The sequence below is a fragment of the Ursus arctos genome, unplaced genomic scaffold (genome assembly GCF_023065955.2).
Source record: "Ursus arctos isolate Adak ecotype North America unplaced genomic scaffold, UrsArc2.0 scaffold_13, whole genome shotgun sequence".
Lineage (NCBI taxonomy): Eukaryota > Metazoa > Chordata > Mammalia > Carnivora > Ursidae > Ursus > Ursus arctos.
The window spans coordinates 26,675,131-26,747,219 of record NW_026622797.1 but is presented as its reverse complement, the minus strand read 5'-3'; the positions used below and the strand labels follow the sequence as shown (position 1 = coordinate 26,747,219).

The 72,089-nt window shown below is 41.3% G+C and overlaps 1 protein-coding gene across 2 annotated transcripts; it reads right to left on the bottom strand.

Annotated features, from left to right (window-relative positions):
- Window positions 1–24,430: 24,430 nt before the first annotated feature.
- Window positions 24,431–59,359, bottom strand: IL20RA (interleukin 20 receptor subunit alpha). Of its 2 annotated transcripts, none has more exons than XM_057311017.1 (7): window positions 59,168–59,359; window positions 37,701–37,836; window positions 31,549–31,730; window positions 30,347–30,522; window positions 29,630–29,774; window positions 26,428–26,567; window positions 24,431–25,319 (listed from the first exon to the last, which is right to left on the bottom strand). In XM_057311017.1, the coding sequence occupies exons 1-7, from the start codon at window positions 59,289–59,291 to the stop codon at window positions 24,528–24,530; spliced, it is 1,695 nt and encodes a 564-aa protein (XP_057167000.1). In that variant the 5' UTR covers window positions 59,292–59,359; the 3' UTR covers window positions 24,431–24,527. The 2 variants fall into 2 exon arrangements, with proteins under 2 accessions (XP_057167000.1, XP_026360669.3); XM_026504884.4 differs by having other exon boundaries at window positions 31,549–31,727.
- Window positions 59,360–72,089: the final 12,730 nt, after the last annotated feature.

The following is a 72,089-nucleotide window of genomic DNA, read 5'->3' as shown; positions in this document are numbered from 1 at the left end:
GAAATGGGATCTTTAAGTGACTCAGCTCCCCGAGGAGAGATTCCTTTGAGAACCTCAGGTCATGGGAATGAGGGTCAAAAATATGTAGACAGAGACACTAGGCAGAATTTTGAACTAGGCCTATAGATAACTTCCCCCAACTTGGGGTGCCTTTCCTGTACTTCAGGGTGCATTTCTCTTCCTCTCTTCAAATCCCAGTTCTTGCCTTTCCAGTGCATCTGGCTAGAGCCTAAAAGCAAAGCAGCTAGTCACCTAATCACTGGTGTGGATCACTGATAGTATCTTAAATGAGTGCTAAGGAGTTTGGCCATGTGAAGCCTTGCGTGTGTTCATTGTAGAGAGGGTGGGGAGAGAATTTTTTTCTTTTTGAGGTGAAAAAATTTCCGGTAATCTTCGTTGTTGTGCTAATTTTACTCCTCAAAAAAAGGTAAAGGGCCCTGGGGTGGCTCAGTAGGTTAAGCATCTGACTCTTGATTTCCGCTTAGGTCATGATCTCAGGGTTGTGGGATTGAGCCCGTGTAGGGCTCTGCGCTGGGCATGGAGCCTGCTAGAGATTCTCTTTCTCCCTCACCCTCTGCCCCTCCCTCTCTAAAAAAACAAAAAATCAAAAACCAACAGGTAAGTAATTCTTGGAACCTAATCATTCAGATTCACAGGGCCTACCCTTGGGAAGTGAACAAAGGTAAGGAAGGATGCCTTATATTACAAAGTAGCAAGTCTGGAGTAACTTGACCCCCGTGCCTTCTGACATGTACAATAAAATACACTCTGGGCTTCCCGTGTCTTCAGTCTGCAGTCTCTGATTTGTGACAGAGTTCGGGCAGATCTTAATTTTACTTGCAAATGGTCTACTTAATATTTGTCCCATGAGTTTCATAGTTCTTGCACTGATAGAATATAATTAATATAATCAAATGACACCACTAGGCTAGTGGACCACGTACACATTGTTAAATATAAATTGATAAACAGGGGCTCATTTTTCCCAACTGGCCCTGCTCTTATGGCAAGAGAAGTGGAATGACTGAAGCTAAGCCTGTGTACTGAAATCAAGTCAGTATTCTGGGTGGAGAAGCTGACAGAAAGGGGGAACAGGAGCAAGCCAAGTGTACCCCGGACTCATGGAGTATGGTCCACATACATGTTAAATTGCCTTAGTTTCTCTAAAGAGATAGGTCTCTCTGGGAGGCTGAAAACAAGAACGTCAGGCAAGGGCTGAGTTAAGCTATACTGGGGTTTGGAAGTGGGTATCTTCAGCCAGGAGCTCTTCTCATTCCAGCACTTCATAGGTCACGTGGCCTTACCAGTTTTTCTGGGCACACGACCATGTTGATTGGCCAGCTTCTAGAAGAGAAGAAGTTATGCATTCATCTCAGCATTTGTCCTTCTGGAAAATGAGCAAACTGCACACAACTATATAAAAATCCCCAAGGGGATGAGTTTCTCCTAGACTGGCCAACCCAGCCATGGAGACCTTATACCTACCTGGTTAGTGAACCTGGGCATAGAATTCTGGAGTTTCTCTCCCTCTCTCTTTTTATTCCCTTTCTGCCTCTCATTTCATTCTTGTCTTTTCTTTTTTTCTTTTCCTTCTTTCTCAGAAGCTAGACAAACTGCTCAACTTGCCTCTTGAACCTCCATTTAGGATTTTTCTTACCGGAAGCATGTTGTTGAGGTCCTACTCTCAATCCTCATCAGTTTATCAAAATATTTCTTTTAAATAAAAATAGAGTGCTTCCACAGAGCTAATCTTAGCGAGTACAGGTTTCTCTATCTCATTCCATTTATGTTATTACTGTTAGTGACATTATGGAACTTGCAAAGTATAATGTTTAAAACAAAACAGTATTTCACTTAAAAAAAAAACAACACACGTACACCCCATTTAGGATGCAATCAGTATGTGTTGAGTGAGCACGCTCCGAGTGATTTCCTTGCCTTATCTTTCTAACTTTTCTGGCAACCCTATAGATAAATGTTTTACTCCTTATTTTTCAGATGAAGAAAATGAGTCATGAAGAAGTTAAATAGTCTTAGGAATCACACTATTAGGGTGGGGCTGGGTGAACCTAGTAGTTTGGTTTTTAGTAGGACATACGTCTAAGGAAGCATGAAGGAAATTAAGCTTTGAACCAGATGTTGATGGGGAAGCAGGAGAGAGCATTAGATAGGTAAAATACATTTGGGAATATGTACTCAGATCCTGTTTTATTAATTTGTTAATGATTCTCTGTTTTAGAATTCCTTTTTATTTGGTATGTGTGTTAGTTCAGGCACACAACAGTTCTTGACTTCAGGGTTGAGTTTTTGTCTTCTAACCAATTCAGAACCTGAGGAGGATGTTAGGGTGGGGCTGTGAGGTGTGGTTAAGGGTGGTCTCTATACACTGTCCAACTCATCTTTCAGCTCCTAAGTGAACGATGGCCCTTCAGTCTTGGTCCTTAGGTCAAGGCCCCATCTTACCCTCTTGGACACCATTTTCTATTTAGACACTCTTATCTCTACCTGAACACTCTGCCTCTTCCCTGTTATGTCTTCTAGCCCCCCTGACCTCTGCTGCCTCTAGAAAAGAACATCACTTGCTCACCCGCTCTGGTGGGGGGTGGGCCGGAAATCACCTAGGATATTGTATGTGTGACATATGCAAGACAATCAGAGCACGTACAGTCCAAGTGGATTTTCCGTGCAGAAACTGTAGTAGCCACTGCTTTTCCATCTCTGTCCTGTATATTCTGCTCTATCTTCTCAGGTTATCTCTGTTTTTATAGTACCATGTGTTACTAAAATTCCTAATTGATATACATTTTAAATGTTTGTAGTTGTCCTATATTTTAAGGGGTGCCATGATAAGCATCTACTTACGTATCAGAATACATCTGATAAATTCCTACTAAAATTGCATAACCAGTTTTAAGGCTTTTGATGAATAATGCCAGAAGGTTATCCAGAAAGTTTTACCAATATAAGCTTCCAAAAACATTGCATGAGACCGTATATGTTACCAACCTCTGAAAATCCTTAGGTATAATCACTATTTCATCTTTGCTTATTTGATGAGTAAAAATAATACTCTAGTCCTGTTTTATTTTGCATTTTAATCTCTCATGAAGCTGAGTATTTTGTGGGTATGAATTGCCTTTTCACATTCTTTGTTCATTTCTTTTTATTGAAGAGCTAATTTTAAAAAACTCTTATAAGAACTCTTTTTATTCTAAAGATATTAATCCCTTTTCTATTACATATTATAATTAGCTTGTCATTTGCCTTTTTAATGATGTTTTAACAATTTTTTAAATGTAAAAATTATGGATGGCTATTGAATTTTATGAAATGTCTATTGATACCTATTGTTAATTTTCCTTATGTTAAAATCTATAGGTGTGCTATATTGCAGCAATAAAGATAAATCATACATTGGATTATCTTGTATTTCATAAACTCTCCTTAGACATGATATAATTTCTTTGAATTTGGCAGTACTTTTCAGGAGAAAAAAACCATGTAATGTTATTAGAGATACCTGCTTTCTACTCGGGGATTCTTCCACGGCTGAACAAGTGACCCTGCCTTCCCAATTCCAAGCATCAGATGATTGCACTAGAATTGGACACCCGTTCAGAGTTCCCTCAGTATACTCCCAAATGACCAGGCTGGCATGACTGTGAATAGGGCCAGTTAGGTTTTCCTGTTGGGGGGACTTGAGAGATTGAGTCAGTCAATGGTGGGTACGTGAGCTGAAGGTATGTTGGTCACGTGCTGGGTGAACAAGCAGATATTCAGGAAACCTTGTGGTTTCTGAGAGGTTGAAGGCATACGGTGGATTCTTGAGGGCTCTTACGTTTCTCAAATTTCCAGTGAGTCTTAGATACACTCTCTGCCCCTGAATTCTGTGAAGACCTCCAGAGTTCTTTCAGTCGTATACCTTCTCTTTTATTTAAGGTAGTTGGAGGTTTTTAATTTACGAAACCAAAGCTAACATGCATGCGTCATCTTACTGGGTTGAAGTTCATGACTATGCAGTACCAGAATGCCAGGAGGTCACTGGCCTCCCAAAAAACAAAGGGTTGAGCTCAGCACTAAATGAACCAGAAGTTTCCTTCCAGCCCTGTAGTGCTACTTGTCTATAAAATTAATGGTGCTTTTTATTGGGGCATTTTCTGCATCTAGCTTGGTAGAACTCTAGAATATGACAAAGATTCAGTAAAGACTGATGGTCCAGAGGGAATGTGTTGAGACAGACCTCTTAAGACAGGAAGACAGTTCCCTTTTTTCAAAACATTGTGTTTCCTTAAAACCCAAAGGAACATTTTACTTTTTAGTCGTTGAGTTGAAAGGGTGCCTCTGCTTCCTAACAGCGTGACTACAGCTGTCTGTCTGTGCTTCTCCTCACGTACCTCAGACTGGGCATCTGGCAGTGACACGTAATCAAATCATATCAAGGGACACTGAGCCATCTGCCCTAATTTCAGCCCTCAGCAGTAAGCTATTGGAAAGGGTTTCAGCTTTTCATCTTGAGCTTACAAGCCAGCGTGGTCCAATTTTCTCAATGAAAGTATTGATTTAGGCCTTTAACAATAAATCCCAACCCCTGCTGACGTCAAGGAAACGACGCATAGCATCAAGATAAAAGAGAAGCAGCCTGTGAATAAAGCTGTTAAATTTTCTTTCACACATAAAACAAAACTCTGAAATGCAAGTCTTAAGTGGCCAACAGAAAAGAGCAGCAAGCTGATTGGGACCTGAGGATTAGGGAAGTCAGTGCTGGGAGGCGATGAGGGGGTGGAGGGTGACCAACTGCGGTCTCCCTGGAGCCAGCACCATAGTGGAGGGGTCCTCCAGTCGTGACATGTGAAAGAGAGCCCTAAATCAACACTTGGGCTGGCATGTATTTTGTATTTTGTTCATCTTTTTGGTGTCAAGATAGTGGTACCCTCTTCTTATGGTGATGATATTTATGTTCATTTAAACTAATAAATGTATGTTTATTTGAAGTATCACATTCTATTTGAACTATCTGTACAACAAATGTCAGAACTGATTGGCTTTTAAATTACTTTTAAATCCCTAATATCTTAGTCAATTTGGGTTGCTCTACAAACTTATTATAGTCGGAGTGACTTAAACAATGAACATTGATTTCTCATGCTTCTGCAGGCTGGAAGTCTGAGATCAGGGTGCCAGCAAGCCCAGGCTCTTAGTGAGGGTCCCTCTTCCGGATTATGTCCTCACATGGCCTTTCCTTGGCACATGCACCAAAAGAGAGGAAGAGAGAGAGAGAGAAAGACAGACTGCATTTCCCTTGCTTATTAAAAATAAAGATACTGATTCCATCTTGGAGCTCCATCCTTATGACCTAACTATCTCTCAAAGGCCCGATCTCCACATACCATCACATTTGGGTGGGGGGGTAGGGTTTCAACAAAGGAATTTGGAAGGATACAGGCATTCAGTCCATACCTGGTAATACCTATTCTCTTCAGGTAGCTTAGGTTGAGTTTTCTAGAGTGGACCCTGAGATGAGGAGTCATGCAAAAGTAGTTTATTAGGAAATATTCCCAGGAGAAACTGGTGGGGAATGAGGATAGACAAGAGAGTCATATCAAAGGCCCACAGGGCATAACCCTTACTCAATCATGCAGTAAAACCATTCTGATTAGGGGAAGGGTTACAAATAACACTCGGGGGATGCACATCCCTATGTCATTAGGGCTCTTCAGACCAACAGGCTGGTCATATGTGGAAAATAAGAAATAGTACAGAGGATCATAGGGGAAGGGAGGGAAAACTCAATGGGAAGTCATCAGAGAAGGAGACAAACTATGAGAGACTCTTCACTATAGTAAACAAAATGAGGGCTGCTGGAGGGAAGGTGGGAGGGGATGGGGTAACTGGGCAATGGGCATTAAGAAGGGCACATGATCCCATGATCCCATGAGCACTGGGTGTTATAAGCAACTGATGAATTACCGAACTCTACATCTGAAACTAATGATGTACTACCTGTTGACTAATTGAATTTAAATAACAACAGCAATAAAAAGACCAACAGGCTGGGAAATCTGAGAGCAGCCCTGTAACAAAGAGCTATAGGTACTGGTTTGTAGGCATGAAAGCCGCTTGAGAGAAGGTCCTTGTACAGGAAAGGGATCCTACAGAATGTGGGTGGAGCACAAACAGCAAACTGCAAGAAACAAAAACTGACTCAAGCTAACTTCAGTAAAAGGATATCTCAATTAAGATTGCATTCGGCTGCTTATATTAGAAGCCTGACCCAGTACCTAAGCAGAGGAGTTTACGTTTCTAATAAAACAAGAAGTTTAGAGATTGGCAGTCCAGGATCGGTGTAGCTGCTTTCTGATGTTATCAGCGATCAGTGTTCCTATTCTGTCTTCTTGCTTGTTGCTTCATGACTGCCAGATGGCTCTTCCACGCGTCCAGCCTCATGCCTGCGTTCCTGGCAGGAAGAAGGAGGGACGAAAAGAAGAAAGCCCTACGTGTATCAGTTCCCAGTTCCCAGCAACCAGTTCCCAGAAATCTCCAGCAGACTCCTGATTATTTTTCATTGGGTCTGATTTATATGATTACCTCTAGATGTAAGGAATTTTGGGAAGATGGCATGTGGCTCCCCTAAAAAGAACAACTTTTCTTTCAGTAAAGAAGAGAGAATGGGCAATGACTGGGCATCCAGCAGTGTCTATCCAAACAAAGGGTTTTTGTTTGTTTCTTTGTTTGTTAGTTTTGTAAAAATACAACGGACCATCTTAAGGGCACCCCAGGACAAGAAACAAACACCGCTTGAATACCCCAGGGATGGTGTCAGAACTGGCCAATGAGGAGCTTGTGTTTTGTAAGTTAAGTTTGATTGGACAATGGAACATGCACATGCGCGGAGGAGATATGTGAAAAAGCACGTGTCCACATTGACCTGTGGACTAGTGAACCGTGGGCCGTGGGCGTGCAGAATAACCACACAGCTTGGCTGCGCACGCCGAGGCTGGGACCTGGGCTGGGACTGGTGGTGGTGATGGTGAGGGCAGCCACAGAACAGCAGTAGCGGCAGCTGTAACCACTGCCTGGGAGACGGGAGGGGCCCCAACGCCAGGATCCGTGACTGGAGGCCGGTTGGCCTGTGCCTGGAGCCCATCTCTGGGGCATTGGCACAAATCCTAAATCTTTGGCCAGGAACGGCTGGGGCTCAGGTGGTAAAGCTTGGTCAGCAAAATTGTTACAAAATAAAAACGTACACGTGGACATTGCAATAAAGCCTATTAGGGAGTAATTAGTATTCTTCATAGTTAAAAATCTCTGGTTTTGAAAACAGCTGCAACATTGCAAAACAAATATCTGTAAGCTTAGAAATAGAAATTAAATTTAAACGATTGTCACAGTTTATGGAAAAGAATGCTATTTTCATATGAAACATCAGATGAAACAATTATTTTTTTTTAAAGATTTTTTATTTATTTATTCGACAGAGATAGAGACAGCCAGCGAGAGAGGGAACACAAGCAGGGGGAGTGGGAGAGGAAGAAGCAGGCTCATAGCTGAGGAGCCTGATGTGGGGCTCGATCCCACAACCCCGGGATCACGCCCTGAGCCGAAGGCAGATGCTTAACCGCTGTGCCACCCAGGCGCCCCTAGATGAAACAATTATTAATGAAGATAATTTTGAAATTAATTTTCTCTTGTAATTGGAGATACAGTGATAGAATGCATAAGCAAGTATTTGAATTATTATAAGTTGTGAACTCAGTTTCTTGTATAGCCTCCAAAAGTTGTAGGAAATGTAAAAGGAAATATTAAAATGTCATGGTATAATTTACATTTAAATTTAAAATCAGAATTATGTGAAACTGATTTGTAGGAAGACAGATTTTTCAGAGAAATTGTTTTCAAGAATCATCAGCTTTAGATGTACTGACGTTTGTATTTCAAAATAATCAGAAATTTAGCCCCATGTTTTCGTAGCCTATCAAATACTCTTAACAGCTCCAGTAACCGTGGCATCAGCAGACAGATCCTCCTAAAAATTAAAAATTATCAAAAATTATTTGTAATCTTGAATTTTCTAAGAGCAACTCACATTGCTTCCAATGATATTTACTGAAATGAAGTTACTAAAAGTGTAAGTTTTGATGACTTATAAATCAAATAAATGTATTTGTAGAAATGAGCCAGAAGAGTCTTATGATCAAACAAGCTATCACACTAATAAAGTGTTATTATAGTATAAAGATTATGACACCAAAAATATCTTCTTCAGTTTGTAAGCTTATATTGTTACCTATGTATCACTCTTACCCCTACTTTTGGACTGAATTGCATCCCCCGCCAAATTCATATGTTGAAGTCCTAACCTTCCACGTGGTTATATTTAGAGACAGGGCCATTAAAAAGGTAATTAAGCTTAAATAAGGTCATAAGGGTTGGGCTCTAATCCTGTAGGACTATTGTCCTTATGACAAGAGGAAAAGATGCTGGATATCTATGTGTGTGTATGTATGTGTGTGTACACGCGTGCACAGAAGAGAGGTTATGTGAGAGATAGCAAGAAGGCAGCTGTGTGCCAGAACCCTGACGGCACCTTGATCTTGGACTTCTAGCTTCCAGAGCTGTGAGAAAATGAACTTCTGCTGTTTCAGCCCCCCAGTCTGCAGTACTCTGTTATGGCAGCCTGAGCTAATACACCCCTATAGATTTTATAAATAGTAAAATATTTTTAAAGGAAAAGTCTTCATATTTTAGTACCTTTAATGGCATTTCCCCCTTGCTTTTGAACAAAGGGTTCCACATTTTCATTTTGCTCTGGGCCCCGAATTACATAGCCAGCTTTTCTCTGAATTGAGGTCACACTCTGTGCCTCTCCTAGGGTTTCAAATGGTTCTTCTCTCTGTTTCTTCTGTCTATGTCCTGGTTGCATATAGACCAACAAGGCCATTTTCATCCTGACTACATGACCTTTTGTCAAGTGTTCAACATCAACCCATTCATTCTGCTTCAGAGCCCTGATTTTCCATTTCTGGGAGAAAGAATGTAATTGGCTCAGCCCAGCCTTTGGATTTGTTCGTCCTGTATTGGATGTCCATTTGCCCCAACTGGCTGGGCCACACATGCATACTGTCCAGCCAGGCCCACGTTTGCAGGGGTTAGGTGGCAGGTGATTTCCAAGGAGGGGCTGTGGGCTGGGCTTGTGCTCTCAATGGAGGCAATTAAAATGCTTACATGGAAGGTAACTTGGCCTCAATTCCAAGCTCAATTTCTTTTTCCAAGGGTGTTCAGCATCTCCACTCCCAAATATAAGCAACCGCAGTTTAAAAAGGAAAAGCAGAAACCAGTGCTCTATGCTGAGAAGTATTTCAGGGCTGTGTGGCTCAGCTCTCCATGACAAAGAACACATTAAGAATAGGATTGGGGGGAGATTTTCAACAGAATAATGCAATGCCCACACATTTTCAGTTGAGGATACTCTAAATTCATTTTAACATGATTTTATTTTTTGCTACCTCACTTAACATTCAGTTGTGTTTGAAAGAGTCAAAGAGCAAATGTATAAGTAAAAGCAGCAACATAAATATTTTCCAGTGAAGTAAATTTCAATAACATTTTTGGTAAGATTCATATTGATCATTAAAAAATATAGTAACATCAAGAGTTGCCATACATTTTCAGAAGCAAACTTGAAAGATTCCTGTTGAAATAAGAGGACATATTAAAATCACTGACTACAAAAAAAAAAAAAGAAAAGAAAAAAAGAAAAAATGCAGCAGCACCTTAGTTAGCTGGAATTCAGGCTTATTCACAACTTCTATAATCTGGAACACAGTAATGGAACAAGGTTCCCTGAGGTCCTGAAACAGCTCGCGGAATCACTGCACTGAAGCTCATTTGCTTTAATTGTGGAAAAGGGACCCAGTCAGAGCCTATTCACCTTACTTTATATGCTTTCCAAATAACTTTGAAGATCTGGTTTGCCAACCCACAGCAGATTAAAACCAACAATTTATTAGGGTAGAGGGAAGAAGTGAATGAAAAGCAGATATGCTGCCAAAACATACAAAGTGAATATTGACATCAGAGAAGAAACCGAAAAGGAAAACCTGCCAAACCCCATTAGTTTGGAGACATTCGATGCACACGTATTCCATCGACCATTGTCACATACATCATTTAATAAGCACGGGCTGAAGGCCGGCTATTACCCTGTTGCTGTGCTAGGCGCCCCGGAGACAGAGATTGAAACCTCAGCCCCGGCGCTCAAGGGTTTATGATCTAACAGAAAGATTGACGAATAAAAAGGCAGTTACGATAGAGCGTGGAGAATGGTTAAGTGCTAGATGAGACTGAAGCCAGGGGCAGGAGCCAGAACGCATTTATTCCATGTGAGATGCGATGAAGTCCTAATTACGACAGTGGCAATGGAAATGTTGAAATGAGTAAGATGTGAAAGAGCAGGAAGATAGAATTTCCAGTTCAGGATGACTGATTGGATGTGAGGGGAGAGGGAGAAGGAAAAGTCAGGGATGTCTCTCAGATTTCTGGCTGGTGTGAAGAAACAGAGGCTCCACTCTCCCCAGAGGGCGTCATCTTGCTGGGACTGCCATTTTAAAGAAGACTTGGGAATCACTGACAAAAGGTCGGAGAAGTGTGAAATCCATTTAGTAGTGATTTCCTCTGTGGGGGCATAAAACAGCCCATTCTAAACGAATGGTAACACGGAGAAGTCCTTGTAAGTTCCTTGAGGGCAGGGCACATGCCATTTCTACTTGTGTCCCCAGTGCCCAAATATGGTGGATGCTGAAGGGTAGTTTATTTATTTGACTTCTAGAAACCAATTAAAATCACATTGACCTTTTCTAATCAGCTCCCTTTAGGGAGTAAGAGAAGTCTGAGGAAATTTATAGATGTCTTCTGTCCTTGAGCAGATAGCTATTGGCTCCAGACATATTTCTCTTTCAAACAGAATTGTCCTTATGGGAATCAAAAGGTCTGTGTTGTCTTACTGCATCAGATCTTCTGAAGAGCCTGACAAGCAGCCTTCCCATCTCCTCAGGTTTCTGAGCTTTTACAAAAGTCATGGACACTAGTTGGCTCCCTGATGCTGACGCTGTGGGGTATGGAGGGAGGCAGGGCATGGGGAATGGCCCTGTGTACCCACAGGCGCTGCATGCTTCCAGGCCCAGGGACGGGTGCACAACAGAAGCCTGTTATTCCCTAAATGAAAGGAGGCCTCATTCCACCGACCTCAAAGAACAAAATGTCCCCTGGAACTTTCCTGACCCCTTAGAAGCTTCCTCAGGGGCTTCTATTCAGAAAAGAAGCTCATCTCTGAGGGGCAACTTTGTAAACAAGGAAGTCAAGATGCACTTAAATGAAAAGCTCAGAATTAGGTCAGGTTTGGATGAAGGGAAGAAACGATCCAGAGCATTACGGAGCTTCTCTGGGAAAGAACAGTTTTCATGGTTTTAATCACTGACATCTACTGGAGCAATGTTATTTTTTCATTTGAATGTTTAATTTTGAAAGCTAAGCTTGAGAAATAGAAGCATTTTTATCCTTTATCAAATAGCTGTGAGTCACGGTTGATAGGTCTGAAAAAATCAGCTATAAAATCTCAGTTGGCTTTGAAGCAGGAACAAAAACAAAACAAAACAAGAATCAAATTGCCAAAGGGAAACCAGCTTCCAAAAACACTCCCAAGAATGCTCGTCCTTGCATACGGAATATAACATTATATCGGATGCCGGATTTGTGAATTTCAATAGCAGATCTTGTCAGTGTAAAATCTCTGGTTGGAGGAACATCGTTGCAAGGGTACTTGGATTTGGACTAAAACTATCCCGGGCCGTTGGTGTGCTTGGTCCAGTTTTATGTCTCCTGGTTGAAGAAGGCATGTTTTTATTTTTTAATTTTGGTTTTTATTTATGTTTTTTCTGTGTAGAAAGCATCTTTTTAATTATTTTTTTGAATTTAAATTCAATTAGCCAACATACGGTATATCCTTCATTTCAGTTGTAGAGTTCATGTCAGTTGCAGATAACACCCAGTGCTCATCACATCATGAACCCTCCTTAATGCCCATCCCCCAATTATCCCATCCCCCCACCTACCTCCCCTCCAGCAACCCTCAATTTGTTTCCTATAGTGAAGCGTCTCTCATGGTTTGTCTCCCTCTCTGATTACAATGGAATATTACTCAGCCATCAGAAAGATGAATACTTGTCATTTACATCGATGTGGATGGAACTGGAGGGTATTATGCGGAGTGAAATAAGTCAATCAGAGGAAGTAATCAGAGAAGAAGGCATGTTTTTAAAAACTTCTTTTGAATCCTCCTAAAGCAGCCATGATTTTCTGCAAACCTGGAAGTTGTTCAGTAAGTGTTTTTGTCTATTTGCCTAGAGAGGTGAGCGTTTCCCACTCCAGCCATGTCTTTGTGGGGAGATCATTCTGAACACATTTGGCTGGGAGGGGGGCCACCAAGGAGACGGTGCACAGCCTAGCTTCTGCGGGCAGAGGGACTCTGTGGAGGGATGGGGCGCTTGTTACCTCTCCTTGAACTCGCTGCCCCCAACCAGGAGCCAGGCCACTGTGAGAAGTCGTGGTCAACCTAAAGCCAACCCAGGGAGCAGGTGTGGCCAGGAAATAGGCCCGCAAAGGAGATGGGGGGGGGGGCAGCAGGATACGCAGCGCTGGGCGAAGTGACAAACCTTATTGTATTTCTTTTTTTTTTAATTTTTTTATTATATTATGTTAGTCACCGTACAGTACATCCCTGGTTTTTGATGTAAAGTTCGATGATTCATTAGTTGCGTATAACACCCCGTGCACCATGCAATACGTGCCCCCCTTACTACCCATCACCAGCCTATCCCATTCCCCCACCCCCCTCCCCTCTGAGGCCCTCAGTTTGTTTCTCAGAGTCCATAGTTCTGAATGCAAAGTGGGGGGGTCACTGATAATGTACTCTCCTCTTAGGAACAATCCTCGCCCTTAGTGGAGGGGGGTGAAGACACGACAGACTTTCCTCCGGGAAGCCCGTGGGATCAGAACAAGCCATTTTTGGATGTAAATGTCAGCGGCTTCGCCTGCAGCAGTGCACGGAAGACATAATTGCTGTGCGCTGCCTCCCTCCGCCCCTCTTCCTGCGCTGAGCCACCCACCTTCCTCGAAGCCGATCGCAGCCTCGAGCAGAGGAAAAGGAGGCCCAGGCTGTACCTGCGGGTTCTTTCCCACTCTCTCAGCAGGGGTCTCTGACTTTCTGGAATTCTGACCAGGAGAGCAGAGTGGAACTCAAGCAGGCGGAGGGGAGACCATCTGGGACGGATGTGAAGACTGCTCGGGCGGCTTTGGGATTGAGGGCAATTTATCAACTAAAGCCAAGAGCCTTCTCTGTCAAAGACGCGCTGAGTTTATGCGTGCTGAGATAAATTCTGGGCTGCTTGGAAATGTGGCTGGGGAACGGGAACGTGCCTCAAAATTTAATCCTTACGCACTTATAGAAAGTCTTCTATACTTTCTTTGGAAATACAGACCCAACACGGAGCTATTTATGTTTACCAACTACCCCCATCAGATTATGTGGCGTCTTTACTAAATCCTTATAAACTTGGAAACTTTAATAATTCTTGTCTATCACATCTAGCACCTAGCCTCAAATGTATTTAAAAGGCAGACTTATTGAAGGTTAGGACACTTGCTTATACGGTGATATTCTTACTGCAGATTCTAAACAAGCCAAACATGGCTTTTGTAAGTATTGTTCTATGCCTAGCAGTATTAAAATATTCAGAAAATTCATGCCACTTACAATTAGAGTTTACTTTGGGTCTTTTAAACATTTAAAATAGAAAGGTTTACAAGGTTGTATACGGGTTTTTTGTGCGTGTGACTGAGTCAAAGGGCTTTCATAATTCTATAGTCATAGACGCTACTCTTTCCTAATTTCAGGCTGATAGACATCTCAGGGGACTTCAACATTCACCTGGTTTTACTGTCTTGTTTCAAATACAAATACATTTTTGAATCTTTCTGTCTGAGCCTATATACTGTGCTTGTCCTTATAACATTATTGGAAAGATATCATTCATTTAATTCTCACCATTCTACCCTAATTACTTTTTCTATGAGACTTTGTCTTTAAAAATTCAATAGCCTACAGGCCTCTCTGTTCCGGAGGGTGGTGCTGATAACAGAGAGAGTAAATGTGCTCATAATAAAATTTCCACACTTTTCTTTTTAAAATGTCACAAGCAATACATGTCCATGATGAAAATGAGAAAACATGGAAGCAGAAAGAAAAACTATGAATTTATATGTATTTACAAAGATATATTTATGAGAATGTACACGTATCTTTGTAAAAATGTGATACATTTCATCATGTTAATATTTTCCTGTTTACTGTAACACGAACATGTTTCTTTATTCTAATGGCTGCCCGATTTTTGCCTTATATGGATATTATAAAATTAATTAATATTTTATTGTTGGAGATTAAAATTATTTAAAAACATTTTCTGTGGTAAATGGACATCTTATATTGTTGTGTATTTGCTCAAATATTTTTGTAAGATAAATTTTCTGGACCCCAATTTTCTTTTTGACCATAGCTGTGCTCATGGCCTTAACTTACCCTCCTTCAATGGGACCTGATTTTGCCAAACACAGAAGATAATATTGCCTCTAGTGGATTCTTTCTATTAGTTCCTTGACCTGAAGTCTTCATTTTAGCTCCTTTTCTCCAGAAATTTCTCATTTGGTGTTTTTTTATTCCTTTGCTAGAGGTTAGATGGAGCTTGGTCAAAATTATATTTAAAAATTCTCTGTTCCCTCCTATCTCTCAACATTGTTCCTCTGCTCTCTCTTTAAATGCCTGCATTTCCCAAGATTCTGTCCTGGGCTCCCTTTTGTAGTCCATACACCCCCTCAGCCAATTCGCCCTCTGATTCTAATTTATGAGAATGGTTACTTTTTGAGTTCTATTCTTTGCCCCAGTACTCCCACATATACTCCCAACCACCATCTTGGCATGTCCACATGCGCAGGTGTCTCTAAGTTGGTATTCCCCAGACTATACTCATGCTTTACTCCAAACTCCCAGCAAAACAAAAACAAGTACGAAAATAAAAAATAAAAGCATCCCCTCCCCAAACCCAAACAACTCACTTTCTCCTTCCCTGCTCTCTCTTTTAAAGTAAAGGTGTCCCTTGTTCACCATCACACAGTCATCCAACTTCAGTGAATTGACATTTATTGATGGCATCAAATCATATCAGTCTCCTGCTTAAAAGTCTCTGTTGTAAGTGTTCCCACTGGCATTAAAGTGTAGCCCAAACACCTTACAGCCACCGTAAGGCCTGGTCTTTATCTCTCCCTACCCTTCTCTCCTTCCAGGCTCCTGCTCGTTCACTATGCCTTGGCTGCCTTCTTTCTGACCTTCCCTTCAAGGGCAAGTGCACGTACATCTCAGAGATTTCGTCCTTGCTCTTGCCTCAGCCAAGAACTCCTTTCTGGATTGTGCCATTGGTGTTATAACTAAATGCTCGTTGCCAAACCCAAGATCACCTATTCTACCAGATGTTTTCTTCCTGAAATTTTATAGTTTTGCATTTTAAATTTAGGTCTATGATCCATTTTAAGTTAATCTTGTGAAGGTCTTTATCTAGAATCTTTTTTTTTTTTGTATATAAATATCCAATTGTTCCAACACCATTTGTTGAATATATTATCTTTTCTCCATCCTTTCTCCAGTGATGGCCTTCATGTCTCCATCAAAAATCAGTAAATATATTTGAATCTATTTCTGGGCACTAATTCATATAATTTTTAAGATTCATACATTTCATCAGCAAATATTTATTAACTGCCACACACACACACACACACACACACACACACACACACACTGTTTTAGGTGCTGGGAGCATATCGGTTTTTTTAAAAAAAAATCCCTGCCTTCATAGAGTTTATATTCTAGAAGTCAAGTAATATACAACATATGAAAATATTTTGAGAGTTCTTCACATTTCTTTCCCAACTGAGTATAGCATGCACTTAAATTCCTGTGTCTTTGCTCATGTTTTTCAAAGCATTTGTTCATCACAAATTTGAGCTGAGTGCTGCTCAGTCTGCAAAGTGCTGGGAATTTGAAGACGTTCCCTTCCCTCCCACCTTTCATTCTGCATTCACTTTTTCTGTTCATTGGAAAAGCACAATACAGTGGGAAGGTTAGGGGCACCAGCCCCCTGCACAGTCGAAAATTCAAGTATAACTTTTGACGCCCCCAAAACGTAACTGCTAATAGCCTACTGTTGACCAGAGGCCTTGCCAATAACATAAACAGTAGTTGAACACATATTTTGTACACTCTATGTATTGTATACTGTATTCTTACAATAAAGTAAGCTAGAGGAAAGAAAATGTTATTAATACCATAAGGAAAATACTTCTACACGACTGTACTATACTTACTGAAAAAATGTGCATGTAAGTGGACCTATACAGTTCAAACCTGTGTTGTTCAAGGATCAACTGTAATATAATTTTTAGATTTAGGCATATCTGAGATCTTGACTGCAGTAAGAAATGAGATACAGGCTAAGTTTTTCTTCACAGCTCACTCTGATACTTCCAGCACATAAACTCCATTCCAGTGTTAATGGCCTTGGGGTTTTCTGGATAACTAGGATGAGAACAGATAATATTTATTCAGATTGAAGGGTGATATAGACAATGTTTTCTCTTTTTTTTTGAAGATTTTATTTATTTATTGAGAGACAGTATGAGAGAGAGCACGAGCGGGGGTAGGGGCAGGGGAGAGGGAGAAGCAGACTATCCGCTGAGCAGGGAGCCCGACAACCGACAGGGACTTGATCCCAGGGTTCTATGATGAGCATGACCCGAGCTGAAGGCAGACACTTAACCAACTGAGCCACTGAGGCGCCTTAGACGATGTTTCCAAAATGTGAATTGCTCTTTCTCTATCACTTATTTGTATTTCCCAGATATATATTTGTCCTAGTAATATCTGGTTCTGGTCCAGGAGTCAGAAAGAGATTTACAGAAACAAGTTGTTTTCTGAGCCTTATTTGTGTGCAATATTCTCTCTTCTGACAACCCAAAAACTTAAGAAAAAAGTAATAAAAGAGACTTGCTAAGCAGGATAGCAGTGAAAACGGAAAAATTTAAAAAAAAAGATGACATTTCCAGGCTCAATCTAATTTGGGGAAGGGTGAGGGCTCAGAACCGTCTATCCAGCTGAGAATTTCTAACCTGTGTATCACACTGAAGCCAAGGGTTGGCTCCCCTTAGCTACACAGAGAGGGTAGGTGTATGGTGATTTTTGAAAAACAGAACGAGTTACTAGCTAGTGAACTACCTGGAAGAAAAAAGAGGGGAAAAGGGGGCAAATAAAGATGATTCTAAATATCATTTTTTTCATAGTAGACATTTGGAGGTGGAAGAGAGCTTAGAGACTGTCTATTCCAATCCCTCAGCCCCATGGAGGAATCCGCTCTGCAGAAGCCTCAGCAGAAACCAGCTTGTGCTTGAAGCCTTCCTGAAACAGGGAACTAAGTGCTTCACGTGGTCAAGAATTAAGAGCTTCCCGTTAATTATAGAAAGCACCGAGCTGAGCTCTGCTTTCTGGCAAATCCCAGATAGGTGTTTTAATTCCATTCTCTGAAGCAACAAATACCTGTCAAATGTCCTCATTCATAGGACGTCCTCTGCATATGGTAGCTCGCTGGCCTTCACTGAGGCCTGGAATCCCCCCACACTTCCCCTTGTGTCCTGCCTACCAAACCCTCTCTGAGGTGTTTTCCGTTGGTTAAAGCCTTTGTTAAAACATGATGCTCAGAATGAACAAATGTTCCAGAGTTTTGAGGGTTCAAGTGAGGTAGGTTGCTAGGAAGAAAGATCAACAAATGTCTTTATTGTACTTCCGTTGGTACTTTTTTGGGGAGTAGTGTTAAATGTTTCAAGTTCATCATTATGCCTGAATTAAAGGTGTTTCCACTTGAAAGCGTTGTTTAAATCTGTAATTTCATAAATCTTTCATTTTGGAAGTTGGTGGCAGGAAGCTGGCAGGAAATATGGGACTTAGGAAAAGCAAACACATCGTATTTGCTAATGATCATTGAGCATTTGTAACCAAGGTTACAAATTAGCTCAAGGGTAAAGGCAGAGCATTTAGAAATCCCAGCCTTCCTCCTAGCATGCTAAAGTCAGTTGGTAGACATCAACTATTAGCTGCTATATAAGGAAGGGATTTGTTTACACTATGTAATTTTTGTCTTTGGGCACTGCCGGCCTGCCTGCCTGAGATCTTATTACTTATTAATTCATGATTCCCCCATGAGTAGGAGAAGGTGCTAGCATTTTCAAAGTTTCTGTGAATCACATGTCCTCCTCACTTCCTGCCAGGTCTTCTCACTTCCTGCCAGGTCTTCTCACTTCTTGCCAGGTCTCAGGTATTCCTCTTTGAATAATGGCGGTTCTCAGCAAAGCCAAGGTTTTCAGCACATGCTCTTCATGGTGCAAACCCAATTAACCAATTTATCAATGGTTCTTTCCAGTTTCAGATTTTGGGCATAATCAAAATGTTGGAAACTAAGAAGCTTTGTGAACAGAATATGACCGTAAGTGTACCTGTTTCTGACTTCCAAGGGATAATGTCTAATAGCTCTCAGATTCCAAATGCCTTGACCAATGATATGAAGCTGACATTGATTATGGAACCCATGAGAATGAGACAAAATTTGGGGTCCTGGGGCTCAGTTATTTTTTTTAACTACATATATATACATTAGGGCTTGTATAACACACATACTCATTTTAAAGAAGAATAATCAAAAGGGAATACCCAGTTTCTCCCATGTTTAAAGAGCACGTTGAACCAAAGCCCCTGTGAGCCCCACGTGCTCCCATATCCTCCAGTGCTCAGGGGACCCACGATCCTTAGCTTTCGTGTTAATCATTTCTTTGCCTTTCTTTTTCTTTTTCTTTTTCTTTCCCTTCCCTTCCCTCCCCCTCTTCCTTCCTCCTTCCCTCCCTCGCTCCCTCCCTCCCTTCTCTTTCTTTCTCTCTCTCTCTCCCTCCCCCCTCCATACTTCCCCCTCTCTCTCTTTCTCCCTTCCTTTCCCTTCCCTTCCCTTCCCTTCCCTTCCCTTCCCTTCCCTTCCCTTCCCTTCCCTTCCCTTCCCCTTCTTCTTCTTTTTTTAAAATAAGCTCTTTGCGAAACCTGGGGCTTAAACTTGCAACCCTGACATCAAGAGTTCCGTGCTCTACCAGCTGAGCCAGCCAGGTGCCCTTTCCTTGCTTTTCAAACTGCTATAGTTTTTACCACATATATATGAATAGTGTTTAATTTTGTAAGTTTTGGGTCTTTATGTAAATGGAATTATCCTCCATATTCTTCAAGGAATCACTCTTTTTACTCAACGTGCTTGTGAGATTCGTTCATGTTTCATGTATAGATGTACTTGACTCATTTTCAGTTTTCTCCTGCCGATAAATATTAGTTCTTTGTCAAGGTTTCTTTTTTTCAATGAATAATGCTTCTGTGAAAATTCTTATATATGCCTCCGGTCCTTTTTCTATTGTTGACATTTATCAAGCACTCATTTTGTGCCATGTATTCCTCTAATCACTTTAAATATATTGATTCATTTAAACCTCCCACAACCCTATGACGTAGGTATAATTATTATCACTAGTTCACAGCTGAAGGAATTTGGTCCAAAGAGGTTAAGTAAATTCCCGAAGGTGACAAGCCTATGAAGAGACAGAGCTGGACTTTGAACCAAGCTGCTTAGCTTCAGTTTGTACTTTCAGTCACTATACCATACTGATTCTTCTGCTAATCAATCTCTCAGTCATTTTGAAAGTTCTAGGGCTTTTTTTTCATTTGCCCGTATATATCTTTGTTAGTTAAATTGTTAGTAAGTTAGTCAATTGTTAGTTAATTTTGTTAGTAAATTCTTTTAGAAGCACAAAGCCAACAAATCTAATAAAGATCCAATATCCCATGCCTACTTTTTGGGGATTGGGATTAAAATTCCCATTATTTCTCCCCCCCCACATCGAATATTCTAAAGTATCTGCATTTTGAATCAATTTCAGAATGGGGAGGAAGGCAATTCATGAAAGAAAGGATATTATGTAAACTATCTTAACTATATGAGCCTTTTAAGAGCAGTGGCTAATTTGTATGTCCCGTGGACGTCAGTTCCAGGGATAGACAAATGGTGGATGGTATTTATTCCCACCAGTGTTCATTGTCTCAGTGGCCTCTGTATGAAAACATAAACATGAGGCATATGCCCATTTTCTGAGTTGTTAGGAAACCTCCAAGTACCACCTAATCCAGAGAATGAGAGATTGAGAAATCAAAAGAAATCTGTTGAGGAGGTAAGGGAGAAAATACCTCATCTGCTTCTGAATTTAGCAAAGCACCAGACACAGGTTTTAGGTAAAAACATGGGCAGGCAGCCATTCCTGAAGGAGCCCCCCTCTACCTGCACAGACACAGCATAACACACCAGCTCTTACCTCTTTCTGAAGAGAGCCTTGGATGTAGCAATAAGAACATTAACCTGGCATCTTTACTGGCATTCAGAAATGAACACCAACTGGAAAATCGGTTAAAGACTAAAACTAACAAAGTAAGAAAGAAATCTTGCAGCTACTTCAGGTAAAGGAGTCTGGAGGAATATCAGTGCTAAACATGAATGTTTATCCAGGATTTATACTAAAAGCCAAGGTTGTCTTCAAGCACCTGTCACTGAAGACCCCAAAGACCGTAGGAGGAGAGTAGTAGGGACTAAGCACAGGGGAGGCTAATACCTCAAAGGGCGGTTAAATGACCACCTAATAATCAGCCAGCCACTCCGCAGAACTAGTGATTTCAGAAAATAACATGTTGGAGGGGTTCGGCTATCTGTAAAGGACTCACAGCTCTTTGTTCTTAATAACTACAACTCTTGGTTGTTGTTCAACTACAAAAATTTTAAATCATTAAATTTGGAAAAAAATTTCATAATCTGCCATTTCAATAGTTCTAGTTTAAGACTGAGGCTTCATAAAGTTAATCTAAGTATAGTTAAAATAAGATCGTTTGTTATATTTTTTGAGTGAAAACAGCAAATTATAATTCAGTATGATCCTTCGTTTTGGGAAAAATATACACATATATACATTGAAAGTGTCTGGAAAATTCTACACCAAGGTAATCAACCTAGACACTATTGACATTTTGGACAAGAGAATGCTTTGTTATGAGGGGCTGCTCTGGGCATGCTGGGATGTCTACAGTATTCCTGGCCTCCCCCGCCAGCCCCCATGCTAGCAGCACCTTTCGCCTGAGTCATGAAAATCAAATGTGTCTCCAGCCATTGCCAAATGTCCACTGGAGCAAAAGATCACTCCCAGTTGAGAAGCATTTCTCTACGTAATATGTTTATAGTGGTTAAACCTGGGAGGGGGTATTACAGGTAATTTTTATCCCCCTTCCCTTCACTCCGAGTTACTCTACAATGACTATGTGTACATTTATCTCCTATAGTGAAAAACAAGAACCATTAAAATACCTACAACCATAGCACTCTTTGGTAAAAAATAATAGGCACATGCTTTTGCACAAAGTCTTTGAAAAAAAAAACAGTTGATAGAAGATTTATGAAAGATATCATAAAGGGAATCACAAAGAAAATAGAGAGAACCAGTTCCTCCAAGATAAGTTAGCAGAGATTCCCCCTCAAGATGTGAGGGTGGTAATGCGTGGGCCAGAAAGAATGTGATTTCTGATCCAGGTGCACTGATCCGTGCTGGGGCCCTCTATTTAATGTTCTCATTAGGTTTACCATGCTGGACAGACTTGCGCTCTGGGCTGTACAAATAGTTGTCCTCTGCATTGATTTCCTGGGAGTTAGCTCAGCCTGGGGGCACCAGAGCTTCCCCATGTTGTAGGCTGAAGGGTCAGCGCCCCTTTTCACATCCCTCCTCCCCATGCACAAGATGTGACACTAGGCTTCACTCACTTTGTAGTGCGTGCGTTTTCATTCACTCAAGGTAGAATTTATGGGATGTGGACATAGGGTGATGAATTGATGTTTTCGCGAGGGAAACCTACCTAATGTGGACGAGGTAGAAGCAATAAAATTTTTGAAATGCTCAGTACTCCTGACATGCTTAGAATGACAAGCGATGTGAAAGCAACTCAGAATTAGATTCCCTTTTACAAAACCACTATTCAATTCCCAATTACAAAACCACTATTCAATTCTATTTCAATCTGAAGGCATAAAGGAGGAACCAAAGTCCGATGGTACTTTCGGGTAAGAAAAACCAGGTGAGGCATACTTGGGCTTTGAGCTGAAATAGTTGTGTCCAAATGGTTTGTCTTTCTGGCACTAAACACATGCTCTGGCAGTTAATAACAATAAACACACGGCGCTCACTACGTGCCAGGCACTGTTCTAAGTGCCTTCTGTATTCCAACTCTGTTCATGTCGAAACAGCCCTGAGGGAAATGTCACCCCTATTTCCTAGATGAGGACACTAGGACACAGCAGGTGCTCAAGTAAATATTTTGTGTCTAAAGCAAATAAGCCAAACTATCACCAAACCCTTTGTTTTCTCTCTGCTCGTAATGACGACTCGTTCTTTCCCACTCCTCAACTTCGTTTACAGGTAGTATTATACATTTGTTCTTCAAAACCAGCAGAATCATGTCTACCAAATCGAGAGGAACAGAACACTCTGGTTAACGTAATCATGGTCTAAATTAAATCACTGGATCAGAAACAGTTTGGCTTTGTGGACAACCTGTAAAGACCACGACTCCAGAAGCCATCTCTCCTCCCAGCGTTGTCTGCCTGTGCCAAAATATAAACGAGGAAATATGGATATTATCTGTTTTCCTGCAAGAGCATGGATGATCCTGAGTTCACGATTAAAACAAACATATATGAAGGTCACGTGATATGAAATTGCTGCTTCTGCAGGTCAAAACCTGTAAATATCAGTCATTTCATATGGTTCAACTTTATAGATTCTGTCATATATTAAGGCAGTCTCTACAGAGTTAACTTTCTAGGTGAACGGTGAAAGAGAGGGGACTAGTTGCCGGAAGTTAATTACTACGGTGTTGTTTATGATACACTTTAGTTCCCACAGTGAATTGTGGCAAATTTGAATACATTCTCCCTTATGTATTGTATTCATTTAATTTTTTACTCTTCTATATCCTTGTTTGTATATTGCTTGCATATTTTTTGTATTGTTTGTATATTTCGTATATCCTTGTTTGTCTATCCTTGTTTGTCTGTCCTCGTTTGTATGTTGACACTTGTTTATTGACTTTAAGATTTTGTAGGTAGGGGATATTCATTCATACTGCAAGGGGTCTTTGAGGCATTGCTCCCTCAAATAGAATATTTGATATTATAATAATAATATAGTGCTTCACCTGTTGAACACATTCCAGTTTATAGAGGATGTAAATATCTTTTTAAAGACACATTTCCAGAGGTACCTGGGTGGCTCAGTCCCTTAAGGATCTGCCTTCAGCTCAGGTCATGATCCCACTGGGGGCCTGGGCATGAGCACAGGGTGGTGGTGGTGGTGGGGGGGAAGTTCTTGCTCGGTGGTGAACCTGCTTCTCCCTCTCCCTCTGCTGCTCCCCCTGCTTGTGCTCTCTTGCACTGACTCTTTCTCTCTCAAATAATTAAATAAAATCTTAAAAAAAAAAGGAAAGACATATTTCCAGAAATAAATGTACTATGTATCATAAAAGGTGGCATTTTCTTTCAGGTTAGTCCTCTACTAAAAGTGCTTACTAAGTTATTAAGAGGACATTTTCTGACTATAAAATAATAACATTTATGTTAACACTCCAGAAGTTCTCATAAAATACTAATATGGCCACTTTATTAGCCAAAAGTGTGTGATATCAAGATCTGTTCCTGATTTATTCATCTGAACTTGGATTCTGTGATTGAATAGAGGGGTGGGTTTAAATGTGACCAACTTACTACTAATTTAGTGGTATTTGTATGTTTTAAGTATCTCATCGCTACAATAAACCAAATTCTGAAAAAAGGAGTATTTATAAAATGAATGGTCTTCATGAACTATTTTTTTACACTGCTATACACTTGGTAAGTGCCTAAAATTTAAATGCAGAAGTAGGCTTCTTTGAAAATAATCAACCAAGAGGTCATACACGCTCCCCTGAGTAAATTCTTCATCCAATTTGGCAAACCTTTTTGAATGCCTACAAAACAGTGGGTCAGCCCCTGCATTCCAGGTGCCCACCATCATCTTTACAGACCCACATGCATAAATCAACCTCCCGTATGAGGCAGAATGACAAGTGCTATGGGGATGGGGAAGAGAAAAGTAATTCTCACGGACACAGAAAATCTGAGTCAACTTCTTTCGTCCCACATCCTTTATTGTTTGGTCACTCCTATGTTTGCACTCATGTGTCTTGTAACAGCAGGTGTGTGGAAAGGGAAGTTCAGGTGTTAGTCCTGCATTTGCACATACAATCCCCATTCCTCCATAAATCTCATGAGATAGGCTTCATTTTCTTCCGATGGCTCCTCTGGAGCCTGGTCCTCATAGAGTCTAGACAAGAGGCCCTCGTCCGTGAGCTCCTTGTACGCAGGCTGCTCACATCCGTCGGAGTCATGTTCAAAGCTAGAGAATGACGGTATGCACAGCCTGCCAGTCCGAGGGTCCCAATCGACCAGTGTGGTCGATGCCTCTTCATCTGGCTCCTCTTCCGTGTCCACGTGCTCCTGCAGCAGCTGGTCCAAGTCTCGCAGCTGAGGGGCATACGAATACCGTGGTGTTTGGGAGCCCAGGTCTGCCAAAGCTGCCCGTTGCTCAAGGAATTGTCCTTGGAGGGACACGTCCTCCTGCTGATTGAGCTCTTGATCTCCAGGCCCTGCACAAATGTCAGCAGTTCTTACAGCATATTCGTATTCAATGACAGCTTTGTCTGTGGGGGTTGTTCTGCCCAGTGACTCTTGCTGGGTTAGGGATGTACCGTTGGTGCTTTCCTCAGAGTCACAGAAAGTGTCCATCAAATGGAAAGCATACCCTACGTGTTTCACCTCCATGTCCTCCTGAGGTGGCTCGTGGTTCTCGAGGGGCTCGTTCAGGTCCCATACCTCGCTGCTTTTTCCCCTTACGCTTACATCCTTGTGAGAAGTGTTAGGATCCTCCAAAATATTGAGGGTGATGAAATTCAGCACAATTTTTTCAGCAGGTACAAAGAATCTTTTGTCAAACTCATTTCCATAAATCAAAATCTATAAAGAGAGAAGAGAATGGTTTTCACCTTTTCACTTGAAAGAGACATGAAAAACAGCTGTTAAGTAGAACTTATACTGTCATCACATAGTTCTAAAGACCTATTCTTACCAACTCATGGAAGTGACAGTCATTCTTGGAATAAACAGAAAGCCTCATTCGCATGGAGGCAAGAGACCCAAGGCGCACACACACAGAGGCATATGGAAGTGAACATTGTTCCTGGGGGGTGTGTATGCCGTCCAAGGACCAGGGTGAGACTGCCCCTCCCCTAACTGGCCCAGGGACTTCAGGGCAGTTTTTTAATTTCTGGAGCCTCAGTTTTTAATTCTGTAAAATCAGAATTTCTGCTACGTGTGAAGTGGCGAGGGCTAAGTGAGCCAGTTTGGACATTGCTTTGTTAATTATTGTTGAGCACGTATTTGTCAATTAGCAGTGGTTACCCGGGCTCCCAGCCCTGGTTGGGATATACTCTGGACATGAAATGTGGATGGGAATGAAAACGGGATGTGAAGAGGGAAAGAGGCACAGAAGTCGGGATGGTTTTGTTCCCTTCCCCCATATACCATTCTAATCCCAATGTAATGAGGCCAGAAAGGGGAATCCATCTGCCTGTTTATGGTGGATAGAGAAACTTTAAATCAAGTCAGGAAAACTGGTTTGAGATTAAAATGGTGGTGGGATGTGTGGAAGGTGTCTGATGAGATGGCCAGTCATGACTTATGTTTGAGTCCTCACTGTCCACCCTGTGAAGTGTTTTCTTTTTTTCTTTTTTTTTTTTTTTAAGATTTTATTTATTTATTTGACAGAGATAGAGACAGCCAGCGAGAGAGGGAACACAAGCAGGGGGAGTGGGAGAGGAAGAAGCAGGCTCATAGCGGAGGAGCCCGATGTGGGGCTCGATCCCAGAACGCCGGGATCACGCCCTGAGCTGAAGGCAGACGCTTAACCGCTGCGCCACCTAGGCGCCCCCCGTGAAGTGTTTTCTAATTCATCCGCTCTTTAAGTCCATGTTGCCTGTAAAAGGGACCTGTGTCTGTCCTAGAGCTTCCTTTTCTGGCCTGTAAGGGAGGGTTTATAATGATTCCTGCCACACTAAGCACTCACCAAATTTGCTGGGTGTTTCTCTTTGCCAACATGGATATATCTGTACATGGAGTAGCCCATCACAGAAAAAAGAAACACGGTAACAGATATGGGCAAAACATACCAGAAGATGATTTTAACCTTCAATGCTGATGCTTGGTCTGTCAAAACAAAAAAGGACAGAGATAGAGAGTTGTGGTTCGGTGTGGCGGGAAAACCCTGGCAATGTCAGGCGGCTTTGGGCTGATCACTGACAATTAGGAGCTCAGTTTTTCATTTGTAAGTTGAGAAGCTTGAAGGAAAAGTGATATGGGGTCTCAGAATTCTTACTCTCTGACAAGAGCTGGTCTTCGAGACTCATCCAGACTTGTCACATACCTTGTAATGTGGGTGCATCAATAAGTCAATCAGCAGATATTCCAACATTTTCTGTCTGGCTGTGAGATTCATTCAGGTTCTTATGTGTGAAGCTAAGTGTGTCTAATATTCCAGCAACTTATACACTTTAAACAAAGCAACAAAACCCTCTTGAACATCCTATGAAGTTGCCCTCCCTTTTCCATACACTCATTTGACTCAAGCTTTTCCAAATATTCAGTAGAAGACACGAACGTACGGCATCACCTGCTACGTGACTAACAGAACCGTCCCGGAGTGGGTGGGCTAGACTTTCTGGGTAGGTCTGGAGCTTGGGATGTGTGTAGGGAGGTGTCTGAGCTGGGGTGTGCTGAGAATGGCAGTGACTCCCTTCCAGGTCCTCTGTGCTGTAGGGTCGTGACAAGTAAAAGTCCATAGAGGAATGAAAAGACTTGGTGAACAGCTTTTAAGAAAGCAGTGCTGACCCTCCATTGATCAGATTATACAGCTGTGAACAGGTCTCACTGGGACTGATTTATATTTGTTGGGCTCCTATAGGATACTGGAAGTTGTGATAGTTAATTATCTGTACCAATTTGGCTAGGCCATGGTACCCAGATGTTGGGTGAAACATGATTCTAGATGTTTCTGAGAAGGCATTTTTAGATGAGATTAGCATCTGAATGAATAGACTTGAGTAAACTAGATGACTCTGTAATATGGGTGACCTCATTCAATCAGTTGAAGGCTTTAGTAGAAACAAATGGTGACCACCTCGAGAAAGTGAGAATTCTACCAGCTGATTACCTTCGGGCTAGAACTGTAACATCAACTCTTCCTTGGCTATCCAGCCTGCTGGACTGCCCAACAGATTTTGAGCTCACTAGCCTCCACAGTCACATGAGCCATCTCCTTAAAACAAACCTCTCTGTCTCTGTCTCTCTTTCTCTCTCTCTCTCTATATATATGTTGGTTCTGTTCTCTGGAGAACCCTGACTAATACAGCAGTAGAAAATAGAGGCGCTTAGCACATATCACGAAAGTTCTAGCATATTCCTTACATACTGATGAGACCAGCGAGCGTGTCATGGGAACTCTTTCATCTGTGCAGTCGTTTGGATACTCTTGATGCCTAAGCCTGAGAAAAAGCAATAAAATTACTCTGTAGATGACTAGTGCAAGGGTGGAAACAGAAGTGTCATGGACAATGAAGGATGTCAACAAGAGCCCGTGGGAAAAGTGCAGGTACAAGGATCGAAGTGCAGGCTCTTCCGCCCGAACAGCTCCTGAGGAGCACGTCTGTCCTCAGGTTCCACATGGAAAGGTGGCAGCAGCACAATGCAGATGGTGCAGGGGCTGAGCATCGCCTTCCCTACGTGAGGCCACGATTCAGCCTAGGCCTCTGAACGCAATCTCCGGTCTCTGGACTGAACCTGCCCTACTGAGAACATGCCATGGCAACAATGACCGATGGCACTCAGTGTGCAGCAGGACATGTTTGCCTCAATAAACCTCATAAACTGTAACTACGTTTTAGGGATGGGGGACTGTGGAGAGCAGAAGTATGTTTCAAAGGGGGTCCCAAAAGACCTAGTCCAGCTGGGATATCATGGAAAAGGTCACAACCCGAAAGGACACACCCTTATTTTGTCACCTTTCCTAAACTAGTGAGAAAGTCGGCTGCGTCCCTCACCGGGAAGTATTTAAAGGAATTCCTACTTGAGTTGCTTTAAATCTGCTAACTGCTTAAATGATCTCCAGGAAATTCATTCCTGCCACTTGGCCACTGATCAAGCCGTTAGTAAACAGAGCAAATACAGAAACTATTTCTTCAATCTGCTTTGTTTTGTCTCTTTCTTGCCTCTCATTTCACTTTTATTTGACATATGGCAGAGAACTCTTTGTTTTAGGGGAAGGTATGAAAGGATAGAGATTCAAAAATACACCTTATCACTTTCAAAATCACAAAATCCCCTTTTGATTCCTTAGGGCCATTACATCTTGTGCTGTGTAAGCACAAGGGAAGAGGGGAGCAGAGTTCCTGTCACCATGGTCCTCCCTCATCTGGTGATGGAAACGGGCTGGGGGAAAAGTGGTGACATTTGTCCTAGGCCAGCATGTTTGGAAGCGGGAGATGGAAGAATAATGGATGAGGGGCCATTTGATGAAAGTCAATTTAGGGTTAATTTTCAGTGTTCGGGTTTTGAGTTCAAGGTCCTCTGACCCTTGAGGAAGCACAAAGAAACAAATGCCAAGGTCCTAACTCTCTGTCTCCTAACGGGAATGAGAATCTTTAGCCAAGTTCAGGAAACATGAGAAGAAGACAAACGGAAGGAGAGAGAAACAATGGGAGTGAGGGAGTAAGTGTGGATTTGCTGACCCCAGATGTTCGTGCAGCCAGTGACTGATACCTGAATGCGACTTGCAGAGCCTGTAATTCTATTCCTGAGGGTGAGCAAAGGCTGCTGTCTTCAAGCGTGTTTAGGATAATGCTTTGTTTCTAGCACTAACTTTGATGTTCTTGAAGACCACAGAACTTCTCTTCACGAAAGGGACTACAATTAAAAAAAAATAAAGAGATGTGTATAAAATTTTTAATTGTGTTTTCCCCACAGAAGAGGCCTGTTGGCAGCAGATATCTGGACAGGTGCTTCCCCGGGAGGAAGCAAACATACTCAGATCCTGGGCAAGTTCAAGGGCAGAGTCCCAGGCTGCTCAGTGCATTTCTGGTAACGGTTGTATCTACCTTTGCCTCAACCTGTTTCTGGTAGACATGGATTTATCAAAACCTTGTTTATAACTGCCACACTTCTCCTAGTTTCATCAGAGTTCCTTCCTCAGACCAGCTGAGACTTTTAAAGCTTACCTTTCAAAGTACGGACACACTGCTTGTCAGAAGGCTGAGCAAGGCGAGGAGGCCCTGGGACGAAGGACTCCACGCGCACGCAGTACAGAGTGTCTGGCTCCAGCCAGCTCAGCACCAGTGTGTGGTTGGTCACATACTGGGACCACTAGGGCAGGGGATGGCAAACAGCAGTTAGAGCCAAAGAATTCCAGCACCACCCCAGACAGCTCTAGAAGGAAATAAAACACTGAGATACCATGAAATCCTTCATTATCGCTACAAGCTTTTTTTTTTTTTTTTTTCAGGAATAGCTTTAAAATATCCTTTTCCTTTAGCTCAGCACAGCACGGTCGGTAATGAAACCATTCTGGGAACAATTCTAAATAACAACATAAGGATGGATTTCTTGTTCAATCTTGCCCTGTGTCCTTGCGGACATTTTTTTTCTCTTTTGGAGAATGACTGACAGGTGTTATGCAAGTCCAAGCTCTTCATCAAAGTGCAGAGGACAATCATTCTACACCCAATAGCAACATCAGACCCCACTGACAGAGCGTTTCTGTAGGGGAAATCGAAGGACGTTGCTGAGATGTCTACATATCAGCTTCCACTGTATCTTGTCTAGCATGCCTTCGAATATCCCATCTTCCCAGATTCCCCTGCCTCTGGGCTGCTTATTCCAGCATTAGTTGCAGAAAGTGACACGGATTATAGGCCCCCCTTCCGTTCCAGGCTTACCGTTCTGTTAGATTTAGTATTATATACGGACACATTATACTTCAGATTAGAGTATATCTGTTGCATGGAAATAGAACTGTCTTCTGGATTTCTCTTCCACTTCTCTGGAGCCGTCAGAACAATAGAAATGGATTTCTCATCTGTAGTCAATGCAACCCTTGGTGGGCCAATTTGTGCTTAAAGGGGAGGGGAGAGGGAGTTATGTTCAGATGTAGAAATCACCGTGGATAAAACTACAATATAATCCTACTAGAATCAAAGCCCTAAAGCCCCCCTCTTAGTTGAGATGACTCAGACTGCTCTAAGGTTAGCTAGATACGCCACATCTTGAAACAATCATTTCACACTCCCTGACACAATATGAACACAGAAAATTCAAGGGTTGTATTGACTTCGTGCCTAATCCCATGGATAAAGAGATGGGAAACACAATTAAAAGTGTTTACAACACTCCTGTGACTTGAAAAGTTGCTGATAAATAACATTAATATGATTTGATCTGTGGTGGAAATCAGCCATGGAGGAATGAAGCACTGTTAAATAACTTTGAAGATGTGATTAGAATGATCTAGAACAGAGGTTCACAACCTTTACTATAAAGGTCCAGACAGGAAGTATTTTAGGCTTTACAGGCCATATGATGTCTGTTGCAACTCTTATTTATATAAATGTAAAAAAGCATTCTTAGCTCTTGGCCCGTAGAAAAATGGAAAGGGGGCCGAGCTGCATTTGGTCTAAGGACATAGTTTGGTGATGTCTGATCTAGAAGGGCACCAGTGGAGAGGCTCTTGTTCCAGGACGGGAGAAACACTTGTAAACTTCATTATGGCAGCTCCGAGTGGGTCCTCTATGGCTGAATCAGCCACAGAACAGGAGAGGAAAATACTAAAGAGCAAACATCAGGAAGATGTTACCGGATTTCTGAGTCACATCTAGAAATACATCATCGCACCACCAAGTTCAGAACAAGAAGAAACTTAGTTTGCCAATGAGCAAAACCTCTCATTATAAAGATGAGATGCTGAGATCCAGCGAGGTGGAGCACCGTGGGCTGGTCCCTCCAGCAGCTGAGGGACAGAGTGCAGAGCAGAGCCCCCAGAGCCCTGGCCTCTCAGGAAGGCTGTCTGTGAGGCCGAGGCGGTATACTCGACGGCCAGAAGACCTTGACACTATCCATATTTACAGACAATTGTGTTACTTACTTTCTAAGAATGGATAGAATCGTCCAGTTTCTGCCCATTTGGAGCAATTCCTTTCCCAAATGGCCTTAACTTTAGCATAATATTGATGTTCGTAATCAGAAGTTTCCAGAGAGAGATCACAGCAGGTCCTATTGATATTTCTGCATTCGGATTTATTCAGCCACTTCTTTTGCCCATATCTGCTGAGAAAGAAACTGAATTAATAGTGAGGTGCCCTCTGTGCTTTCCAATAGGAAAAAAAAAAAACAGTCATTATACAAAACTCAATGGAAGTTCAGACCTTCACTTCAGAGCAACAGGAGTGCCTGTCATTGAGATTTAAAAAATCCATATTTGCTGCTGGCAATTTTTTTCATTACCTCTCAGGAGCATGAGTCAGAGTTTCTGCAATCACCTCTCTTTTCTGTGAATTATAATGTGGATAGTACATTTTTAAAGCATGCATTTTTCTATTATTCTTGGGCTACAGTAAAAATTTTAGATATTATATGATCAATTCTTCTAGTAATCATCTTTGTAAGATTTTAGTCCACTATGCCTATGAAGGTCAATTTGATGGGTTATTTTAAGAAATATTAGTTGTTTTTTTCTTGGAAGAAAAATTACTTTGACATTCTCATAAAATTTAAAAATCTACTTGCTATGAAGGCTCTAGAGAAAATTCGCTAGGTTGGAGTGCATGCCACAGTAATTATAGTGATGGTGATGATAGTGACTACATTGCTGATATTGATTTCCCCTTTCCTTTATTAAAGGCACAACACCCATAGCAGGCAGGGAGGGGGAAATATTTTTAACACTTTTCAGGCGGAGAGACTGAGGTACAGAGAGTTGAAGTGCCACAGACTGAGCCAGTGAGAGAGACAGAGTTGCATGGGATGCTAGGAAGGGATTAAAGCAGGCGTGTTGGGGTTTTAGAAAGCTAACTGGTGTAGCATGGAGAATGCAGTGGGGTAGGAATGGCAGCCTGGGGAACACTTGAAGGGATCCTGTGGTGCTCTAGCTGGAAGATGTCGGTGGCTTGGACAAGGATGGTGGCAGTGGAACAAATGACAGGACAAAAGGAAGAAATACTAGGAGAGACAGGTCTTGGTAATGAGTGTAGATAAGAGATGAGGGAGAAGAAGGTGTTCAGGACGATATCTTTTTCTGTCTGGGACAGAGGTCATGTTTCCCAAGATAAGGAATACTGAGGAATAGGTTTGGCAAATGGGGAGGAGGGGTCGGAGGAAGGAAAAATAACAAGTTCAGTCTTTCACATGTTGAACCTCAGGTATGTGAAAGATATCCAGATCTGGTTGCCCGTAGGCACTGGGGCTCAGGAGAGAGGGGTGAGTGGGAGGCAGTGATTTTGAAATCAAGGGCACAAAACTGTTCATTGAAGGCATAAGTGTGAATGAAATCATCATGAAGCCAAAGCAAAGCCTAGGGTAAAATTCCAGGATTATCAAGATTGAAAGGTTGGATACAAAGTACGGTTAGAAATAGCAGCTAAAGGGGCACCTGGGGGGCTCAGTCAATTGAGTGTCCAATTTTGGTCTCAGCTCAGGTCTTGATCTCAGGGTTGTGAGTTTGAGCATTGCATTGGGCCCACTGTGGAGCGCACTTTAAAAATAAATATGTTAAACAAAAAGAAATAGCAGCTAGAGAGCAGTAGGAGAAACAGGCATCCATAACTCAAAGGCAAGAATATGTCTTGGGAATGAGGAAATGTGGACTTTATCAAGTGTTGTCAAAGCTTAAGGGTATGTTCTTTTTTCAGAATATGGAAACAGATTTCTGAAAGCTAATGTCTCCTGTTTCATAAGTATCATACCTGCTAGAAGACATAAGAAATACAGTTAAGATCTTGTTGACCAACTTCTCCATGAAGCAGTCACCATTGCCTAAAGGCTTTCAAACGTTTTTTTGTCTGTGAGCCATGAGAAGAAATCCATTTTACATTGTGACCCAGCTCAAAGAAACACACATGTATTTAAGATACTAAAATAAAGGTATCATAAGATACTATTTAAACTTCAGTACATGCCATGAATTCAGTTATTTTCCATTCCAATCCACTTCACACCATTCCAGTCCTTTGCATTAAAAATAATGCTAGCTATGGCCCTCAAAATTGATGTCATGGTCCATCAACAGGGCTTGACTTATGGTTTGGAAAATACTGCCATCATCCATTTGATCTCTTCTCCTCCACCTTCCTCACTCCTGCCAAGGGCGGGGCAGCTTCCCATGACAGAGGCCGATGGAGGAGAAAATACTCTTTATTGGATTTTTTTTTACTGTTTTTTTATTATATTATGTTAGTCACCATACAGTACATCCCTGGTTTCTGATGTAAAGTTCGATGATTCATTAGTTGCGTATAGCACCCAGCGCACCATGCAATACGTGCCCTCCTTACTACCCATCACCAGCCTATCCCATTCCCTCACCCCCCTCCCCTCTGAAGCCCTCAGTTTGTTTCTCATAGTCCATAGTCTCTCAAGCTTCATTCCCCCTTCTGATTACCCCCCCTTTCTTTATCCCTTTCTTTACCGGATTTTGAACCACTTTTCAAAGCTTGTGCCAAAGCTTGTGCCCTCAGTACTGCACTATATATTCTCTGCATTCAATTCTCTTGGCAGGTAGAATTTAAACTTTTGTTAACATTTCATCTTTTACTTGGAAACAAACTTCACTCCAAAGTGTAAAAGCATCATATGTAAGTTGCCCAAGGTTACCTGGCTAGGTTCACAGCCTGGCTGCAAACCAAGGACTGTCTGACCTTGGAGCTGAGCTTGGAGCCCTGTCGGTGACATACACTGCTCTGTATTTCTGTCCATCTTGGACATGCAAAAGCATGTAAGACCTCCGACATGGCAGGTTTCTTTATTCATTTTGGAAAGCTGTACCATCTAAATGATTGCTCTCACAGAGCAGTGATGACTATTTTTTTGTTATCCTTTTCAGAATCAAATATTCATGTAAAGAACAGGGCAAGCTCTTTGATTCACTTAATGGAAAAGGAGGCCAGGGCATACTCAAGAGCCATTTCTCTTTGCAGAGTGATGTCATCTTTCCTAAAACACCAGCTTCAGAGAAACTCCTCGAAAATGAAAATGAGGTTCTAGATAAATGAGGTCATTGTGAATAGCCACTGAAGTTTTTCACTGCCTTCGGTGGTCAGAATATTTTTTCATAGAGAAAAATGACTTTGTTCTTTTTGTTGTTGTTAATAGGGTGCTTTTTTTTTTAAACTCAATCAATCAGAATTGTGTAATCAACAGAGAAACAAATCACTCTAAAATCTATTAGCCTGAAACATCTGGCATACATGATTCTTTTTTTTTTTTAAGATTTTATTTATTTATTCAACAGAGATAGAGACAGCCAGCAAGAGAGGGAACACAAGCAGGGGGAGTGGGAGAGGAAGAAGCAGGCTCACAGCGGAGGAGCCTGATGTGGGGCTCGATCCCACAACGCCGCGATCACGCCCTGAGCCGAAGGCAGACGCCTAACCGCTGTGCCACCCAGGCGCCCCTGGCATACATGATTCTGGTTGTGTTATTATGCTTCTCTATTCACACAAGAATGATTAGATGGCTGCGTACACAGAGAATAACTAGATTATACCATACGTATGGTTTAATCAAAGTTGCAAATTTAGTCTGATTTGAACTTTAAGATTTTATATTTATTTATTTGTTTATTTATTGATTTATTTAGAGAGTGTGAGTGGAGAGAGACAGAGTCCCAAGCAGACTCCACGCTGAGCTTGGAACCCAACCCCAGGCTCAATCTCAGCACCCTGAGATCATGACCTGAGCCAAAATCAAGAGTCAGACTTCTAACTGACTGAACCACCCCACCACTCCCTGAATTGAACTTTAATAGAAAAAGAAATTGTAGTGAAATTAAAGGAATTGCTGTAGTTCAAGTGTTTCATCACCACAAGAGATACTAGTTCTTGAAAGATCTTTTAAAGTAAGAAGATGGTTTATAAAAAATATTGAGAGTTTAGTTATCAAGATGATGAAATATTTTCATTTTAGACCACATTTAATGGCTTCTTGCTATGACACTCAGTACAGTTATAGATCTTCCCCACCTTCTAATTTGTTATATTATTGTTTAGTTTTCAAACATTTACAAGAAAGTTCGATAACCACATTTCCATCACTGTTTAGTCTCAGTTCTTCATTCAGATGGTCTCAATGCAGGTACCAGTCTTTTCACAGTGACAAATGATCTTGTCAGGACTAAGTTCTTCATTCAGAATCATCTTTACCTCTGTCAGCTGGATATCATCTTTAGTTAGTGGTTTTCTCCCCCTCAAGAAGGTCTCAGGGGAGTGCTATCTGGACATCTCACTCGCTTGAAAATACATCTGTTGAACTTGATAAGAATCCTAGATCACACCTATTCTTCCCTCAGAGGATGTACTGCTGTCTTCTGTTGAGTGTTGCCAGACAGAAGTCATCCCCCTCCCCCTGCCCCCCTTGAGCCCTGTTCTTGCTATGACAGTCATAAAGTTCTTCTTAAAGTTCAATAACCTCACCAGGATAGGTCTTCCTCTTGTTTTTATTACATTTTCCTAGACCGAGCATGTGCTTATGATGCGCAAGTCCAGACCGTCGTTATCACTTGTTCAATTACTATCAGTGAGCCATAGGGTATTCACCTCTACGTAACATTTTTGTTTTCCATCTCTTCCCTTAGCTCTGCCCACTTGCTTAAAAATTTTCCCCTTGTCTTGGAATCTTTTCTTTGACTGCTTGCTTTCTCCCCTTCCTTCCTCCCTCCCTTTCTCCCTTCCTTCCCTTCCTTCTTTTTCCTTCCTTCCTTCCTTCCTTCCTTCCTTCCTTCCTTCCTTCCTTCCTTCCTCCCTCCCTCCCTCCCTCCCTCCCTCCCTCCCTTCCTTCCTTCCTTCCTTCCTTCCTTCCTTCCTTCCTTCTTTCCAATTTACCATTAGAGATCATGTTGTGTATGGACTCAAACTATTAACAATTATCTGTCTGAATTTTTCTCCTATTTCCATGAGAAAGTTTTTCAGGAACTTTTCACTTGCATGTGTGTGTTTGTTTGTCTTTCTTCCTTCCAGTAATAATGGAGAGGTGCTATTCCAGATTCTATGGGACTATTACTTTTTGAACAGGGCCAGCTATTTATTGAATATTAGGCAAATGGGTATAGGAGTGAGGGTATGTCACACATCTGCTCTCCAAATCATATTATTCCCTTTGCTGGAGAGCCTGCCCACCCACACATTTGGGAACTGCAGGAGGCTGATGTGCCATAAGACACATCAGCAAGGTCATGGTCCCCCTAGTCCCAGCCATCATCACTTCCCCTCCCTCCTGCACCCACCCCACCGGGATGACTGGGCCTCTACAGTGAATGTGTCACTTGAACATGATTTCTCTTTCAGCTCCTCCTTCTCTGACATTCTGTGGCACCAAACTGGGGCTCATGGGGACATTTCCTCCATTTCTGGTGGCAGAAATCCTTAGATTGCACATTTTTAGGTTGTTAGGTAAGCCTCTTAATCCTGTGACATTTATTCTTGTGAAATTATTTTCTACCGTTGGAGTTTAAGAAGGTATAGATTTGCTTTCAGATTGTGCAATTGTTTTCCTTCAGATTTCATGGTATTTGGCTTGGACGCTGCATAGCTTGTGGCTTGGGGTTTGGCCATTTCCTCTGTTTCCTCGAACATGGGCACCATCTATATGTTTTGCGTTCTTTCTTGCTTGCAATGAGTTTTGAGGGACAGGTGGAATGTGAAAATGTCCATTCGCCACTATCTTTAATAGGAAGAACTAGTGGTACAGAATTCTGCACTCAGTTTCACTTAAAAATGTCTGTAATTCCAATTAAGTTTAGATATTTCAGAGATGATGGATTTCCTTGTTTTCTCAGGCACAGAATAACATTTTGACCAACAGCTTTTCCCCCACTTAAGTAACTTTCCCTCACCTCAGCACCCAATGCGTCTGTCTTCACCAAGAAACAGTTTTCTAATTTGATCTGACAGAACATTCCAAGAAAATTTAGCAAGGAATATCTAAAACTTTTATTTTCCCCACTTAGTACAATAGATGGTTTGTCTTTGCACAGTTACTAGGTGTCTGAGTCTTGTGCTTATAAATCAGGCAAAAGGACCAACTTACATGAAATACTGCACAGTATAAGTAACTTCAGCTCCTTGTAGGCCCTCTGGTGGACTCCACTGGAGAATATTCCTCATGTTTATGGATAAGAAGGTGATATTCGTAGGCTGGGGTAAACCACCAGAGATGCAGAGAACTGAAAAAGGAGTAGAGAAGAATCAAGGTCTTAACGGAGAAAAAGAAAAACATAACCCGTGTGGTAGACGGTGTTCAGACATGGCCCAACTAACCACACTTTCCAGTACGGACGTCCTATTTCCTCCTAAACCTGAGCTGACCTGATGACATTTCAACCAACAGAATGTGGCAGAAGTAACTCTGGGACTAGGTCTTAAGAAGGTCTGGCAGTTTCTCCTTTTGCCTTTTTGAAAGTCCTGAGCTGCCAGTTAAAAGCCGGGCCACTCTGTTGGAGAAATCACAAGAGGCCACGCAAAGAGGGAAATGTTCAGTTGTCCTAGCAGAGCCCAGCCTTCCAACAGGAGGCTGGAATGAAGCCACTTGTGGACACTCCAGCCGCATCTGCCATGGACTGAAGCTGCATGAGAGACTCCAAATGAGACCAGCGGAAGAACCATCCAGCTGAGCCCCAGTTAACCCTCAGACTTGTGAGAAAAGTTAAATGATTGTTTTAAACCATTTTGGGGGTAGTCTGTTAGTGCACCAGCTTATAAATAAAACAGTCCTCTTATTAGATACAGAAATAAAATGTAAGATAAATGACCCTGAAAGTCTCAAGTTTTAGAGACTGGTGTTAGGGTTAGCTTTACTAAAATATGTTTTAAAGCAATAATTAGAAAAGAAACCAGTGAAGGAAGACAGCATATTTAATTAAATGCTGATATGTTCACATAACTGTGCTCTAAGAAAACTATATCCTAGAGGATTAATCTGTAGAAATCCTCTCTATAGAAATGATAAAGAATTGAGACACTACCAACAAATTAGAAAAGGATAAAAGGAAAGTGGAGGACTGTTTCTTATAAAAGAAAACACGGATGATCCTTGAATTAAAATAAATTTTAAAAATCATTGGTAACATGTAAGAATCAAAATGTTAACTTAAAATATTGGAGAGACCACAAAGTCCTGGGTTATAAGCAATCAGATTTTATGAAGAACATATCTCATCATAAATACACATATTTTAGTCAATGAACTTGGAAAATAACAAATTTTGATACTGCAAACCAAACTTAGGAAATGAAATTTAGCTAAGTCACCAAAGACTGGTCTAATTTTAACTACAGTCCTGTAATTCTTGTGTAAATTGGCTGGGGCTAGTGTCAGAGAAAGAAATTAATTTTATCCTTGGGGTAATCCTTGGCTAAGATTAGCTCTATACAATGTATTGTAATTCCACAAACCAAATGAAAAGACAGAAAAAAATTCTTTGCTTTAGAATTAAACTTTGTAATGCAACCCTAATTCTAAGCCAAAATAAACTCTTTAACATGCAGCACAGTAACCAAAATATAGGTGGTTGAGTGTGTGTTTGGGTGTGTGTGCGTACGCTGTATTTGTAATGGCTCCTACTTTTAACCTTGATCATTTTTTTTAATACCTCAGTTTTATTTTTAAGAAGAAAGTTAAGTACTCAAGGAGAAGCACTATCAGCTGATCAGTGTGTGGGTATGTGTCTGGTAGAGGCAGAGAGATCTCAAAAAGACACAGCCTGACTTTGATTTCTATCCTTCTAACTCCTAGAACCATCACATATCAACTGGTATTGGTCTTTTTTTGGGAGATCATATGCCATGTGTAATTATCAGTGATTTAATACTGCTCTGTGCTATCAATAGGTTCTGATTTTTAATGAGAGCTTTGAGGATGAAACTGAGAACATGGGGGAGGCAGTGCCATGAAGCATCGTGTTTTCCAACCCTTTAAAAGTGAGGAACACTTTTAACATAAAAAGTTCCTAGGGTCTTTTCAGATCTAAAACCTGTGTTTCTCCATGTTTATATGACATGTGCATGTGAAGAGTGGTTAGCATCTTGTAAGAGTGAAGATTAAAGTAGACTGTGTATTATAATCTCATAGATGGAAGATATTATCAAAACATGGCTCCATAGAACTAACGATAAGAAATTAGAATATTCCAGTGTGTGGCAACAAGTTTGGAGATATAAAACACAAGTTATGTGAGATATTATAGTCCAGACATATGTGCCAGTGTTTAATCTCTATAAATCTTTATCTTCAACAGTTCTGATTTCTGCTCATTTTTAAAAATATTTTATTTATTTATTTATTTATTTATTTATTTATTTGAGAAACAGAAAGACAGCATGATATTGTGTTCAGTGGGAAGGAATAGAGGGGGAGGGAGAGAGAGGAGGGGAAAGAATTTCAAGCTTACTCCGCACTGAAGGTGGAGCCTGATGGGGGTGGGGGCTCTATCTCAAGAGCCTGAGATCATGACCTGGGCTGAAACAAAGGGTTAGGTTGCTTAACCAACTGAGCCACCGAGGTTGCCCTTCTGCTTATCTTTTAATATAAGTAAACAGTTGACAGAATTCTCAAGATGCTTAAAACATACCCAAAACAGTTTTAAGAAATGACATGGAATAAAAAAAAATGGATTGCTCATTTCAGGTTAATGTAATTTAATTTTCTTGGTCATTGTTAGGAGGAAATACAGTAATTTTGCTATTCTGAAATGAACCATGCTCCGGAATGTGCTGTCAATCATTAATGTTCATTGGTTCAACAAACATCTTGATTCATGTTTTATAATTGTTTAAATAATCCCCTAGAAATGCCAAGTCAATTATCAAAATAGGTTAAAGAAAATTAATAGTGTGACAATAACACTAAAACGTTAAACAATTTTTTCCTCACGTCATTCTATTTTTTGAAAAGAAGATATATTTCACTGGAAATGTTATGAAATGCACATGCCTTCCTTTGCAAGTCTACGTTACGGGTAAATCATATGTATCACCACATTTTGGGTAGCCAGCCATCAAGATTTAGTTGAAGTGAGGCCAATGGCTAGTATATAATGAAAACTGTAGCTAACATTTATTGAATCCTTACCATGCAGCCGACACAATTCTATGTGCTTTATACAACCAAATCATACAATTCCCATAACAGCCCTATGGAGGGTACCATTATCATCGCCATTATGCAGATGAGGAAACTGAGACACAGAAGTGTCACAAGTTCACACAGCTAGAAAGTGGAGGAGTTGGGTTCAGAACCTACACTGTTAACCTCCTCACTCACCTGCTACCCTTGCAAACTAATCCTTACCTGAATTTAAACAAAGACGAGACTGATGAGAAAACACATATTATCCTAGGTATTCATATATAGAATCATTTAAGTATTAATAAATATTAGATATTGATGTCATCAGTACATCTCTTCAGATCCCACCATACCCTGTAGTAAGAAATCCTTTTCCTTTTCCTCTCAGATTATTTCCTTTTGGCCCATATCTGATCCTGGAGAATGCACGCAGAACTCTATTTCTGCTTTGACACAATCCTCACACAATGTGTGTTGACTAGAAAAACAGGGATTTTTAGAAGGGTGTGTTTGAGTCTATTCTGGTGTCTTTTTAGTTGCTGAGTAGATGCCTTCTATCAATTTGAAACCATAGCAAAACTTAGAGATGAACTTTTGCCTTGGCCTTGGGCTTTAGCTCTTTGTCTCCTATACAAAATACACTACAGTCAATTCCACTTATATCGATGAGAAACATCAGCTCAAGAGTCATGTTATTTATCCATTCAACTAATATTCGTTAGGTGCTATTATCAGTGGAATTGTGCCGTCCCCAAAAAGATATATTGACGTTCTAAACCCTAGTACCTCAAAATGTTTCCTTATTTGGAAGTAGGGTTGTTGCAAGCATAAATAGTTAAGATGAGATCATACCGGAGTAGAGAGGACTTCTAATCCAATGTGACTGGAGTCCTTTTAAGAAGATGGCCAGATGAAGACACAGTGACACAGGAAAAATGTTACTTGAAAATGGGGGACTGGATTCCCTACAAGCCAAGGAATGCCTGGGACTCCCAGAAGTTGGAAGAAGCAAGGAAGGAACTTCTTCTAGAGGCTTCAGAGGGAGCACGGCCCTGCCAACACCTTGATTTTGTACTTCTAACCTCCAGAACTATAAGAAAATAAATTTTTGTTGTTTTAAGCCACTTAGCCTGTGGTACTTTGTGAAGGCAGCTGCAGGAAATGAAGTCAGTGCTACTATGTAGATATCTGATGGTGAATACAGATGGGTTCCTGCCTTTCTGGAGTTCCCAGGCTAGCAGGAAGAGGGACACCATTAACAAGTAAAAAAAGAAACAAACATGTGCTTATAAGTTTGGTGATTAGGCTATGAAAGGGAATAAGGTTGGAGCAGAGGGCCACAGTACCTACTCACATAGGGTCTTAAGAGTCAGCTTGGGGTGGGAGGGCAATGTTCCAGGCAAAGACCCCTGAGATGGAAAAAAAAATCTCATCCAAAAAGACATTTCCTTAGAACTGTCAAACTGTGTTTGGAAAAAAAAAAAAAGTGAGGAAGAGGAGAGTGGCCAAGAAGAAATTGAAAAAATATGTAGAGCTGGAGTGGCCATCTCTATAGGCCCTTGGGAAGGTATCAGGATTCCATTTGAAATTCTGTGGGAAAGTACTGAAACCCTTTAAATAGGGCATGCCATGAGCCTATTTATATTTCATATAGATTAATTCATTACTGAGGGGAGAAAGATTGAATGGGGGCAGGACTAGAACTGGAGAGACCAGCAAGACCATAATTATAATAGTCTTAGTGAGGAAGGATGGGCTTGAACCCCGATGCTGGCTGTGGACATGGAGGTGGGTGGGCAGCTCCCAGTTCCGTTTTCAAAGTAGAAACAACAGGGCCTCCTGATGAGGGAGAGCTGCAAGGGTCTTAGCAACAGAATTCCTATGCTTTGAAAGCTAACAGATGAGGATTTATCAAGGAATACTTGCCCTTTTATCTGTTTTGATGATGCAAAGGAGTAATAACAAATAGAACTAGCACTTTTTTTTTTAAGGAGAAGAACTAGCACACTTAGACAAAGAATTGATAACTAGTATTTACTCGTGGTTTTTAAATCTTTGTGAAGTTCTTAGGCACTGTGTTTCAAGTTTGGAAAACATAAAGGAAGACACTCCTGAGTAAACATTCAAATTGAGATAAGTCATTTTTCTAACGTGCCCAGACTGATAAGATAATTTATTCAACACCGAAGTGAAACTATGTCCCACCCACATTGATGTCAGGAGTCAAGTGCCAGCTTATGAGTAACAAAAGCATTTTTGTTCATATAGATTTATGGCCTCTAAGTATAGCTCTGATTCTCTGATGGTCCATCCATTTCACATCCTACACTATAGAGCTGTTGGATTGGCACACAGTTTTATTTCTGGGAGTGCTGTGGGATTAGGACTTTAGTTTGGAACGCAAGATTCTTCATGGTGTGGTCTGAACTTTGCTTTTGCAATTCTGCCAAATGCACCATGTTCACTAGCCAAATTACCAGCAATTTCCTAACTTGCTCCACTGTTCTGTGCCTCTACAATTTTGGTGCCCTCCTCCTAGAGCATTTTTTGGAACTAAAAGGCCCCTCATTCCTCCATGTAATGAAGATTGGCTTGGACCAATTTAATGACATGATGATGATGTGATGTTATGTAGGGTATGCATGGTCTCCACTAAAGGGGAGTGGGGTGGGGTGGGCATTCTTGATGACAGTCATCTGGGTAAGAGGCTGGTCTTTGAAGAGAAAATGGAACTCAGCAGACCTCAAAAAGGGGTGGGAACTCTGGGCTTCTTTTGAACTTTCCTGAGCAGGTATGGACTTTGGGCAACGGAGGGATACTTAATGGTGCCCCTTGAATTGCAGCTATTTAAGAAGGTCTCTGCCTTATCAAAGCTGTGAGAGGTCAGCAAGGAGGTGTCTACCTAATGAACTTCCAAGTAATGATTGGTTAGCTCTATCCGTAAGCCACATCCTTTAGATTTGTGTCTGCTCTCAGTGTTTATTTTCCTTTTGTAATATCTTGACCTTCGGGGAAGTTTTCTAGCCTAGACTCATCTATGTTATACACCATAAGGAGAAAGTCCTGTCTATATTCTTGGGTCCTTCTGGTAGGAAGAGAATAGATAAATGACATTTGAAATGGGCAAATCTATGACAACTTCATTGATGGAATGTTATAGAATGTGGCTACTACATTTGTGCCAAGAGTTACCTTGCATAAATACAGATCTCCAGGTGTAGCGAAATGGTATGCAACATTTTCCTAGTGGCCTCAAAGCTAATACTACATCCTCTAAGAAATGTTGCACTTTTAATTATATGCTTGACCATCAAAGATATTTCCATTTCATTATACTGTGGGAAAAGCTCATGTACAATTTAGTGCTTAACGTACACCCATAAAAAGTGTGAGGTTTTTAGAGTGACTCACGAAGGGTCAGGGTAATCAGTCTTGTGGTGACTCAAACCTCTGTCTTTGGGGTGCTGAGGAATTTGATTTTCCTGTTATGGACCGTATGTTCATCCACCAGTGAGGAAAACAACCAGGCTGCAAGAGGCTCAACAGTCAAATGTGTCCACCTCTGGTGACTTCCCCTTTGGGGCCACTCAAGTTTCTCAAGCTCACGACTAACTAGGGAACCTTGGCATAGAGGAAACCCTGCCCAGCCTTACCCAGAGAATGTCTCCAACCCCCAGCCCCCAGCCCCCTCTGAAGCTAGAACAGAGTTAAGGAATCACCAGGTTCTAAGCCGTTTGACATTGGACTCCATGTCTTATAGTCTTTGAATCCCCAGCACCTGGCAAATAAATGCTTTTGAACTGAACTAACCAGGGGCTGGTGGGGCTCACATAAGTCATGGAGGCAGGGCAGGATCCAGATTCACAGAAGGACTGAATGGGGGTGGGAACCGCCTGAACTGCCAAATCTTGGTATCTTGAAACCACCTTGGCCAACTTACATTGTACACGGGGGACTAACAGTCAAAAGACACTCAACAGATGCTTTTTAATGAAGGAACAGTAGCCCACACACGGCAAGTGGCTGCTACACATTGCAGTGTCTTTTGAAATAGGAAAATACCTGAATATGCTTGTATCAGTTCTTTATTGTGGGGAGTGAGGTTAAAAGAGTTAACAAACAGCACCAGAGGGTGATGAACCCATTTCAGAGGGCATGAGCTGTACATAACGTGTCCTAACCACCAAACGAAAGCCAAACGGTATTGCTGCCTTCAGACAGATTTTCTTGGGTCTTGTCTAACTTCATCGTGCTGAAAGGAAAAAGAGATTTTCTTTTGTCTCAAGTTGTAAACTAGTTCTCTTGAAAAATATTAACTCCTCTTTCTCCTCTCTTCTCTAATTACATATCAAGGACCCTTAAAAACTAGTCATTTAAAATCAGCCCTTAAAATATGATCCTGGAACTATTTACCTCAGAAAGGATACCCAGCTGTGTTCTATGAAGGAGAGAGCATGGGTTGGGGTTAACATGAGTTCCTATAAACTTGATGGTCTCTCCCGAACCACATGTCCACGGTTATTTCTCTACTCTCTCTTGGCCCACTCATTGTTGTCTGTGCGCTGCCTCGATGTTCTCTCTGATAATACTGTACCTCACACAGGGCCGCCACCTGGCCTCGCTCACTGGCTTCTAGTAATTGTTTATGTGAGTAGGTCAGAGAGAAGCTCTAAGAACAAGAGTTCCAGAGCCACACTGGAGCCCACTCCCTCCCTGTTCTACCACTTACCAGCCATGTGCACTCAAGTCAGTTACTTAACCTCCACACCTCAATCTCCTCTTTGTAAAATAAAACAATACTATGTGCTTCGTAGGATGGATGGGATGATTAAATAAGATTTTTTACGTAGACCTCCTGGAACAGTGCCTGCCACAAAAAAAGCGCTCAATCATTATTCATTTAGTGTTGTCCTCCTTAGTTACTACTCTTACTTTACAGGTGAATTGATAACACCCCAGAGAAGCTGCATGACTTGGCCGTGGTTATTCAGCCATTTGGCGGATACTTGACTGAGACCAACCGTTCTGACCAAGACAGGGCTCCTATAGTAGGATACTCACCTACCGCCTTTAGGAAATGGTCTTAAGAACAGTGTTGTGGGAAGAAGGGATTGTATGATCATTATAAATTTTGCATGTGATAGATGATTGCTTCGAAGGAGAGACAGAAGAAACTCAATGAGGAAAATCCAAGTATATCTTCTTCATTGAAGCTTACCCTGGTGGAACTGTACATAGTCACGTCATTCATTCAACATAGTTACTGGGCACCTACTGTTTGCTAGAAATAGAAACTAATAGGCACTAGGGGGCAGCAGAAGCCAGAAACCCACAGAAGGCTCTGTTCTCATGGAGTCAGCAGAGGTTGTCTGAATCTGGGACACAGTCCATCAATAGTACGCTTTCCCTGCCAGGAATGTGAACATTTATGTGGATGAGTGATGCATGAGTCATACAGAAAAAAGCAGTGCTATTTCTTTATAGCCACACCTCAACAAATAAATTTATGTGCTTAAACATGTTTTTGACTATTACCATTGGTACCTAGTAGCAAGCAAGACCTTAAAGTCCAGACTACTTTTTAAAAGAAATATATTGATGTTTACCCATCAAGGAGGCTGTGCATCTTCCGTGTAGTTTCCAGGGGAGGGTTTATAATTATTCCTATGGTACTGCTCAGCTCATGGCATTTGGGGCATGTTTCCTTTCAGCTGTAATTGTTTTCAGAGGTAGCTCATAAACATGCAAGAAATTCCATCTCATTTTTTTTTTTTATAGTCACACCTTGCTTTTGCCCAATGGTAGCCTGATTTTCCAGCTTGATTACCCAAGTTTATTGGAAATGGCTTGGAATGCTTTTGAAAATTAAATCATATCTCCAAGATGAAGGTTTGCCACTTAATGGGCTATTCTGACCAACATGGACAGGCTCTACTTGGAACTCTGTAAAAAGGAGGTTAAAAAATACTTTGTGGTGAGATTTTTTGCATCACCTTCTAAAAGGCCTATTTTGAAGATGTCGTTATTAAGTTGTATATGTCAGCCCCATGGTTAGAAAACCAGTTGTACTACTTTATGTCATCTCTTATATAAATGTCTTCCTTTCCCTTTTAGAAATTAGCTTTTTGTGGAAAGAACTTGATTTTCTCTACATTTTGTGATCTCTAAAGTATCTTGATTTGTAATAATGAACATCATAGTAACTGTGAAGAAGTAGATTCGAATGTGGGTTGGGAGCCTGTAGTACTTGATAACTTGCCTTGGAAAGGAAAAGATGAAAGTAAGAAGAGAGAAAGACAATTATCATATGGTTTCACTCATTAATAGAACATAAGAAACAGCAGGAAGATCAGTAGGAGAAGGAAGGGAAGGATGAAGGGGGGGTAAACAGAAGGTGGAATGAACCACGAGAGACTATGGACTCTGGGAAACAAACTGAGGGCTTCAGAGGGGAGGGGCGTGGGGGACTGGGATAGGCCGGTGATGGGTATTAAGGAGGGCACATATTACATGGAGCACTGGGTGTTATACGCAAATAATGAATCATGGGACATTACATCAAAAACTAAGGATATACTGTATGGTGACTAACATAACATAATAAAAATTATTATTAAAAAAAGAAGAAAAGAGTTAAGGGCAACCCATTTGGGACCACTAAGGTACTGAAAAGAATAGCTGTTGGGAATTCCAAGTTCAATTAACAAGTATTAGTTAAATATCATCTATTTTTCAAATCATTTTCACAACTAGTACTTCTTTATCCTCACAGGAGCAAAGCCATTCTTTTATTCGTATTTCTATCACTTGAAATTTTCAGAGAGAAAGTCAGCAAGACAAAAATGTGAGAAAGTGATTAATAGAAAAAGTCAGAGAGTTTTAAAAATAATTATTTAGTGGAAAGTAACTCAGAAGTAATTATTTAGTGGTGATTTTAGTGGCAGCATGTGGGACTTCTTGTTCATTGTTGACTGGGATTTTGAGGTAAATGAGGTTGATGGTGTGGTCACCGTTGTAATCTCAGATTTTTCAGTTGAACAAGACCAAAATGGAAGTGTACAGTAGCCATCAGAAACACTGTCAGAAAGGTAAACATGTTTTCAGTAGGCCAGCTCTCCTCTATAGTGACAAGTAGGTGCTGTGATGTTTTTGTGGGTGACCAGGACTACGATCAGACCTCTTTGGGGTTGAACTGTGCCTGGATGACGTTGTGTAACTATATGCAATAAAATGAACAGAAGTCCCGCATGCTGCGTGGGCCACACTGAAGATCAGCTCTTTTAGGTCCTTAACTGACACAAAGATGGAAAAAAGCCCAGGTCATGAGAAAAGCAGAGCAACAATGAAGAGGCCACCCACAAAGAGAAGTCAAGGGCACTGCTGCACTGACAGCCTTGGAACTTCTCCAGGGACAACTGAGAGAATGGATCAATTAAGACATTCCCTTTGCTCTTGCTCACTAAAGCCAACAGAGCCTTCAAAGGGCTGTGTTGATTAAGGAAGTGGGAAATAGCACCTAGGACACCAGCCCTATCTTGCAAAACCACAGCTGTAACAATTGTGCCTTTTGATAACCGTGTGTGGTTTGATTCGGTATTGCAAAGAGCCACAGACCACAGTGACTTGAGGCTGCCAATGACCGTGAAGTCAGGCTATCCTGTGGCTGCTAAGCTCCTTACTCCTGCCCATGTTTTGTTTTCTGATGTGTAGTTATATAAGAAAGAATTGTAGGTGAGAAAGGGAATATTAACTACTTGGTAACCTATAGATAGACTACGCTTAGGGCAGGATATAGCTTCGCAGGTATACCCTAGACTGCAGTTTCCGTTCCAAGCCACTGCACTAAAGTCAGTATCACAATAAAGTGAGCCAAATGCATTTTTTGGTTTCCCAGTGAATACGAAAGTTATGTTTACACTATACTGTTGTCTACAAAATGTGCAACAGCATTATGTCTAAGAAAACAATGTACAGGGGCGCCTGGGTGGCACAGCGGTTAAGCGTCTGCCTTCGGCTCAGGGCGTGATCCCGGCGTTATGGGATCGAGACCCACACCAGGCTCCTCTGCTATGAGCCTGCTTCTTCCTCTCCCACTCCCCCTGCTTGTGTTCCCTCTCTCGCTGGCTGTCTCTATCTCTGTCGAATAAATAAATAAAATCTTAAAAAAAAGAAAACAATGTACATAACTTAATTAAAAGATACTTTATTGCTAAAAAATATTAACCATCATCTGAGCTAACCATCACTCAGCAAGTCAGAACCACTGATCAAAGATCACCAATAACCATAACAAATGTACAAACAGCCCTTAAATTTGTGTGGAACCAGAAAACGCCCCGAATCGCCAAGGAATTATTGAAAAGGAAAAACAAAGCTGTGGGTATCACATTGCCGGATTTCAAGCTATACTACAAAGCTGTGATCACAAAGACAGCATGGTATTGGCACAAAAACAGACACATAGACCAATGGAACAGAATAGAGAGCCCAGAAATGGACCCTCGGCTCTTTGGGCAACTAACTTTTGACGAAGCAGGAAAAAATATCCAGTGGAAAAAAGACAGTCTCTTCAATAAATGGTGCTGGGAAAATTGGACAGCTATATGCAAAAGAATGAAACTTGACCACTGTCTCACACCATACACAAAGATAAACTCCAAATGGATGAAAGACCTCGATGTGAGACAGGAATCCATCAAAATCATGGAGGAGAACACAGGCTGCAACCTCTTTGACATCGGCCACAGCAACTTTTTTCATGACACATCTCCAAAGGCAAGAGAAACAAAAGAAAAAGTGAACTTGTGGGACTTTCTCAAGATAAAAAGCTTCTGCACAGCCAAGGAAATAGTCAAAAAAACTAAGAGGCAGCCCACGGAATGGGAGAAGATATTTGCAAATGATGCTACAGATAAAAGACTGGTATCCAAGATCTACTCAATACACGAGAAACAAATAAATCAAAAAAATGGGCAGAAGATATGAACAGACACTTTTCCAATGAGGATGTACAAAGGGCTAACAGACACATGGAAAAATGTTCAAAATCATTAGCCATCAGGGAAATTCAAATCAAAACTACCTTGAGATACCACCTTACACCAGTTAGAATGGCAAAAATGGACAAGGCAGGAAACAACAAATGTTGGAGAGGATGTGGAGAAAGGGGAACCCTCTTACACTGTTGGCGGGAATGCAAGTTGATATAGCCACTTTGGAAAACAGTGTGGAGGTCCCTTAGAAAGTTAAAAATTGAGCTACCCTATGATCCAGCAATTGCACTACTGGGTATTTACCCCAAAAATACAGACGTAGTGAAGAGAAGGGCCATATGCACCCCAATGTTCATAGCAGCATTGTCCACAATAGCTAAATCATGGAAGGAGCCGAGATGCCCTTCAACAGATGACTGGATTAAGAAGATGTGGCCCATATATACAATGGAATATTACTCAGAACGATTACCCCGATTACCCAACATTTGCTGCAAAATGGACGGGACTGGAGGAGATTATGCTAAGTGAAATAAGTCAAGCAGAGAAAAACAATTATCATATGGTTTCACTCATTTATGGAACAGAAGAAATGCAGGAAGATCGGTAGCAGAAGGAAGGGAAGAATGAAGGGGGGTAAACAGAAGGGGGAATGAAGCTTGAGAGACTGTGGACTCTGGGAAACAAACTGAGGGCTTCAGAGGGGAGGGAGGTGGGGGACTGGGATAGGCCGATGATGGGTATTAAGGAGGGCACATATTGCATGGCACTGGGTGTCATATGCAAACAATGAATCATGGAACACTACATCAAAAACTAAGGATATACTGTATGGTGACTAACATAACATAATAAAAAATTATTATTAAAAAATAATAATGAAAAAGTTTGAAATATTGTTGGAATCATCAAATGTGATACAGAGATACAAAGTGAGCAAATGCTGCCGGGGACCTACCTGCTGGAGGCATGCTTGCCACAAATCTTCACTTTGTGAAAAATGCCATATCGACAAAGTGCAATAAGATGAGGTATGCCTGTATTTTCCTGCTAATATTTGAAATGCAAAAGAGCTGAGTTTATGTTGAATTATAATTGTTTTACATAATACGGATGATAGCCTACCTGTAACTATTTATTAAATTTATGTTTTTCCTAAAAGCATTGGAAGTATTGGTTCATAAGCAAGACATTTACTTTGACAGCTCACTGCTTATATAATGCAACTTTTCTCCTTCAATAGGGAGAATGTGAAGTGATATATATAAAATTTTATATATGTCTAATATATATATATGTGTGTGTGTGTATATATATATATATATATATATATATATATATATATATGCCAGCAACTCTTATGAGTCTCAATTTAGAGGACCCTTTTTAGAGGAAGCCCTGCCTGCCTTCTAGATTTAATTGGTTACCTTGTTCTCTGCTGTTAAAGAACTGTGATTTTCTCAATTCTGGCATTTTTACTTTAACGTCATTACCTGTCTGTGACTAAAAGCTCTGTGAAGAAAGAGACCTTGTTTTCATGTTCACCTCAATGCCTACAACTGTTCCTGAGAGATATGAACGAATGACACTGGATGAATGAAAAGTGCTCAAATCATATTGTGTCAGGTTTATTTTAACTTCCGAAAACTCAAAATGGATAAGGTTATTCTTCTTGGTTAAGTCTGACCACATCGAATACCTTATTCCCCTAAGTTATTTGCTCCTGAACTGCATGTGATATTCTATTTTACACTTAGGAATTACGAGCTAATTTTTACAATAACAAAGTAGAGCCTTTAGTAGATAATTTAGTGGACTTTTTGCAATACATATATTTTAATCTAAAATGGAGGAGGAGGGCTGGCTTGGAATCAGATGGATAGTTAGCCTTAACTGTGAAAATGGTCCTTGCTGGTGCAAGAGTGAGGATTTTGCAGTGAAAGCGCCCCTCGGAGAAGCTGAGGCAGGAGGTAGGGGTCCGAGGACAGTGAGCCTCTCTGCTGAAAAAATTTACACTGCACTGTCTTGATTACACACCACTGATGGCTCCCCACCTCTTTTATTGAGCTAGAATTGACCTATATTAGTTTTAGGCTTACAAAATAGCAATTCCATATTTGAATGTATTACCAAATGGTGTCTCTCTCTTACGTTCATGTTATGGAAAGTACAAGAGAAGACCTCATCTCTGCCCTCAACATTCTCAGGAGAGACTTTCAGGCAGGACGCTTCTATGAAGGTTGCCCTTTGGCAGAGGACATAGACTATGAACATGCCGAGGAGGAGCGCCACTGCGTGGGGCTGAGAAGGTAGCTTTTCTGCACGTTAGAAGCCAAGCTCATGGATCCTGCCCTAGGAGCCTGTGAGGGTATGGCAGGTACTTAGGAATCCAGTTGTGCCTCCCCAAAAGAAGTATGTTGAAATCCTCACCCCCGGTACCTCATAAAGTAACCTTAATTAGGTGTAGGGTCTTTAGAGAGGTAATCAGTTAAAAAGAGGTGATTAGGGTGGGCCTAATCCAATGTGACTGGTATCCTTATAAAAGGGGGAAATTTGGACACAAAGAGAGACGTGCACAGAGGGAAGATTGTGTGAAGAGACAGGGACAGCTCCATGCGAAGGCAGAGAATTGGAATGACGATCAGCAAGCCAAGGGGTGCCAAGGATTTCAGCAACCACCGGAAGCTAGGAGAGACGCACGGCACAGATGTTCCCTCACAGCCCTCAGGGGGAGTCAGCCCTGCCCACATCGGAATTTCAGGCTTCTAGCTTCCAGAACTGTGAGAGAATACATTTACGCTATTTTAAGCTACTCAGTTTGTGGTACTTTGTTACGGCAGTTTCAGAAAACTAATACAAGAGGTATATTTTGTTTGCTTGCATCTTTCCTCAAAAATGAACCCAGCGTTTACTGAGGAGAACGACGAATGCTTGAAGGGCTGCCGACTCTCCAGAAAGTAAAGATGAGGGGATTGATGCAAGAGGCAAAAGATCTGCAAAGTTGAGAGGGAGAAAAATTAAATGGAGGAAATAATGTAAGCACATGTTTTAACTAGGACAATGCAGTTGCCAAAAAAACCTCATACCACCAAAATACAAATGCAACTGTATGGGATGGAACTTTGAGGAGGCTGGATGAAAAGCATACATGTTGAGAATCAGGAAGTCTGAGGACAACTTACTGACAAGTCCGTAGCGGAAAAAGTATGCCAGTTCTCTGTGACTGGAGGCAGAGCCGGCCTCCGAGAAAGCAGCGCATGAGGGGACTGTGGCAGCTGTATGGTGTGCAATATGGTGTGCAATATGGTGTGCAATACGGTGACCACCACAGTCAAAAAACAGAACTAGAGTTGAATAGATAATCAGGAAAATTTTTTCTTTCCAGAAAAGAGTATCCTTAATTGCATCACAGACACAAGTTCTAGATCAAACACTATGCCATACTTCCATCTTCTATCCTTTGAGAAGCAAACAGAAAGAAAACTACCTCCACGAAGTGAAATTTTCTTCATATGAAAGCCTGAGTTGAAATGAGGGTTCAGAGTCTGTGTCTCCTAGGAGAGGACAACAAAGAAAAGGAGGGCAGCTTTCAGGTATCAGGAAACCTATGTTCACTAAGAACCTGATGCTGAATCATTAGGACATTAAGGACAAACACGCCAGGCGTGTTTGCAATGTTAGTAGACCAGCCGTCTCCTCATGACCTACAGGGAGGCAGCTTGGAAACTTGCAGACAAACTGGAACACACACATGCTAGAAAGACCAGGAGAGAGGCTGGCATGACGTAACTGGAAGGTGGTTGGCTGAGAGGGGAAAAGACACAGATGGTGCCTTCGGTTATCTGTACGGCCTGTTGTGCATGGCTTCAGCAGCATAGGGTGAGGGCCAACTATGGGTGAAGATGCAAGGGAGTGAGACCTTAGCTCTTTACATGGAAGGACATTTTCACAGTTGGAAGTCTGTAGTAACAGGACATCCTGCTTGGGTGCCAGGCAGTGAGTGTCCCATGATGACAGGTGCTCAAACAGCAGAGAGGTAATGATCTGGAAGTAATGCTGTGGAGAAGATTCATATGAGGAGCTGTTGAATGGGACTTTAATAATGTCCTGTCAACCCCAGGTTTCTATATCCAAAGGAATTCTGAAAACTAAAGTAGAGGATTTAATTTTAATATCTCCAGCTGGCAATTTTTTCCCTAAAGTTTTCTTGTTCTCCAATTTTATAAGTAATTGATGTATCTTGGAATTGATGATAATGATTTAATTCATTTTTCTGGTATCAGTTTTTGTGCCAAACAAACATAAATATGGACCAAGAAAATTCAGAATGTTTTCAAAATATCACACTCATAGCATAAGTGTAATGTTAATAAGATGGATAAAATGATGCTACTCCTTAAAATATATGCTACTTTAAGCTGCAGCTGATTCCCAGATGTCTATTTTTTAAAATCATCATGGAGATAAAGGTGTCAATGATACCTGGTAAAATTGTACAAAGAAGAAAAAGATGCAAATAGAAAATCATTTTTAAAAAACATCATGTGTGTAAAGGTGCTTTTAAGCAAAAACCCGCAAATTTACTGCGTAATATTTTGTGAAAAGTACTATGCCAAGGACTAACAAAGGCAACACATAGATATAGGGGCACCTGGGTGGCTCAGTCGGCTAGCGTCTGACTCTTGATTTCGGCTCAGGTCATGATCTCAGGCTCATGGAATCAAGCCCCACGTCAAGCCCTGGGTTCAGTGCAGAGTCAGCTTGTCCCTCTGCTCCCCCCACCCCGTCTCTGCTCCCGTGTTCTCTTCCTCGAAAATAAATTTAAAAATCTTAAAAAATATATATTATAAAAAATAATTAATGTTTTATGTTGAAATGCTTATCTAACATATTCATTTTATAACACAAACAATTCCATCTACCCATTCCTTTGTCCAAAGTTTATGCTTAAATGGGAAATATGTGTCCCACCTATGGCTCTACCAGTCAGAGCCGTACCAAAGGTACACTCAGAGAACTGTCAGTCGCTCCTCCGCCCTACCACGTTGTTCCTATACCACACCACCTCGCAGAGATAACAAATCTCCTTCGTTATTCTCTGATACTGAATACTGCCTTTCCCAGATTTGTTTTAGAGGTAGCTCAATAAAGAGTTACAGGCAGTAGGTACACACATTCTGGAGTGAGGCTGGCAATCCTACACCACATGCTGGGATCTGGGATACGTGATGCTCTTTAGACAGGCTGGGGACGCGCCTCGAGCTGAGAAATGTGGAAGCCATGCAAATGTACAAGAAATGACCTTATGTCTTCCCCCAAAGTAACAGTAACTACACAATGAAAATCCCTGCAGACACCACCTTACCCAAGCGATCAAGGTTAACGTTCCCACAAACAGGACATACTGATATCATAAATCCTTTGCTATGATGCACTGAGAAAGACAACATAATTTGCTCTAAAGGAACAACCTCACTCTCATCGTGAAGAAACATCACACGACCAATGGAGGACATTCTAAGAAGAGATGACACTCCAAAGTGTCAAGGACAGGAAAGCAAGAACAGGCTGAGGAATTGTCATAGATTGGAGGAGACGAAGGAGACAAGACAGCAAAAGGTAAAGTGGGATTCTGGAACAGAAAAAGAGCCTTAGTGGAAAAATGGTTGAAATCCGAGCAAGGTCTATAGTTTGGTGAGTCTATTATACCAACGTTAATGTCCTGGTTCTGAACAATGTACAATGGTTATGTAAGATGTTAAACCTGGGAGAAACCAGCTAAGGGATTTACAGAAAGCCTACGGTTTCTGAAACTTTTTTGTAAGCGTCAAATTATTTCAAAATTAAAAGTTAAAAAAATAATGAAGGGAACTTAATAAGACCACTGGAACCATCTGTGTGTGTACAAATAACTTCTCAGTGAAATAGAATACCCAAAAGCTGCTGTGTTGATATCAAAGAACAGAGACTTCAACACATACCTTCACCATGTTAATTATAGCAAATTAGTTCTAATAAGCATAGATGTAGTAGTGATATTTACGCTGTATTCTAAAAGCTCCAAAAGTAAAGCTAAGCTCATTTGTTCCTAGACATGCTTAATAAACTCCATATTCTTTTCCTTCTTTGGGGATCTTGGGCAGATCCCCTTGAGGGAGGCTTATTAGAGGTGAGATGTCAAGTCTGAGCAGGAGTTAGAATTGTGGGTTAGGGATAGGGGGGTAGGAACAGTGTAGCGCAAGGAACTACAAGTATGAAGTCTCTGAGATGAAAAATGGTTTGGCTTGCTCTAGGCACTGGAAAAAGGACAGTATAGCAGGAAGTAAGTGGTGTGAGGTAAGGCTGAGAGACAGGAAGGAGTGGTCCACACAAAACCTTGTAGGCGAGTTCAGAATTATTCTACAGCAATGGATACCTCTGAAAGGCTTGAGGAGAGGAGAACATGACCTTGGGAAGTCATCTTCTCCCTCTCTCTCTTATCGGCTTCAGATGCTTGTTTATACGATGCTGACCACAGCTCCTTATCTTCACTGAAGAGTAAGCATGGGAATGGGCCAACAGGGCAGATTTTGATATGCAACAAGGATAAACTCGCTGGTGAAACTCTGTCCCTGGAGAGTTTAGAGAGTGAAAATGAATGTGGGTGTCATGCCTGCCTTGAGGGAAAATCACGGATATTCTGAATTCTGTTAAAAGCTTGCCTGAAATTAAATATCAATTTAATTTTTAACTTTTTAAAATTTAATCATTTAACTTTCCTAAAATGTTGATGCTATGTTGAGTTTTTTTTTTTTGTCTTTGAATGGTTGGTTTATATAGCCTGATCCAAATACTGAGTTGGGTGACTGAATATTTGTGCTAAAACGTTCAAAAAATTTAAGTATTTCCCTACCCAAGAGTGGCAATGTCATCTAACCCACAGCCCACACTGTTTAGTAGATATTGTGGCTGACCCATCAGGATAGAAATCACTCTCTATTAAGAGGTAAGTATGGTATCCAGGTAGCTTCTAACCTGGTTTTTCCAGCAGTCCTTAGGGTGCCTGAAGACCCAGAAGAAAACAGCAATGCTTTTAGAAGAGCTAAGAAAGTACCTGGGTCTTGTGGATCAGAAAAGAGTCTTCTGGGTTTTTTTTCCCCCTCAAATTTTGCTTTAATGCCAACAATATTACTACCTTCTAATGTCAGCCCCACAACCCAATTATGGAGCAAGCTTTATTTCTCTCTTTGATTAAATATAGAAACAAGAAAATTCATGTCTGTTAGTTGAAGACTCAATATCTAAGTCAGGAGTAGTCTCTTTCCGTTCAGCATATGTAGGAAATAGCTATAAAATAATGTAATATAAAATCATATAATAATATATTATAAATATATTTATGAATACAAAATAAAATAAAATGACTATACTTTTTGAGAAATGCAGGATTTTGAAGAGAAACATTTTTGGGGTATAATATCTATTGTTTAAAAATCTCTCCAACATCGATATGCACACTTCTTAACTTTTGTAACTCTATTGAACTTATTATTACTGTGTTTTTCCTTTTTTATTTTAAAAAATTCTTGTATTATGTTCAATTAGCCAGCATATAGTACATCATTAGTTTTTGATGTAGTGTTCAATGATTCATTAGTTGCATATAACACCCAGTGCTCATCACCACATGTGCCCCCCTTATTACCCATCACCTGCTTACGCCATCTCCCTACCCACCTCCCTTCTGTAACCCTCAGTTTAGTTCCCAGAGTCCAGAGTCTTTCATGGTTTGTCTCCCTTTCTGATTTCTTCCTATTGAAGTGTAGTTGACACCCCATGTTACATTAGTTTCAGGTGTACAACATAGCGATCCCACAAGTATAAGTATGCTATGCTCACATGTATAACTACTATCACAGTACAACACTATTATAATAACACTGACTATATTCGCTGTGCTGTACCTTTTATCCCCATGACTTATTCATTCCATAACTGCAAGCCTGGATCTCACACTCTCCTTCACTCATTTTGCCCATTTCCCACTATTTTCCCTCTGGCAACCATCAGTTTGGTCTCACTATTTATGGGTCTGTTTCTGCTTTTCGTTTGTTTATTCATTTGTTTTCTTTTTTAGATTCCACACATGGGTGAAATCATATGGTACTTGCCTTTTTCTGCCTGACTTATTTCACTTAGTTTAATACTCTCTAGGTCCACCCATGTTTTTGCAAATGGCAAAATCCCATTCTTTTCTATGGTTGAGACATATTCTGTAGGTGGTGTGTGCATGGGTAATGCATCTTGTTTATCCGTTCATCTATCATGGACAGTGGGGTTGCTTCCATAATAACTGTATCAAACTTAAATAATGGGGCGCCTGGGTGGCTCAGTCGTTAAGCGTCTGCCTTGGGCTCAGGGTGTGATCCCCGCGTTCTGGGATTGAGCCCCACATCAGGCTCCTCCGCTGGGAGCCTGCTTCTTCCTCTCCCACTTCCCCTGCTTGTGTTCCCTCTCTCGCTGGCTGCCTCTATCTTTGTCAAATAAATAAATAAAATCTTTAAAAAAAAACTTAAATAACTTTTTCTTAGACTACTAAGAACAGTGCACATTCGAGGGCAACTTTCTTTCTGCATTCACTGCTGTTCAGCTCTGGGTTAAAAGGCATAAAAGCCCGAACCACGTCCCTACAAAGTACAATATTTGGGAAGTTTTGCTGATTTTAGTTTTTCAAAAAATCCCTGATATCTTGCTTTCAAAAAAAAAAAATCTTTTCTCATATGCCAGAAATGCAGAAGAAAAAAAGAAATCAGGTTAATGAATCATCCTGGCTTACTGGATTCCAGTTGGTAGAATTTAAACTTAAAAACACAGCAAAGCACATTTCAGTTACCTTATATCCTAAATCAGTTAAAAGTTTTGTTATTTCCAAAAAATCAAAGAGCACATATCTGTACATGGTCGTAACTGCAAAGGAGAAACAATGACGTGCTCAAGAGAGCCAATCTTATTTTAGAAACGCTGCCTCTGTCTAGACCCTGTTCTTTCCAAGCAGACCCTTCCCGGGAGTCGGTATTTTCTAGAAGGCGCAACGGTCACTGCCAGCCCAGGGTTGGTCCTTGTTGAAGGGCGGCGGGTACGGGCGGGCGCCTGCGCACGGTCACTGCCGCCAACCTCAAGTTCCGAGCTGCGGGTTCCACTCAGAGCCACCACTGTCACACTTCCTCCACCTCACTGCACCCCCGGCAACGGGAAGAGTGAAACTCTCAGTCCTGCAAACTTGTCGCCGCAGCAGGCGCGCGCGAGGCGGCGGTGAGTTTCTCCCAGGGCTCCTGGCGCCCACCCCCGCGCCTCCCGCTCCGCGCGCGTGAACGCGACACCCGCGGGCTGACGGACCTGGGCGGCGCTCGGCCGTCGGCGGGCCGGGCCCGGTCACGTCCCCGTCCCGCACCCGCCTACCTGCGCGTCCCGACGGCGCGGCCGCCAGCAGCAGCAGCAGGGGCAGCAGCAGCCGCAGGGCACGGCGGCCGGGCGCCCGGACCCCTCTGGCCGCCGCTCCCGCCGGGGGTCGGCGGGCCCACATGGGCGACGGGGCCGGGTCACATCTCGGCGGGCGGCCCGCAGCGACCCGCCCCCTCGAGCCGCTGCCTTCCTCGGATCCCTGGGCCCTCGGCTGGCGCGGCGCGCGGCGCTGTCTGCGGCCGGAGCCCAGGGAGGCGGTACCCCGGCTGTGCCCCACCCGCGTCCCGCCGCAGCCCGGCTGGCTGCCAGCGCGAGGGGAGGGACCCCGCGATTTCTGGCCCCCAGCCACGCAGTTCCGAGAGTCTGAACGAGTTTCCACGGCCCCGACCTGCCAGGTCACTGGTGTAGGTAACACCGCACTCCAGGGAGGAGAGAGTGAGGTGAGCACACAGAAAAGTGAGTCTGGTATTCAGGCCTGAGAGTCGCTCCTCGAAGCTTCGAAATGTCAGAGGTCAGTGCCTGAAGAATGAGATGGGTATTTGTTTCTTAACATACTTCCAGGCACTCTGCCATGCATTGTGTTTGATGTCATGCAATCCTCGCCACCTGCAACCAGGTGTTGTCCCATTGTACGGAAGAGAAAAGGGAAACTCAGAAAGTCGAGGTATCTGTTTGAATGAAGCCCCCCGAGCTTGTGAGCAGGGGTCTGCGGATTTCCACACGAGCCCACTTCTAGGTCCCAGGCTCTTCACAACGGGACGGCGGCGGTGGAAGTGAAGAAATGTGTTGAAATAGTTGAACCGATATAAAGAAAACCTGAGAGCCAGTCTCAGCTCTGGTCCTTGAGACGGAGTTGTGAAGGTTGGGCACCGCCTTAAAATAGAGAAATAAACGATTTACCTCGGGTGCTTTCCCTCTTTCCCTCACAGATAACCCAAGTGTACAAAATCAGTTCCCTAAACTTTGATCAACTACCTTCAAAAGGATCTAAAGTAATTGAAAAGAAAGAAGTGTTTTTGCTGGAAGGGAGTGAGAGGACGGGCAGGATTTTCAGAGGCCCCTAAGTATGCTACTTCCTTCTCCCCAGAAAGACTTGGAAACAGAATAAACCCAGCTCAGTCGTCCCTTTGGCTGGGCTCTGTGTGGGGATGCAGAACCTAGGACTCTACAAGCCTTTGTCAGCTGGGTCCTTCAGGTTCTATCAATAGGGGGCGCTGGATGAACGCTGACAGCTGGAGGAGCAGCCGGGGGACTGGGCTTCCTATTTGCTGTTCTTAGCGGTGTCCCACAGCGTCTCCTCACCCTGGCAGGTGTAGTTGGTGCCGTCCTCCCAGAATCAGCTTCATTGCTTCCGCTCGGAGACACCAGCAATGGGCTGGCCAGGCTCATTCTCAGAGGCCAGAATTCTGACTTCCTGGGTTCCTCTGCCAGGATGTAACCCCCACATCTTCCCTTTGTTCCTCCAGCCCGGGGGGCTCAGAGTTGCTTCTGGTAGTTACTTTCACTGCCTAAGTCTGAAAATCCTCTTTTTACATTTTTAATTCTCCAGCATCTGTTTAATCAATTCCACATAGCAAATTCTTTCTGTTAAAAGAACTGGTACGGTTTCTGTTTTCCTGGCTGGGGTCTTATTGATTCAGTAAGTTGTAGGAAGGACTGAACATTTTAGGAAGGACTCTATGTTTAAGCAGCACATTGTGGTGAGTTGCTGTTGGTCTTACTGACTGTAAATTATATTAGTAGGCTTTCATCCTTATCATTTTAAGTCTAGTGGGTTAAATGTGACATATATTTGCCACAAAAGTATTTGGGGCCAATCATATTTTGGTATCTAAACTTTAGGACTTATGTGTGTTTCTGTTCAAATAGGAATCATTTGTGGCCCCAAAGGGGCTAAAGCAGACAGGTGCATAGCCCTCCCTCCCTTATCCCCTACCCTTCTTGATTGAGCAGTAACAGTTTTGTTCCTTCTGTACACCCATCTTCCCTCTATCCTCCTCAAGTCCCCCTTTGCACCTGTCTGACAGCATGTCAGAATTTCACTGGTCTCATAGCTGGTAACAAATTCACTGCTCTGTCCTCCATAGATGCTGTGGGTTCTCAAAGGATGAGTGGGACCTAAAACTAAGTGCGAAGTGCTCAGTTGATGTCTGCCATGCATTAAATTCAAGAGTGTAATCATGACTTCTTTTGTTTTTACCTGTGACCTGGAACTCACCTTAGGGAGTTTCCTTTGTACCTTTAAATTCTTCTGTCTTACCCACCCTGTGAACTTCAGGAAGAGGCAGTCCGGTTCCCTCCCAGTCTAAACTTTCTCAGTCAAAATAAATCCTAGTATATCCTTCAGAAGATTTTTGAAATGACTCAACACATTCAAACTGATGGATTCTGCTGTCATAAAGATTATAATCTTTCTTTTTTTTTCCCTGATTGGTGCTTTATTTTTTTTTTAAGATTTATTTATTTATTTATTTATTTATTTATTTATTTATTTAATTTGACAGAGAGTGAGAGAGCACAAGCAGGGGAAGTGGCAGAGGGAGAGGGAGAAGCAGGCTTCCCCGCTGAGCAGGGAGCCCAGTGCGGGGCTTGATCTAGGACCCTGGAATCATGACCTGAGCCAAAGGCAGACGTTTAACTGACTGAGCCACCCAGGCTCCCCAGTGCTTTATTTTTCTATCAAGTTTTTAATTTTAATTCCAGTATAGGTAATATACGGTGTCATATTAGTTTCACGTATACAACACAGGGATTCAACAATTCTGTGCATTACTCAGTGTTCATGAGGATATAAGTGTGCTCTTAATCCCTGTCACCTATTTCACACATCCCCACCCACTTCCCCTCTGGTAACCACCAGTTTGTTCTCTATAGTTAAGAATCTGTTTCTCTGTTTGTCTCTCTCTTTTCTTTGCTCATTTGTTTTGTTTCTTTAATTCCACATATGAGTGAAATCATATGGTACTTGTCTTTCTCTGACTTATTTCGTTTAGCATTATACCCCCTAGATCCATCCACGTTGTTGCAAATGGCAAGATTTCATTCTTTTTTATGGCCGAATAATGTTCCATTGGATTTTTATACACCACATCTTCTTTATCTATTCATCTATCGATGGACACTTGGCCCCCTTCTATAATTTGGCTGGTGTAAACAATGCTGCTGTAAACATAGAGGTGCGTGTATCCCTTTTAATTAGTGTTTTTGTATTTTGGGGGCAAAGACCCATTAGTAGGATTACTGGGTTGTAGGGTAGTTCTCTTTTTAACTTTTTGAGGAACCCCTCTACCGTCTTCCAGAGTGGCTGCCCCCGTTTGCACTCCCACCAAGAGTGCACGAGCGTTCCGTTTTCTCCACCTCCTCGTCAACACTTGTTGTTTCTTGTGTTCTTCTGACAGCTATGAGGTGATATCTCATTGTAGTTTTGGTAGGCATTTCCCTGATGACAAATGATACCGACCGACCGCCTTTTCATGTGTCTGTTGGCCATCTGTATGCCTTCTTTGGAGAAAGGTCTAGATGACAGTCCTTGCCATGATTTACCACCTGCTGCGATAGTAATTTTGTGGAATCTGATGTATGGGTTTTTGAGCTTTCTAATCAGCAAGGCCGTAAACCAATACGTCCACCCTCAACCCCAGCGCTAATATCACAAACAAAAAATACGGACTTTTCCTTTTCCAGTTGAACTCCTAAATAGTTTCCAGAATGATACTTCATCACGAACATCACCACACCACCATCACATGAGGTTACCGAATGCTGACTTTGAGCTCCGTCCTTATGCTGAGAACGTTACACTGACCACCTTCTTAGGTCCCTACAACAATTCTGTGAGTTAGTCACATTCCCCCGAAGGACAAAATGAGGAAACATGCTAGGTCAAGTTGTTCACTTAAAAAGCGACAGAACTGGGATCTGAAGCCCTGTTAATCTAATTCCAAAGTCTGTGTTCATAATGACTTCCTTATATGCCTCTGCACTTAAGAAAAATAAAGCAAATACATTTATGGGGTGAACTGCAAAATAACACACATATGAAGATGTATACTTATAATTTATGAAAAATGCAACATTGGTATGATTTCCATATTGTAAACTACATTATGAATGGGAACAGATGCCCATGCCTGGTCACAGAGGTATAGTCAGCGTCAGGTTCAGAACATACTAAGTTTCCAAAAGTAAACCTGAAGATTAGAGGGCAGGTGATGGTGGGGGAAAAGGAGGAAAGGAGAGAGTCCTGGTGAGATAATAAGCCTCCAGTATTTAGGAGATTTCTGAAATCCTTTTAGTCTACTCTGCCATCGTTGGGGGATATTTGGGACCACTAACAGTGTTTACATTATGCTGTCTGCTCAAATCTAAATAATATCAAATAGTTAAAATCTTATGGAATCCTATCTCATCAAATCTTCCTCCAACTCTTCCAAAAATTTTTTTTGAGAAGTGGTCCATGCATTTAAAAATTTTTGTAATTGTTAAGTATAATATACATACAGAAGAATGCACCAAGACAGATGTTACAGCTCAGTGAGTTATCACTGAAGGAATGCGTTAGCAAGCATCACCCAAGTCAAGAAATAGAACAATGCTAACCCTACAGAGGCTGTCCTCTTGCCCCTTCCCTTCTCCCCCAAATCAGTCATTCAGTGTGTATTCCATTGTACCTGGGCTTCTCTTATTCAGCATAATGCTGAGAATCATCTGTGTTACTGCCTATAGATTGAGTGCGACACTGTAAAGCTATCCATTAGTGACTTGCTACAATTTATTTATATTTTGATGACATTTAGATTGTTTCCAGTTGGGAATTATTAGCAATAGTGTTTCTTGGAACATTCTAGTTCATATCTCTTGCCTAGGTGCACATATTCCTGCCAAGTACATACCCAGACGTGTAATTACTGGGTCATAGGACAGACATATTTCTGCTTAAGTAAATAATGCCGAACCTGTTTTCCAAAGTGGTTATAACAATTTACATTCCCTTCAGCTGCAATGACATTGAGAACTTTTTCATAAGTTTATTAGCCATTTGGATATACCCTTGTGTCAAGGATCTGCTCCTGTTTCTTTATCTTATTTTTGTTTGAAGAAATTTGTTACATTTGCTGAATATGAAGCCTTTGGCAGTTGTATATGTGGCAAATATTTCTCCCTTTATTGCGGCTCGCCTTTCTGCTCTCTCGATAGAGTAATAAAAGAAGTTCCTAAATAAATATAGTTTAATTTACTGATTATTTCTCTTATGGTCATTGTTTTTTTGTGTCCTCTTTAAAAAATGTTATCCCACCCTAAGGTTATGAAGATATTCTTCTCAGTTCTCTTCTGAAAACTTTATTGCTTTATTTTTCACATGTAACAAATTATGATCTGCCTTGAATTGATTTTTATGTGATTTAAGCTAGGACTTCAAATTTTATTTTTTATATGACTCTGACTGACTCAGCACTGTTTACTGAAAAAAATAGTCTTTTCTCTAAAGCTTCATCTTCTTCATAAACTCAATATCTTTCATTAATGGGTCTGTTTATAGACCATGCTCTGTTCCGCTGGTCTCTTTGTCTACTGTTTTGCCAAATCTCACACTATTTTAATTCCTTTCTTTTTGCTGGTAGACAAAGTCCCTCTATTTGTTCTTATTTGGGTACCTTGGCTAATTTTGCCCTTTGTATTTCCATATAAATTTCAGAATCACTTGTTAGTTCCCACAAAACTGGCTGATGTTTTTTAAAGTTTTTTTTTATTGAGTCGTAACATAAAATAAGGTGCCTAAAGCACACTAATCTTAACTTTTTTCATATATACACAACCATGTTACCAACCTCAGATCAAAATATACGATATTTCCAGCACTCCAGAAGATTCCTTCATGCTTCTCCTCATAGACCTGTAACATAGGAACTCACTGTTTTGACCTTCATTACCATCTGATTAGCTCTGACTCTTCTTGATCTTCTTATTGGTGGAACTATACTGTAGGTATTCTTCTGTGTCTAGCTTCTTTTACTCAACATAATGTCTTTAAGGTTCATTCATGTTGTTCCATGGAACAACAGCCATGTTTCATGACCTTGATAGTCTTAAGGAGTATTGGCCAGGTATCCTGTAGGGTGAAAAAACACCTATGGATAAGTTTAAAATATTAATATGAGAGTTTAGCAGGGCTTTTAGGCATGAATTTGATCTCCAAAACACAACTGCATGTCTACACACCAATATTAAGCTAGTAGAAAATGAAATAAAAGAATCATTTGTAGTAGCATGAAAGATACCTAGTACATATGAAACCTTTATGGGAAAATGTATGAAATTCCAGTGGGTGACATTGAAGAATATATATATATATTTTTTAGATGGGGAAATATGGATTGTGGTTCTGGACTGAGAAGCCAGTATCTGTTAAAAGTAGGTAATAGATATAATGCAATTCCAGTGATGGGGTGCCTGGGTGGCTCAGTCAGTTAAGCATCTGCCTTCAGCTTGGGTCATGATCCTAGGGTCCTGGGACTGAGTCCTGCACCAGGCTCCTTGTTCCGTGAGGAGACTTCTTCTCCCTCTGCCTCTGCCTGCCACTCCCCCTGCTTGTGCTCTCTGTGTGTCAAATAAGTAAATAAAATCTTTTAGAAAAAGAGAAGGAGAAAGGAAAAATGTTTTAGAAAAAAATACAATTCCAGTGAAAATTCAACAGATTTTTGTGAAAGGTGATTATAAAATTCTTGACAAGGTGATTACAAAATTCGTGTGTAATTTCAGAAGTCCAGAAATAATTAAGACATCTTTTAAAAAGTTCAGATGTGGGGGGGGGGGGCGCCTGGGTGGCTCAGTTGGTTAAGCGTCCGACTCTTGATTTTGGCTCAGGTCATGATCTCAGGTCATGGGATCAAGCCCAGCATTGGACTCTGTGCTCAGCATGGAGTCTGCTTGTCCCTTTTCCTCTATTCCTCCCCCACCTTGCTTGCATGCCCCCCTCTCTAAAATAAATAAATAAAATATTTTTTTAAATAAAAAATAATAAAAAGTTCAGATGGGAGGACTTCCCCTTCCACATTTCAAGAGTTATTATAGAGGGGGCGCCTGGGTGGCGCAGTCGTTAAGCATCTGCCTTCGGCTCAGGGCGTGATCCCGGCGTTCTGGGATCAAGCCCTACATCAGGCTCCTCTGCTAGGAGCCTGCTTCTTCCTCTTCCACAACCCCTGCCTGTGTTCCCTCTCTCGCTGGCTGTCTCTCTCTGTCAAATAAATAAATAAAAATAAAAATAAAAAGTTATTATAGAGGTACAGTAAGACCATGTGGTAGAATAAAAGATCAGTGAAACAGTATATAGCGTCCAACATTTACAGACGTCTGATAAACAAAAAAGAGAGTATTTTAGATGATTGGGGAATAAATGGGATTTTCAGTGAATGCTTCTGGGAAAATTGGGTGTTTGCCTTTTGCCACATCACATACAAAAATAATTTGAGGTCGATTAAAGGGCTGTTATGGATTAAATGATGTCCTCTACCCAGTTCTCAGAAAAGTTAAGTTCAGATGAGCTCATACTAGAGTAGTATGGGCCCTTAATCCAATATAACTGGTGCCTTTATAAAAAGAATTTTGGATGCAAAAATGCACACAGGAAGAATGCCATGTGAACATAAAGGCACAAATTGGGGTCATGCATCTACAAGCCAAGAAACACCAATGGTTACTGGTAAGCCACTGGAAGCCTAGGGGAGAGGCCTGAAACAGGTTCCCCTCACAGGTCTCAGAAGGAGCAAACTCTGCCAATACCTTGATTTCAGATTTTTAGCCTCCAGAACTGTGAAACAATTGATGTCATTTCAGCCACCTTTTTTTTTTCATTTTTAAAATTTTTATTTCATAATAACCCACAGTAACACAAGTATATTCCCTTAATCTTTACAAAGCGGTATCTTATTATCATTTCACTTCATTCTTAGCAATAAGTCTTTTTAAATCACAGTGATTACGTAGGAGCAGTATCATGGTTAGCTCGCTGTTAATCACTCTACGTGAGTGGCCTCCTAGAATCCTTGCTACTCTGTGATGTGGAGTTTACACCTTTACCCATTTTTTAAAATTTTAATGTTTTTTTATTATATTATGTTAGTCACCATACAGTACATCCCCGGTTTCTGATGTAAAGTTCGATGATTCATTAGTTGCGTATAACACCCAGTGCACCATGCAATATGTGCCCTCCTTACTACCCATCACCAGTCTATCCCATTCCCCCACCCCCTCCCCTCTGAAGCCCTCAGTTTGTTTCTCAGAGTCCATAGTCTCTCATGCTTCATTCCCCCTTCTGATTACCCCCCCTTTCTTTATCCCTTTCTTCCCCTACCGATCCTAGTTCTTATGTTCCATAGATGAGAGAAACCATATGATAATTGTCTTTCTCTGCTTGACTTATTTCCCTTAGCATTATCTCCTCCAGTGCCATCCATGTTGCAGCAATGTTGAGAACTTGTTCTTTCTGATAGCTGAGTAATATTCCATTGTATATATGGACCACATCTTCTTAATCCAGTCATCTGTTGAAGGGCATCTCGGTTCCTTCCACGATTTAGCTATTGTGGACAATGCTGCTATGAACATTGGGGTGCATATGGCCCTTGTCTTCACTACGTCTGTATCTTTGGGGCCACCTTTTAAATGGCAGTCCTAGCAAACCAATCCAAGAGCTAAATTTGAAGGTAAAGCCAGAAAATTTTTAGAAGACAATATAGTAGAATATCCGTATGAACTTTGGGGAGGAAAGGAAAGCATCTCTTAAGCATAAAAAACACTAACCATAAATAAAAAAAAAGATTGATGTTTGACTACATGAAAATTAAGAATTTCTGCTTATCAAAAGACAATAAAAGAAAGTTAAGAGACAAGCTACAAATTCGAAGACTATATGTTCACCATATATAACATGTATTACACAGAATATTATGTTATATATACATATGTTCTGGATATATTTATATATTTTTCTGGATACTAGGCAATTTTCATTTAATTTCAAAGAATATTTTTAACTAAGGGATTTGTGATGTTGTTTTGGTCATTTCTATTTTGAGATTCAGAACTGCTGTGGAAAACGGAACAGTACTCTAACAGAAACAATGGCTTCTGGAAGGGTTTGTGAACAGCTACAGAAGTTACATTTGTCAGTACCATAAAGAATGGTGGCAATAAAGAAGATGAAAATCCTTGCAAATATTGAATGACCTTGGAGTTCATGATCACCAGAAAGTTCTCAATGCAACAACTGTTGGTATAATAAGTCAGCTGGTGGTTGCACCTTCTGGGAATGCTAATTAGCCAGAGTATGTGAGAAGAAACTAAAGATTCCTCTTTTCTGGTTTGGAAAGACAAAACACAACATTAATTATTTGCAGTGGTCCAAATCCAGTCCAAATAGTCTGGTTTTACTTGGTTGTAGCATGGTTCCCTCTGCTGGGTAATTTAAGGAATTTAGATCTGAAGACTTTTGAAAATGCCAGGTTGGCACATAGGGTATTGCAGAGTTTTTATTTCAAAAGAAATGGTCAAGATAATAGTGAAGAAGAACGAAATCGGACTACTGAGACCAAGATATCAAAGCTTATTATAAAGCTATAAATTGATAAATTAGACTTCATTAAAATTAATAACTGCTGTTTATAAAAAAACACTCAAGAGAGTGAAAGAGTACAGAGCGGAAGATATTTGCAACATATATGCACATGGAAAGAATGCAGAAAATATGAATAACCCCTATAAACCGATGACAAAGAGATAGACCACCCAATATAAAAAGGGACAAAAGTTGTAACAGGTACCTTAGCAAAAGCAGCTATCCAAGTAGAGGACAGGCCTCCCCACATCAGCACCATCAGCCATCAGGGAAATGCGAACTAAAACCACCAGGAGCTACCGATCCTCTCCCAATAGGACGGCAAAATGATACCAAGGGTTGGTGAGGAGTTAGAGCGACCAGTACTGTCGTGTCTTGCTGGTGGGAGTGTTAGACTGGGAAAGCTCCTTTGGAAAAATGTTTAACAAAACTGCTTCCAAACAGGGCCTGATTCAGGGAGAGATGACCTGTGTAGTCACTCAGGGCCCGAAACTCAGCAGGGCTCTGTGCATGGCCGAATGCCCGGCTGGCCACATCTTGAAATTTTTAATCATTTTCTCTTTGAACTTGTTTTTTTGTAAGTGCAGTCTTGTCGAGACCGTGGAGCAGGGACCTGAGCCGGGAGCCAGGCGTCCCTTGTGTGCCTGCCATAGTTCTGCTGCCCCATTCACGTATGGCGGGTGCCATGCCCCAGCACCAAATTCTGTGCAAGCTACTGCCTCAGAGGTCAGTGAGACTCCAAGGAGTACAAGGTGCATGGGGGCCGCTGACATCTCTGAGCATCTCATTTCCATTGAGCCAGAACTTGCATTGCATGTAGAAAGAAAGCAGTGCTGTTTTAGGAAACGTGAAAAACCAAAGAATCCTATCCTATCATTTCTTACTTATGTTACCTCCCTGCGTTAGCCAAACACATATGCTTGAAATGAGAACATGGAAGGAAAGGAAAGGAGAGGGCAACCTATAGTTCTTTTTCCTTTTAGTCCTTCTTTCTCACTGGTAAGCTGGAGGTAGGAAGGGTTGGTATAATGTGCAGATACCTGGAAATAAAATAAAAATATTGGTTTAGTTCAATGCAGCATTTTCACTGTTCTGTTAAGAAAGGAATCCATAGGGTGCCTGGAGGGCTCGGTGGGTGAGGGCTGACTCGACTTTGGCTTAGGTTAGGATGTCAGGATGGAGCCCTACCTCCCACTGTGGGCCCCTGCTCAGTGGGGAGTTGGCTTGAGATTCTTTCCCTCTGCCCCTCCACCCTCTCAAATGAATAAATAAATAAACCTTAAAAAAAAAAGAATGGAATCCATATGCATGTACAAGCTATGAAATATAAATTGTTTAATTGCAGTGATTCCACATACAGATTAGACACCCTGCCATTGCCCGGTGCCTGGGTGGCTCAGTTGGTTGAGAGACTGACTCTTGGTTTCAGCTCAGGTCATGATCTTGGGGTGGTGGGATTGAGCCCCGCATGGGGATCCACATTCAGCTGGGAATCTTTGCTTGAGATTCTCTTTCTCCCTCTGCCCCTTCTGCCACTCAAGTAATAAATAAATAAATCTTAAAAAAAAAAAATCCCAAAACCCTGCCAATGCACAATATGAAGGTGAATGGTCAAATTCATGCTAATATCTAAACATTTTAATTTTTCTTGAAAGTGACATTAAATAGCAAATGAAAGAACACTTTGAGAAGTTGAGAGAGATCCTGGGAAAAAGGGGAGTTTCATATTTTAGTATTGTGGGTGGCACTTTTCTTTTACTTTTTAAGCAAGAGTCCTTGCATTTTCATTTTGCACTGGGCCCTACAAATTATGTAGCTGGCCCAGTTTATGAATCAATAATTTTAATCCTGGAGACATACTCAACAAAGATGAATGTTTATTTTTGCCAAAAGACGTGTACAAAAATGCTAATAACAGATTTATTCATAATAACCCCAATCAAGAAATAACCCAGAAGTTTCTCAACAGTGCAACATATCAACTGTATATGTATATATTTATACTAGAATACTAGACAACAGTGAAAACATTATTGCTACATATAACAACATGAATGAATTTGACAGTTGTGATGTTGAACAAAAGAACCTAGATATAAAAAGAATATACGCTCTGCGATTTCATGTATAAGTTCAAAGAGCAGACTAAACTAAATAAATGCATAGTGACAGAGTCAGAATAATGATTACAACAAGCAAAGGAGAGTCTGAGGATCTGGGAATGTTTTACATATTAATCTGGGTGGTAGTTAAATTTATACATATGTAACAGATGTAAAAATTACGCCAGTTGTACCCTTAAAGATTTGTGTATATCACACCTCAAAAAAAGAAGGAAAAGAAACAAGTTATCTTTCCCAAAGTTGTATCTTTACTATATACCATGATGAATGTGAAACTTTCTCCGTGTGTGTGTGTGTGTGTGTGTGTGTGTGTGTGTGTGTGTGTGTGTGTAGAGACAGACAGAAGTAGTGCCCTTAGCTACCACTGGGTGGCCTGTACAGTTATGTTCTTTTTGAGTGTACTTGGGTAGGGAGGGGACTGAAGGAAGCAGGTGTGTATCTACATTTCCAACCCTTTCCTTTTCATTGAAATAAATTGTAAATAGTAGCAATTTGTTATTTTAGGGCTGAATTCCTAATTCAAAGATTGACTGTAATTAACTTTGGCACTCTTCTGTCTAAAGTATAAAAGTTGAGCTTAGACTCACAGCTTAGGCTTTTATGTATAATTATTGTTATTTTGACACTGACGATATCATTTTAAATTTTCTCTAGAATCTTGATTTCATATGACAGTCATTTTTATCATTTGCTTTTTTCCTATGTTTAGGATGCTCTTCCTCTGATATTCACATTATCTGACCCTTCATTTCAGGTTGCTGCTCAAATGTGCTCAGAGAGACCTTGTATGATCACCATCCCAAAAGGTACCAATCACCTTGTCAGATTCTATGTTTTTAACCTTGTTTCTTTCTTTCTCTTTCTTTCTTTCTTTCTTTCTTTCTTTCTTTCTTTCTTTCTTTTTCTTTCTTTCTTTCTTTCTCTCTCCCTCCCTCCCTCCCTCCCTCCCTCCCTCCCTCCCTCTCTCTCTCTCTCTCTCTCTTTCTTTCTTTCTTTCTTTCTTTCTTTCTTTCTTTCTTTCTTTCTTTCTTTCTTTCTTTCTTGCATGTACCATGACTGGACGTGTCTATATGTGTGTATGTACAGTTTATATACGTTACTGTCTGTCTTCCCCAGTAAGAATATAACCTCCAAGAGGGTAAGAATTCTTGGCACCTAGTGGATTAACAATATACACCTG

Coding starts and splice junctions, on each gene's coding strand:
- IL20RA (XM_057311017.1), bottom strand. CDS start 59,291: ATGTGGGCCCGCCGACCCCCGGCGGGAGCGGCGGCCAGAGGGGTCCGG. Junction 30,523..31,548: donor ATTCTATCCATTCTTAGAAA/GTAAGTAACACA, acceptor CTCCCCTTTAAG/CACAAATTGGCCCACCAAGG. Junction 29,775..30,346: donor ATACTAAATCTAACAGAACG/GTAAGCCTGGAA, acceptor CCCCTGCCCTAG/TGGTCCCAGTATGTGACCAA.